Source organism: Rhinolophus ferrumequinum, chromosome X, assembly GCF_004115265.2.
Source record: "Rhinolophus ferrumequinum isolate MPI-CBG mRhiFer1 chromosome X, mRhiFer1_v1.p, whole genome shotgun sequence".
Classification (NCBI taxonomy): domain Eukaryota; kingdom Metazoa; phylum Chordata; class Mammalia; order Chiroptera; family Rhinolophidae; genus Rhinolophus; species Rhinolophus ferrumequinum.
Window position 1 is genome coordinate 24,793,089 of NC_046284.1, and position 72,089 is coordinate 24,865,177.

Below are 72,089 nucleotides of genomic sequence, written 5' to 3' on the forward strand. Positions count from 1 at the left end.
GGACCTGAGGGCCTTGTCTAACTGACAGCCAGTAAAAAACAAGCAAACAAACCACAAAGGCACTTAGTGATACAGTTGCAAGGAAATAAATTCTTCCAATAAACTCAATGATTTTGAAAGCGTATTCTTTCCTAGCACCTGCATCATAGCTTTATGAGACCCAGAGCAGATGATACAGCTAAGTCATGCCCAGATTCCCGACTCACAAAACTTGTGAGATAATAAATGTATGTTGTTTTGTGCTACTGCACTGGAGATTATAGCCAGTGTAATAAGACAAAAGAAATAAGAGGCATCCAGACTTCAAAGGAATAAAGAAGACTTTATTCACAGATACCATAATCATCAATGTAGAAAATCCAATGAATTCTACAAAACGAAACCACCATAGTTAATAATATACAATTTCGACATATAAATATCACTTATATTTTTGTATATTAGCAAATTAAATGTTTACATTTATTTTATTTTTTTTACTAGACAATATTGTGGTTTATTTATTAAAATAACAAGCACATTGCATAGCCTTGAGCTTGTACTATTTATTTGACAGTCACATTTTTACAGTAACACTTATTAAAACCTTCGGAGTTGCTTTTCTTTCTTTCTTTTTTAATAACAGCTTTATTGAGATGTTACTCACATAACATAAAATTCACCCTTTTAAAGGATACAATTCTGTGGGGTTTAGTATATTCTCAGGGTTGTGTTACCATCATCATTATAAATTTACAACATTTTCTTCACTCTAAAAAGAAACTCAGTGCCCATTGAAAGTCACTCTTCATTTCCCCATCCTCCTACCCACTAATAATCACTAATCAACTTTCTGTCTCTGTAGCAAATTAAATGTTTTAAATACCACTTACAATGGCAGAAAAAATGTGAAACACAGATAAATCTGACAAAAGAACTGAAAGACTACTGAAAACTAAAAGACATTGCTGGTAGAAAATAAAGAAGACCTAAATAAATGGAAATTTACCTTGTCAGTGAGTAAAAAGACTAAAAATTGATCTACAGATTCATTGCAATCCCAGTCAAAATACTACGAGACTCTTTTGCATAAATTGATAAACTGATTCCAAAATTCATATTGAAACTCAGATGAACTAGAATGCCCCCAGAAAATTTTGGGGAAAAAATAATAAATTTGATGGCTCAACAAGATGATAGCAAAGCAAATTCAACAACACATTAAAAGGATCATAATCATGATCAAGTGGGATTTATCCCTGAGATGCAAGAATAATTCAGCATACACAAATTGTAAATATTGTGTACCACATTAATAGAATGAAAGACAGAAGTCATATGATATTGGCTATTGAATATGATGCTGCAATGAACACAGAGATGCATGTATCATTTCGAATTAGTGTTTTTGTTTTCTCCAGATAAATAATACCCATAAGTGGAATTGCTGGGCTGTATGGTTGTTCTATGTTTAATTTTTTAAGGAATCTTCATATCATTTTCCATATTTGCTGAGCCAATTTACAATCCTACTGACAGTGCTTAGGGTTCCCTTTTCTCCATATTCTTGCCTTTTTGATAATAGACATTCTGACAGGTACAAGGTAGCATCTCATTTTGGTTTTGATTTACATTTCCCTGATGATTAGTGATGTTAAGCATCTTTTTATATGTCTGTTGGCCATCTGTATGTCTTCTTTTCTTCTTTGGAGAAATGTCTATTCAGGTCTTCTGCTAATTTTTAATCAGATTTTTTTTGATGTTGAGCTGTATGAGTTTCCTGCATACGTTGGATATTAACCCCTTATCACATATATGGTTTGCAAATATTTTCTCCTATTCAGTAGGTTGCCTTTTCATTTTGCTGATGTTCCTATTCTTGTGCCAAAGCTTTTTAGTTTTTACTTTTCCTGTCGTATCCAAAAAAAATTGTTGCCAAGACAAACGTTGAGGAGTTTTTCTCCTATGCTTTCTTCTGTTAGGTTGGTGCAAACGTTATTGCGGTTTTTGCACTTATGTTTAACCTTTTAAACTTGCAATAGCCTTTGCACAACCTAGTAGTAGTTTCACAGTTTCAGGTCTTGCGTTTAAGTCTTTAATCTATTTTGAGTAAAGTTTTGTGAGAGGCATAAGATATGGGTATAATTTCATTCTTCTGTCTGTGTTTATCCAGTTTACCCTGTGCCATTTATTGAAGAAACTATCCTTTCCCCGTTGAGTGTTCTAGGCTCTCTTGTCACAAATTAGTTGACCTCTAATGTGGAAGTTGTTTTAAACTTGCAATAGCCTTTGCACAACCTAGTAGTAGTTTCACAGTTTCAGGTCTTGCGTTTAAGTCTTTAATCTATTTTGAGTAAAGTTTTGTGAGAGGCATAAGATATGGGTATAATTTCATTCTTCTGTCTGTGTTTATCCAGTTTACCCTGTGCCATTTATTGAAGAAACTATCCTTTCCCCGTTGAGTGTTCTAGGCTCTCTTGTCACAAATTAGTTGACCTCTAATGTGGAAGTTGATTTCTGGGCTCTCTACTCACTTCCATAGGTATATGGGACTATTTTTATGCCAGTACCATACTGCTTTGATAACTATAGCTTTGTAATATAGTTTGAAATCAGAAAGTGTGATACCTCCAGCTTTGTTCTTCTTTCTGAGGATTTATTTAGCTATTGATGGTCTTTTTGGCTCTATACAAATTTTAAGATTGTGGTTTTTTTTTTTTTTTTCTGTGAAAAAGTACCATTGGGATTTTGATAAGGATTTCTCTGAATCTATAGATAGCTTTGGGTAGTATGAGCATTTTAACAATATTAATTCTTCTGATCCATGAGAATGGGGTGTCTTTCCATTTGTTTGTATCTTCTTCAATTTCTTTCATCAAAATCTTGTACTTTTCAGGGCACAGATCTTTCACTTTCTTAGTTACTTATTCCTAAATATTTTATAGGTTTTGATACTGTCGTGAATGACATTGTTTTCTTTATTTCTTTTTCAGTCTTTATTTCTTTTTCATTGTTAGTGCATAGAAACACAACTAATTTCTGAATGTTGATTTTATATACTGCAACTTTACTGAATTCATTAATTAGTTCCAATAGCTCTGGGTGGAGTCTTTAAATTTTTCTATACATAAAGTCATATCACCTGCAAATAAAGACAATTTTATTTTTTCTTTTACAATATGGATGCCCTTTATTTCTTGATCTTGCCTGATTGCTCTAGCAAGGACTTCAAGTACTATGATGATTAAAAGTGATGAAAGAGGACATCCTAGTATTGTTCCTGATCTTAGAGGAAAAGTTTTCAATCTTTATTCCATATAATTTTAGCTGTGGGTTTGTCATATATGGCTTTTATTATGTTGAGATATGTTCTTTCTATACTCAATTGGTTGAGGGTTGTTGAATGTTGTCAAATGCATCTATTGAGGTGATCATGTATTTTTTGTATTTTTTATGAAAGTATAGTTGGCATAAAATATTATACTAGTTTCAGGAGTACAATTAGTGATTTGACTTTATACACCTTACAATGTGATCACCACAATAAGTCTAGTAACAATCTGTCACTGTGCAAAGTTATTGTGGTAGTATTGACTGTATTCCCTGTGCTATACACTATATCTTCGTGTCTTATTAATTTATAACTGGAAATTTTAACCTCTTATTCCCATTTACCTTTTTTTTTATTATTTATTTTTTAATTTATTGGGGTGACAATTGTTAGTAGAATTACATAGATTTCAGTTGTGCAATTCTGAATCACATCATCCATAAATCACACTGTGTGTTCACCACCCAGAGTCAGCTCCCCTTCCATCACGGTACATTTGATCCCCCTCACCCTCATCCCCCACCCCCCAACCCCCTTACGCTCTGGTAACCACCAAATTACGTTCCCCAGATTAATTTTCAAACCCCGTGGCCATCCTGTGGTCACCGACTGCCCTCCAATCCCCTCACCCTCCCCCCCACCCCCCACTCCCCCCGCCCATCTAGCAACCCTCAGTTTTTCCTCATTGTCTCCCAAACAGTTTCTGATTAGTTCATTCACTTATTCTTTTCTTTAGAATCCGCAAATAAGTGAGATCATATGGAACTTATCTTTCTCTGTCTGACTTATTTCACTTAACATAATGTTCTCTAGATCCATCCATGTTGTTGCAAATGGTAAGATTTCTTTCTTCCTTATGGCTGCATAATACTCCATTGTATAAATGTACCACAGTTTCTTAATCCAGTCATCTACCGATGGGCATTTTGGTTGTTTCCATGTCTTAGCTATTGTGTATAGTGCTGCAATAAACATAGGAGTGCATAGAGATTTTTGAATTGAAGTTCTGGATTTCTCCGGATAGATACCTAGGAGTGGAATTACTGGATCATAAGGTAGTTCCATTTTCAGAATTTTGAGATACCTCCATACTGTTTTCCATAGCGGCTGCACCAGTCTGCAATCCCACCAACAGTGCACAAGCGTTCCCTTTTCTCCACATCCGCGCCAGCACTTGTTGTTTGTTGATTTATTGATGATAGCCATTCTGACTGGGGTGAGGTGGTATCTCATTGTGGTTTTTATTTGCATTTCTCTGATGGTTAGCGAGGTTGAGCATTTCTTCATATGTCTGTTTGCCATCTGTATGTCCTTTTCAGAAAAATGTCTCTTCAAGTCCTCTGCCCATTTTTTAATTGGATCGTTTGTTTTTCTGGAGTTGGGTTGAGTAAGTTTTCCATAGATTTGTGATATTAATCCCTTATCAGATATATCACTGGCAAATATCTTTTCCCATTCAGTAGGATCCCTTCTTGTTTTATTGATGGTTTCCTTTGCTGTGAAAAAACTTTTTAGTTTGATATAATCCCACATGTTTATTCTTTCTCTTAGTTCCTTCGCGCGAGGGTGTATATCAGTAAAAATCTTACTCCGGGTAATGTCTGAGAAATTTCTTCCTATATTTTCTTCTAGGTATTTTATGGTTTCAGACCTTACATTTAAGTCTTTAAGCCATTTTGAATTTATTTTTGTATATGGTGTAAGGAGGTGGTCCAACTTCATTTTTTTGCATGTGTCTGTCCAGGTTTCCCAGCACCATTTATTGAATAGACTGTCATTACTCCATCGTACATTCTTGCTTCCATTGTCGTAGATTAAATGGCCATATAGGCGTGGATTTATTTCTGGACTCTCTATTCTGTTCCATTGATCTATGTGTCTGTTTTTATGCCAGTACCATGCTGTTTTGATTACTGTAGCCTTGTAGTATAATTTGAAGTCAGGTATTGTTATACCTCCCACTTTGTTCTTATTTCTCAAGATTGCCTTTGCTATTCGGGGTCTTTTATGGTCCCATATAAATTTTAGGATTGTATGTTCTATTTCTGTGAAAAACGACGTTGGCAGTTTGATAGGAATTGCATTGAATATGTATATTGCCTTAGGCAGTATGGACATTTTAACTATATTAATTCTTCCTATCCATGAACATGATATGTGTTTCCATCTATTTATATCTTCCTTCATTCCTTTCATCAGTGTCTTATAATTTTCTGAGTATAGATCTTTTACTTCTTTGGTTAAATTTATTCCCAGGTATTTTATAGTCTTTGGAGCGATTGTAAATGGGATTGTTTTTTTAATTTCTCCTTCTGATGTTTTATTATTGGTATATACAAAGGCAACTGATTTCTGAATATTAATTTTGTATCCTGCCACTTTACTAAATTCATCTATCAGCTCTAATAGCTTCTTGGTGGAGTCTTTAGGGTTCTCTCTATCATATCATCTGCATATAATGATAATTTTACTTCCTCCTTACCAATTTGGATGCCTTTTATTTCTTTTTCTTGTCTGATTGCTGTGGCTAGAACTTCCAGCACTATGTTGAATAGAAGCAGAGATAGTGGGCAACCTTGCCTTGTTCCTGATCTTAGGGGGAATGGTTTTAGCTTTTCCCCATTGAGTATGATGTTAGCTGTGGGTTTGTCATATATGGCCTTTATTATGTTGAGATATGATCCCTCTATTCCCACTTTCTTAAGGGTTTTTATCATAAATGGCTGTTGGATTTTATCAAATGCTTTTTCTGCATCTATTGATATGATCATGTGATTTTTATTTTTCATTTTGTTAATGTGGTGTATCACATTAATTGATTTGCGGATGTTGAACCAACCTTGCATACCAGGGATGAATCCCACTTGATCATGGTGAATGATCTTTTTAATGTATTGCTGAATTCTGTTCGCAAATATTTTGTTGAGGATTTTTGCATCTATGTTCATTAGAGATATCGGCCTGTAGTTTTCTTTTTTTGTGGTGTCTTTGTCTGATTTTGGGATCAGGGTGATAGTGGCTTCGTAAAAAGTGTTTGGGAGTCTTCCCTCCTTCTGGATTTTTTGGAAGAGCTTGAGGAGAATAGGTGATAATTCTTTTTTGAACGTTTTGTAAAATTCACCTGTAAAGCCATCGGGTCCAGGGCTTTTGTTTGTTGGGAGATTGTTCATTACTGATTCAATTTCCGTGGTGGTAATCAGTCTATTCAGGTTTTCTGTTTCTTCTTGAGTTAGCCTTGGAAGGTTGTACGCCTCTAGAAAATTGTCCATTTCTTCCAGATTGTCGAATTTGTTGGCATATAGTTGCTCATAGTAACTTCTTAAAACTTTTTGTATTTCTGCGGTGTCCGTTGTCACTTCTCCTCTTTCATTTCTGATTTTATTAATTTGGGTCCTCTCTCTCTTTTTTTAAATGAGTCTGGCTAAAGTTTGTCGATTTTGTTTATCTTCTCTAAGAACCAATTCTTGGATTCATTGATCTTTTGTATTGTTTTTCTGGTTTCTATTTCATTTATTTCTGCTCTGATCTTAATTATCTCCTTCCTTGTACTCCCTTTGCACTTATTTTGCTGTTCTTTTTCCAGATCCCTTAAGTGTGAAGATAAACTGTTGATTAGTGATGTTTCTTGTTTCTCTAGGTAGGCCTGCAATGATATGAATTTCCCTCGTAGGACTGCTTTCGCGGCATCCCATAGATTTTGGGTCATCGTGTTTTCATTTTCGTTTGTCTCAAGGTATCTTTTGATTTCTTCCTTGATCTCCTGGTTGACCCATTCATTATTTAGCAACATGTTATTCAGCCTGCATGAATTGGTGTGTCTTCCAGTTTTTTTCCTGTAGTTCATTTCTAATTTCATAGCATTGTGATCAGAGAAGACAATTGGAATGGTTTCAATTTTCTTAAATTTATCAAGACTTGTTTTGTGGCCTAACATATGGTCTATCTTGGAAAATGTTCCATGTGCGCTTGAGAAAAACGTGTATTTTGCAGCATTGGGGTTAAATGTTCTGAAAATATTGATTAAATCCAAGTGGTCCAATGTATCCTTTAAGGCTGTTGTTTCCATATTGATTTTCTGTCTGGAAGACCTGTCCCTTGTTGTCAGAGGTGTGTTGAAGTCCCCTACTATGAGAGTGTTACTGTTGATCTCTGTCTTTATGTCAGTGAGTACCTGTTTTATATATTTAGGTGCTCCTATGTTGGGTGCATAGATGTTTACTAGGGTTATGTCCTCTTGTCGGATCGCTCCCTTTATTATTATATAGTGCCCATCTTTATCTTTTAATATGTTCTTCATTTTAAAGTCTATTTTGTCAGATATAAGTATTGCAACTCCAGCTTTTTTCTGCAACTCCAGATATTTCCATTTGTATGAAATATCTTACTCCAACCCTTCACTTTCAGCCTGTGTGTGTCTTTTGTTCTGAGGTGAGTCTCTTGTATACAGCATATACAAGGGTCTTGCTTTCTTATCCAGTCAGCCACCCTATGTCTCTTGATTGGAGCATTTAATCCATTTACATTTAAAGTGATTATTGATAGGTATATAGTTATTGCCATTTTTAAATTTGTAGTTAGGTTGTTTTGATCTTTCTTTTATTTACAGAAGTCCTTTTAGTATTTCTTGCAATGCTGGCTTGGTGGTGATAAATTCCTTTAGCTTATTTTTTTCTGGAAAGCTCTTTATCTCTCCATCAACTTTAAATGATAGCCTTGCTGGATAAAGCAATCTAGGTTGTAGGCCTTTGTTTTCCATCACTTTGAGTATCTCCTGTCACTCCCTCCTGGCCTTCAATGTTTCTGCAGAAAAATCATTTGATAGTCTTATGGGAGTTCCCTTGTATGTAACCCTCTGTCTTTCTCTTGCTGCTTTTAGGATTCTCTCTTTGTCTTCAAGTTTTGCCATCTTAACTATAATGTGTCTTGGTGTGGACCTGTTTGGGTTAATCCTGGTTGGAACTCTCTGCACTTCCTGGGCTTGTATGTTGGTTTCCTTCATCAGGTTGGGGAAGTTTTCGGACATTATTACTTCAAATATGTTCTCAATCCCTTGCTTCCTCTCTTCAACTTCTGGTATTCCTAAGTTGCGCATGTTATTGTGCTTGATGTTATCCCAGAGGTCTCTGAAGCCATCCTCATTGTTTTTTATTCTTTTCTCTTTCTGTTGTTCCGTTTGGGTGATCTCTGCTACCTTGTCTTCTAAGTCGCTGATTCGATCCTCTGCTTCATCTAACCTGCTGGTAATTCCTTCAAGTGAGTTCTTAATTTCGGTAATTGTGTTCTTTAGTTCTAACTGGTTATTCGTTATGATTTCTACATCCTTCTTTATGTCTTCTCTAAGCTCCTTAAACATTCTTATCACCAGTGTTCTGAACTCTGTCTCTGAAAGGTTGGTTACGTCTGCTTCATTTGGTTCCAATTGTGGAGGTTTCTTTCTTCTGTTCTTTTATTTGGGACGTGTATCTTTGTTTCCCCATTCTGGGTGACTCTCTGTGTTTGTTTTGATGTATTAGGTAGATCCCCTAGAGTTCTTAGTTCTTGCTAGGTTATCTTATGTAGTATGTGTCCTTTATATTTGAGTTGCACTACGTCGTTCTTCTCCTCTGGGTGTGCTCCAAAGGTGACTCTTGTGTTGTGTATATTGTCCTGTTCAAGAAGATCTTTAATTGCTTTTTGCTTGTGAGTAGGTGGGGTTAACTCCTGGGCTGACTCGTTGTGAGACTTGGCTCTGTCCCCCGCAGGGCGTTCTGCTGCGTGAGGGTTGACCACTTAAATGTGGTTTGGCCTCTATGGGCTCTAGTGCCTGCAGAGAATTCCCTCTGGGTGTGTGACTTGTAGGTCAAACCCAGTAGTACTCTGGTTTGGTCTGGAGTTGGCCTCTGGATATGTTGAATCTTGTGCCTCTTAAGCTGGGCCCTGGTAGGGCAGTTTCAGAACAAAGCAAATCACCAAGCACAACAGCAACAACAACAACAAAGAAAAAAATCAAATACATTCACATGTAAAAACACCCGATAACCCCCACTCGACACAGGCAAAGATATCAAAGATATAAAGACAAAGCAAAACAAAACAAAACAAAGCAAAATAAAAAGCAGTGAGAGTCTTGGCTTAAGCCCACCAAGTAATGTCCAGGTTGTTCTCTGCAGTACCAAAGAGCCCCCTGCTTATTGTGCAGGCAGAGCCGGTCACCTGGTGCCCAGAGTGACTTTGGGACTGTAGATTTAAATGTGTGGGCCTGAGGGGTCTGTGTGATAGTTTTTACAAAGTCAGTGCAGTTTCTGCCCTTGCCTGCACATATGCACACTGAGAGTAGCCCCACTAGCCCCGTGTCCACTACTCCTGAGTCTTAGGGCACTTCTTCAGTGTGTGTGTGTGTATGGGGGGGTATGGGCGGGAGATTTCTGAGCTGCTGAAAGCCCAGAGCTGCGTCTGCCTTACTGCTGATCCCTGGGAGTGCCTCTGCAGTTGCACTTGCCCCGCCCTAGGCAGGCCAGAAAGGGTGGGGGCTGGGGATGGAGGGGTCTTCTCTCTCCCAGCCCAGCCGCGCGTCACCCTCTTCCCACAGGCCAGAAAAGGTGGTGGCTGGGGGTGGAGGAGTCTCCTCTCCTAGCCCAGCCAAAATCACACTCTTCCCAGTCTCCTCCCTGGGTCAGGGCTGCCTGTCAGGCTTCCCAGAGCCTGAGCACTACTACGGCTCCTCTGAAATCTGACACTACTCCTCAGTTCAGGGGCCAGTTTAAGTCTCTGGAAGGGCCGGGGTAGGATTGGAAGAACGGGGCGGGGGAGGGGCCCAGGTATGGAGTCTGTGTTCTTTGCCTGCCCTAGGGCCCACTAGCTGCCCTCCCGGCGGGAGAAATCATCCGTGGGACGCAGGGAAAGAGCCCACCTCCTGGTCTTCGTGGTCTCTGTTCTGCCCTGGGATCCCCTGCGTGCGGGTGCCACCGGGGTTTTCGCCGCCGCCGCCCGGGACCCCACCGGGGGCGGGTTGCTGCCTGCGGGCCGCGAGTTTTCACTCCCCTCCCTTCCTTCCTTCCCCTGCTCGCCCAATTAGCGCACCTTCAAGTAATCCTTAGCTTCAAGTAATCCACGAGTCTCTTAGCTGTTCTGTGTGATGAGCAAAGAGTTCTTTGATGGGTTATAGGTCCCGTTTGTAATAAGATCCAGAGGAGAACTCAGAAAGTGCGCCCTGCTGCCACCATTCCTATGACGTCACTCTCTCATTCTTCATTGTTCCCGCGGCTGTGGGGATAGCTGGAGCTGACTGAAGGACAAACCTGAAGTGCCCCTGGCCCTCTGTGTGTTTGGGTCGGAGGCTGCCGGAATGTCTGGGGAAGTGGCTGGAGTGGTGGCTGCTACACATGGTGGCAGGAACGCAGACTGAGATTTTATTATTTTTAATTGCTGAATAATATTCCAGTGTGTGTGTGTGTGTGTGTGTGTGTGTCGGGAGTGCCAAAAAATGTATACACATTTTAAGAGATGCTATCTATGCTCAAGCAACAGTTCGCTGTAATCAGAAGTGTTTGGACGCTGATGGTAACCACTTAGGACACCTCTTTTAATTGTAGAAGTCAAATGTGACTTGTATTCATGTTTTGTTATCAGTATATATTGAATATTACAAATAATACAGTTTTTTCTCTTCTTAAAATGTGTATACATTTTTGGCACCCCCTGTGTGTGTGTGTGTGTGTGTGTGTGTGTGTGTGTGTTTATACACACAAAATAATAAAATGTGTCCCTGGAAGAGTTTACTTGTGCTTTTTCCACACAGCTTAAAAACCACTAAATAAACCAGATAACAAACAGGAAAGTAGATTGTTTAAAAACATTCCCTTCACTTCCTGGCCTTCCCTGAAACCAGGTTTTCTCCTAATCCTATTGCTTCCCTTATATTCCTCCCCAGTGGTGACTACTAACCAAGGGGTTGGGGCTGAGAGTGTTGATTAGAGATGGGCGTTATCTGCTCTTTTCCCTATAATCTAAGATTATATATATATATATATATATATATATATATATATATATATATATTTGACCTCTCTGTATCTTATTTTTCTCAATAAGAAAATGATGGTGACGGTAGCATGTATCTCATAGAGTTGTTATTAATATTAAATAATATGATGCATGCAAAGCTTTAAACAGTGTCATACACTTTTAGAAAACCTCACTATGTGTTGATTATCATTATAATCATTATTATAAAATAATTATTATAGGAGGAGTAAAATGTTACATTTCTGATGTCTAAAGCTCTACACAAGGAAATATCCTAAAGTAAACTGTATAAAAATTTAAAAAATATATACCACTTCACTTTCTGGAGCCCTGTCCCTAATATGGTAAATTTCCAAGCATGTCATGAAGTCTCAAGCTTTCAAGAAAGGTTGGAGTTTCCTCCAATCAAACAGCAGCACATTCTTCTCTTACACTTGGAAATCATGTCTCCAGATGTTTCTAGGTTTTCGTTTTTCACCAATCCAGGAGGAATTTCTCAGTTGAGGACACCTAGTGATCTTTTTATTCCCCCTCCTTTCCCTTTAGAGGCTTTCTTAACTTTCATTCCTTTCCCCTACTTCTCTTTTATCTCTCTTTAACCCTTTATTCTACTTTAACCCTTCCATTCTCTTTATTCAATTACATTTGTTCCCTTTACTTTACTCCCCTTTATTCCTTAAAACCCCTCTCCTTCAGTCCACATCACCTACTCCCCTTAATTCCCCATCATGCCCTCCTCTTTATTCCACCTCATCTCCTCCCCTTAATTCCTCATGCTTTCCTTTATTCTACCTCACTTCCTTTATTCCAGTTCATTCCACTTTATTCCAAGTCACCCCTTCTCCTTTATTCCACATCACCACCTCCTCTTTATTCCACTCACTCCATCCCTTTAGACTATGTCACCCGTCCCCCTTATTCCACATCATCCTCTTCTTCTTTTTTCCTCTTCCCCACTTCTTTCTTCTTCAGTTCCAGTCAGAGCTTCCCGACTCTCCAACAAAATTTCAAATTAAAAAAAAAAAAAACACAGTAAGCCATGAATATGCTGCTGTCACAATACAGATGTTTATTAATGATTAAATGCCAGAGAAGTTTAACAATCACAAATCTTCGAGCTCTGCGGTTGTTACCCATTATGTGATCAGTTTCTATCCCTCAATACAATACATTCTTCATTCTGTGGATCTTAGCAGTTGTTACCCTTCAATATCAGCTATAATTTTGGATGTCATACATAACCCATATCTGTGTTACCAGAGCATGTCCCACAAATTTGTACTGTCCTGCATAGAGGAACTACAGAGACGATAGATAAGATCATTCGTATTCAGGTGACTTTAACTACTTGGAATTATGTGTCTGTACCTAACTAGCTGTTTTGTTGACAACAGGGTATGAATCCCAGCTGTCTGGGATTGTAAAACAAATCCAGGGAATAAAATCAATTTTTCTCCTCTAACTTCTGACCAAAGAAAAGCTAGACTTACACTTGAGTGTTCTTCGTGTTGGCATTACCTGAGCAAAACTGCACAAAATTTTGGGACTGGCTGGTTGATAAGCCATTAGTCTAAATAATTTTGGGGGAAAATATCCTGAGGTGGTGGAGTTGCTGCGGGGACACGGCTATGAGTTGGTGTGACATGGTTTAGCATTAATTGTTTGTCAGCTGTCAGTCAGCTGACCTAACGTCCTAGCATGCCTCTTGAGGGCCTTTCCATTTGAGCTCTGGGGAGGAGGACAGGAAAGTCAGGAAAAGCATGCAATCCCCTTTGGGGGAGGGAAAGCACCTCGAGATTTGTGAGCTTCTCTGGGACAGGTGTTTACCACAAATGTCACATCAATTAAAGGAAGGGCTATAGTGTGGGAAAGCCAGGATCAGGGGTAAAAGAGAAAGGCAAGGTAGCACCAGGGAGCCTGGGCATGACACAGAAACATCTCTGCTTTTATCAGCTGAAGGGATCACGCATCCCCAGTGAAGGGGCTGGCAGTGTGTTTGGAATTCATAGCCTGACCCGAGCATCAGGTGGAACTCCTTCTCATCCTCAGATCTTTACCTTCGAGACACACTCCTTTGTGTTTCCTGTGACATCCCAGGTCACCCCCACCCTTTTCCCCTGTCTGGCACCTCATAGAAGGAAAAACATCTAAGGAAAGAAGTAGCCGATGCCAGTTTTTGCCTCCTTCTCCCGGGGCACACGGAGCAATGGGCGGTCTTGCTCCAGAATGGGGGGGTTACCCGCTCCTTCCTCATCGTCATGGGAACGGGCAGTGCCGGAAGGCACAGCTGGCTCCTCAGAGGAACCTGGAAAATAGTAACAATGTTAACTACTTATGTTTCTACACTTCATACTTTGCACAGCACCCAAGGGACTAAGACCTAATTTTGAGCTTTAAATACAGTATGAGGCAAGAAGTTAGAGCAGGAATGATTATCCCCATTTGACTTATAAGAAAACTGCAGCCTAACAGTAGAATATAGATCTCTAAATGTAGGCCAACTGTGGAAGCTGGAGGTGGAGGAGGAGGGCTTGGTTAGAGAGCAGAAAGAGTGAGACAGATACCCCATGCTTAGAGCAAATGGACAATACCTCCAGGGAGGCGGGGAAGAATGCGGCCTCCTAACAGCCACCACCACCCTATAACTAGCCTAACTAATTTTCCTAAACAAATGAGTAACAAAGCTGGAGCTGGAAGCTTACAGTACTTCATGAAGGGGAGAAAGCAGGTGTCGGTCTCCAATGACTCTGGGGAGGACTTGTAGTCCATGACTTGACCAGGCTGAGACTTGTTTTTAAGAAGGAGGAGAGTGGTATTTACAGGAGATGTAACATCTGCATCTTCTTTATGGAACTGGATTGCTTTTGGATCCTGAACTTCTTTAGAGTCAAGATAATTAGGCATTGGTACTGCTCGCACATTCATGATTTCTTCAAGATTGACAGCCAGATCTGGCTGAGGGTCTGGAATTGTATTGAAAATGGAGACATCATCAGTTTCTGGAGTGACATTGGTAACTTCATTTTCTTCAAAAGTGTTGGCTTGGTCTTTCTGAGAATCTGGAATTTCAATGTGAATTTGAGCGTCTTTAGGCTCTGGAACCACATTGAAAACTGAGTCTTCTTCAAGATTGGGGTTTTCTTCAGAGTCTTGGATTCCACTTACATCAGAGGTTTCTTTGTGTCCTGAGGTGTCTTCAGCATCTGAGGCTTCTTCATTGTTTGGGACTTCACTCACCTCTGAGGATTCTTCCTGATCTTGAATTTCATCAAAATCAGAGACATCTTCTGGTCTTGTTACCACATGGGGAGCTGGGATCTCTTCAGGGTTGGAGTCTTCTTCAGAACCTGCAATGCCATTGACCTCTGGAGTTTCTTCGTGATCTGGAATTTCTTCAGTATCTGAGGTTTCTTCATCATTTGGGACTCCATCAAGAGCTGGAAACTCTTCAAGATTGGGGTCTTCTTCAGAGTCTGAGAGTCCATTAACCTCTGCAGATTCTTCATGATTTGGGAATTCATGACCACCAGGGGCTTCCTGGGGACTTGGGACCACATGAAGAGCTGGGACTTCTTCAAAATCAAGGTCTTCATCAGAGTCTGAAATCCCATTGACCTCTGGGGTTTCTTCATGGTCTGGAATTTCTTCAATATTTGAGGCTTCATCATTTGGAATTTCCTCAAGAGCTAGAACCTCTTCAAGATTGGAGTCTTCTTCAAAATCTGGGCTTTCATCATTATCTGAGGCATCTACATTGTCTGGGATGTCATCTATCTCTGGGGCTTCTTCATTGTCTGGGATTTCATCAGTATCTGAGATTTCTTCATTGTTTGGGATTATATCAAGATAGGGAATTTCTGCAAGGTCAAGATTTTGGTAGTTTTCAAAATCTAGTCCTTCTTCGAGGTCGTGGTTTGGGTTTTCTCCAGGGTTTGGGATTTCTTGCACATCTGGGGCTGGTATTTCTTCAAAGTCTGGGATTTCAATGAGTTCTGGAATTTCATCATCAAGGTCTAGAATACCCTCAAGGGGAGGAAGATCATCAAAATTCAGAGTGTCATCATCATCATCACCATCATCATCATCTTCTTCATCAAAGTCTTGCATGCCTTCAAGATGTGGGCCTTGAATTTCAAGGTCATTTAGGATCTCAAGACCGTGGGCTTCTCCAAAGGCCACTCCTTGATTGAGATATTCAAATACTAGCTCTTCATTGACTGTCACATCTTCCTCAGAGGACTCATCTTCCTCAAGGGTCCCATCTTCAGCAAAGACCTGGCCTTTAGGAAGGACCTGACCTTCACCAAGGGACTGACCTTCAGCAAAGGCCTGACCTTCAGCAAGGGTCTGACTTCCAGCAGGGAACTGACCTTCATCAAAGGGCTTGCTTTGAGCAAGAACAGCAGCCCGTATTTCAGCAGAGTTTTCCACTGGATCAGAAAGTAAAGCATCCTCTTCCATCTTTATCCGTGCACTCCTGAATGAGAATTAAAAAGCAAGACAGTTTGTATACTTTAGTTGACTAATATAAAGATTGCCTAGGGTTTGAAACCCTCATAGGAGATTCTTCTTCAAGCTAAGCATAAACAAAACAAGAAAATACTCACTGGATCTTCCTCAAATTCCTGCGTCTGATAAAATCAAGGGCTTCAGGACTGAATTTCCACACACGCTTAGCAACCTGTCTCTGAATATGGAGAGGCACCTGAGGATGAAATTAGCAATGTTAGCCTTTATTAAACAATTTTTAAAATAAATTTGTATTTATCTCTATCAGGAACCCAGAACTAAAGGCACCATGACCAGTTAATATGAAAAGAATTTCTAGACTGGGCGATTTTGAGGTACCTTTGGCTATCCTCAGGGATGCACATACAACTTTTACCTGCCTTGTGAACAGGAAAGAGAGCTGTGAAATAAGTGTGTCCAAAACTTCCACCTACCTGGAAGAGGATATCCCAGTTGTCAATCATGGCACGGACCACATTGACAGAAGCAACATAGTGGTCAATCCCCAGTCTTGTTTTCCTGGACTCCCTCTTGGCAAATTTCCCCTTCTTCAGGAGAGCAGATCCAAACACCAAGGCCAAATTGGTAGAAGTCATCCGGTTGCCTGAAACCTAGGTAAGGGAAAGCAGGAAGTGGTTGAGTCTGACGCAGTAATGGAAGTTATACAAATGGAAACACCTCTTTTTGTTCTTGTTTCACTCTCCCTCTGTCTCTCTGGCTCTGTCTTTCTCATATACTGCCACACATGTTCCCTACCACAGCTCTCACTACCCTTTGCCAAAGCTTTTTACCAACTGTCCATCAAGGCCAATGGAGTCCTCGCAGTTCTCAGTGATTTTATGCAGGGCCTTTAGCAGACGCTCCAGGGTGTCACTGTGGCAGGGTGGCATCAGGTAAACCAGCAATTGCAGGGCAGAAAGCTGATCCTGTGGTTTCAGAGCTATAGGAAAGAACACAGGGGCTGACTCAGGGAACTTGCCTTGGCAGCAGCCTGATACCAAGAGAAATGTGATTCTGCTTGAAAATCACTGAAGGCTATGGAGAAAGTCTCCCGGCATCTTTTCTTTGCTTGTTCCCACAGCATTTGAGCTCAGAAGCCCTAAAAGTGAGAGGTGTTCCCATTAAAATTGAACCACCTCTACAGAAATAGGTTCTTCTTTGCCCTGAGAGGACACACATATTTTCAAGAACCTCTGGAGAAATTTCCAAACAGCAGACTTGTAATGGAATATTATGAAACACAAGGAAAATAGTTTGAAGAGGTATTTTCATCTTCAAATATTCATTCTGCCTTAGTTCCTTGGAGTCCTGCAACCTGAGCTCTGTCTCTAGGCCTCCACACCCTCGTACTAGTTCCTTTCCTTGCCTGGGAGAAGGGACATCAGAAGACTCACTTGCTGTCAAGAGGAAGGACATATACAGATCATCTGGCAGCAGAGAGTCCTTCATATCACGGAAAAATTCCTTGAGAAGTGCGGCCACATCATGCACATTCTGAGTGTCATCCAGCACTACATCCAGACCCTGATCAAATTCTTCACGGAGCTAGAAAAAGGAAGAAAATACATGTCTGCCTGCCTTGACCACCACAGTCTCCCTCCTGGTTATTCCTTCAATAAGTCTCAGGCTTCACTGGAGGTAGCTGGCAATATGGTGTGCCTGGGGGGCTAGAAAGAAGACCTTGCTCCCACCACCAGACATGAAACTCCCCTGGAGTCCCTGGGGGAATCCCCCACCTCACCTGATTTTCTCAGTCAAGGAACAAAAGTGTAAACATAGCCAATTTACCTCACGCACTCTTTTCTCGGAGTATTCCAAGGTAAAAATCCCCACTGTGCTTAAGCCTGAAAGAAAAAACCAGGGACAGTAAGAATTTCTGGTCCCCTTCACCATAGATAGCATTTCCCTCCCACCCACCCCTCTGCATCCTGACCCCAGCTGGTGGCAGGGGAAGGAACATTTCAAGCCCTTCATCCTTGAAACCTCTTTTCTCTCCCCATTTCTAGAACACTGTTCTTTCTTTAATTGCCTCCTACCTTGATTTAACCATCATTTACAGCCCCCTTACCATGATTCTCAATGAAATTGCAGCAAGCCTCAACAACCTGGGGTATTTGTTTAGCAATCGGATTGAGGCTCATTTTCTTTTTGGATCCCAGGAGTCGCTGGCCAATTGGAAAGGAAATCCTGGAAAGTTGCAGGGTCTGCAGCAGCAAGGCCCCGTCTTCCAGTTCAGCCAGGCTATCCACAGATACTGCACCCTGTGGAGAAACCCAGACTACCTTAAAATGGGGGATCTGGAGAGTTGCTTTGGACTTTCCTGAGGATTGTGTCACATTCATAACATGAGACATTTTTTTTTTTCTGGGGCAAGCCAAGTACTCCCCTCCAACTTGTTCTGTTCAGCTCCTCCTCTCTCTGAATACACAGGCCTTGACCCTACCCCCCACATCCATTCACACCTCAGGAAGGGCCACTGCCTGAAACCTGGAGGGTTTAACTCACTCGACGCCCACGGCGAGTGAACTCTCGGGGCAAGGAGGGCTCATCCCGTCTGCGATTAAAAAAGCGCCTGATGCGGCCAAACATCCTTTGCACCACGTTTCCCCGACGACGGCCCGCAGCCTGACCGGTAGATTCTTTACTCTGCATCGCGGCTCTTAGTTCAAGATGCTTGCGGCGGGTAAGCTCATTCACCAGTGCCTCTTCCAGACGAATGCCAAATGTCTTGAGTGATACGACTGGGGAGCCAAGGAGAGAATGAGAAACGTCAATGCTTCGCAGCATTTAAACCAGGAGGAACTGCAGGGGCTGTAGCATTCCTCTAAGCAACTACCCTCAGTCAATCCTTACCCCTCCAGACCCATAGCGCCCCTCCTCGCGGAAAGAGCCCAAAAGGATTCAGTTCCACTCAACTAGCCCGAAGGAGCTCAAGGTCTCTGCCTTAAGTCCTGCCAGGGGAGTGACCACCTTGAAGCAATGAGGATAATTTCTTAGGGGCGATCAGCCCGGGTTGGATTGAACAGGAAGGCTTAGGCCGATCTGATGGGACCCCCCAGCACCTGCAATTAATGCGCCATTTCCTGAAATCATCCCCTACGGGGTTTCTGAGAGGGGGCAATGGACACGCCTTGTCTCCGGCATCCCATTTCTTTCCTAAGGAAAGTACAAGAGCTCCTCACCCCTCTGTTTTCCTCTCAGAATCAGAAACCACTTCTCCAAAGTAGTTGAACGGTCAGTAGGTAGAGCTATGGGAAGAGAAAAAAGACAAGACACGCACACTCACACAAATAGGATTTGATAAGTGACTAAAGCATCTCAGTGCATTGATCCGCATTAATCCTCAGTGCATTGATCCGCAGGGATGAGGGAGGGAGGTAAGGAGCTCTGTCCAGTCCGCGAAAAGTATTTCGCTTTCTCTCAGCCTCAGTTTCCCCGTTTGAAAACGGGACTAATTCTATCTACTATATATGAGACTCCAAAACTTTAACCAAACCAGACGATCTTAGGCGCCGCGTGCACACCACGCATCTTGTTTCGCACCAGTAGTAGCAGAACACAACGCTTAAAACAGAAATTCCAGGGCTTGGAGCGCCGGGACAGTGCAACAGGCGAGAAGAAGGGCTCTGCCTGCGCAGCCTCCGAGAATAGGTGTCGCCAAGTTACTGCGGGCGCGTTTGCACCCGGAATGCCGTCGGCTCCCAGAGCTGTCCCGGGCTCAGAACCCCTCAGCGGCGGCTGCCCTACCGGGTCTTCTTGCCCTTTGCTTCGCTCCTTGCCAGCTGCGCGTGCCTAGCGAACCTCCCGCCCCTACACTTTTTTCATTACTGCAGGGGTGCTCCTCGGCCCGCGCGATCCCCTGCCCCTTGCCCTCAGTTGTTGAATCTGCGCCCTTATCCTTGAGACCTCTGGCACATTCGAACCCTGTCCAGTGCTTGGTCCCGCTCGCTTCTCTGCCGCCAGCTGAGCCCCGCAGCGTTTTCAGCGCACCTCCCGCCGCCGCTCTACGCCGGGATTGGCGCGTCTGTCTCTCGCTGTCTCGCTATTTCCCTTTACTCTCCATCTCTTAACCGCGTTGTCTCTGCCTGTCCCAGTCTTCTCTCATAGTGTCCCTCTGCGCTTTTGTCCTCTGACTCCTTCTCGCACCGCACCTGGTGTGTCTGTCTCTTCACCTGTCTTCTGCCGACCTGTCTGTCCCTGACATCTATCTGCCTGTCGGTCTTACTGTTTCTCAAGCCCCCAAATCTTTGACCCAACTCAATTAATCTTCATCTCTTCCGCAATTCAACAAACACACTTCAACCCCTCCTTCCTCAGTTCTCCGAGCGTCAGGAGAACCGAACAGGTCCAACACCAGGCATGAGCCCCTCCCACACAGTTGGACCCCCAACTCGCCCGTCCCATCCCCGGGGAAGGGGTCCACTCGCCCAAGGGCGAGGATGCCACACTCCAGGGTACCGCTCACCTCGGTCAGGTTTGAATTCAGAGAGGAAATGTCTGGCCACGAGTTCGTGGTAAGCAGTCTCTTGCAGCTTCAGACGCTCCAGCTCTGAGAGACTGTGAATTGATATCATCTTCGTCTTGTGGTCTGGGTTGTGTCCTGGGGCTCCTCCCAGGACGTTCACTAAAAATATGAAGGCGGATAACAACAGCAAAAGGGGCATTATTCTGGGGCACAGTGTCCTTGCTGCCTTCAAAAAAGGAATGCAGCCACCCATTCTGGAATCGAATGATTATCAAGGCTGCATCATCCAATTGTCACTGGACTTGGTGGAGGGAACTATGGGGGGGAGGTTAGTAGAGGGGGAGGGAAAACTGGGAGGTGGCTTCACCCTCAAGCAGAGCTGCCTCTGGTTGCTTATTTAAAAAAAAAAAAATCCAACTTAAAAAAAAAAAATCAGCCCTGAACCAATCGTCCACAAAATAATCTAATTAGGCAAAAATAAGAAAGAAAAGAATAAAAAAGAAACAACCTTACTTGCAATTTAAAAATGTACATTGAGACAAGAATAAGGTAATCTTTTCCATTAAATAATTAGAACATCAATGAAGTTTATTTTTATTTTTAATGTTAATTAAATGCTGTCCAGGTTGGGTGAAATGGACATATCCATCTAGGTTAGGGGAACTGTAAATCTGTACAACTCTTCCAGAAAGCAAGCTGGACACATGAGTCTCAAGCCAAAAATCATCCCCAGGCCCTTTGACCTAGTAACTACCCTTCTAGGAATCTATCTTAGTGGAATCTTCCAACAGAGAGAAAAAAACATATTTACATGAGCCATAACAGTAACAAATTAAGGGGAAAAAAGCTAGCCCAGCAATGAAACTAGTTATATAAATTGTGGAATGGTTATAGTATGGAAAATTATGCAATCATTGAAGTGATATTTACAAAGAACTCTTAAACAACAAACACAAATGCAGAATTGTATTATGTTTACAACTATGTGAAAAAATACACATGAAAATAAAAGACTGAAAGAAATGCACTCAGATATTAACAGTATATGTATTATGTATTATACTGTCTATGGGATTTTGTTTGCCTTCTGCCTTTTATCTATTTACTAAAAATTGTGTAACTTAATTGTACTATTTTTTCATTAAAACAACACACATCATATTTGTACCAAAACATTTCCAGGACATTTCTAGGGAGACTCCCTATACAAGATTGCTGATCAGAGTGAAGTTTGTCTTAGTGTACTGGTAAACCTGTCCCTTCTCCGTGGTGCCCACTATCTCATACTGCTCCCAGGCTGCTCAGGATCCCTCAGTGGGGATCTCCCTTGACCCCACACATGATATCCTTTCATGCACAGGCTCATCTCTATTATTCTTTTGTTCTTTAGTTTATTCATTTTTAAAAAGCCTGCATTAAATGACCACTTTGTACCAGGCACTAAAGATTCAAATATAAGGGAGATGATATTACTCCTTTCATAACAGATTTAACTATGCAGTGAAGGAGATACACAGGTTGGCAATAATTTGCAAAACCTTGTGATAAGTCAATCAGCCAAGATATAAACAAAGTACCCTGAGAGCAGAAAGGAGGAAACATCTAAGTCTGCCTGGAGACAGGGAGGGGGGAGTGTCCAGAAAGAGAGAACAGCTTGTGCAAAGACAAGGAGATGGGAGAGAGGTTGTTACATTCTTAAAGCTGCATAAAGGAGATAAATCTGGATAGGCAGGGGTGACATCATGAATGTCCCTGTTAGCCATGTTAAAGAGCTGGACTTTCTCCTGAAGGCAGTAGGGAACTACTGCGGGGTTTTAACGGGGGTAATGGCAAACTTAGAGCTGCAGCTTGGAAAAATAACAGAGAATAGTGGAAATCCTGGTTTGGGTAGAGCCTGAAGTAGGTAGATCAGCCAAGAGGCAAGAGATGCTAACACAAGTCAGTGTCATGGAGCTGGAGCAGAGGATGAATTATATGGGTAAAATTTTCTGGACTTGTGGGAATTTTTTATTGTAACGGAAAGGAAAGAATTTAAGATAGCTCTGAAGCTTATGGTTTGGGTGAGTGTGTATATGCTGGCTCCTGACAGAGGAGATAATTTAGAACACAGGGAACTAAACCTTTTAGCAAGAAGGGAAGTAGTCACATGCCCCTTTTCTGAGCTTCCCTTTCCCATGGAGTTTTATGATGACAGTTTATGTATTACTGGGAGACGGGGGGGAGTTAAATTCCAAAGATCAGGTTATGTGTCTTTGCCAGAGAAAGGTAGGTAGGAGTTTATCATTCAATAATCCATATAAATGAGCTCTGTCCCAAAAAACAAACAAAAAAAGTCACCTTACTTTTGTTTCCAAAATTCCCTTTTGCCCACTTTCCTTAATGGTCAAAGTCACACATGTCAGAAATAAATGCTGGCCAGATAACTGAAGTGCAGTATAGAAAGGATGAGGGGTCTTTCTATGGCTTTTGAAATGAGCTAAAATGAAAATCCTTAGCATGGGTTTTTTAAAAAGGTCCTTCAGCTGCAATGCACCATCCCCTTTACCCAAAGTGAATGCCTAAGCCTGACCAACAAACTACATCCACAAAATGACCATTTTTTAACCAAAGGCATATGCACATAACCTAACCACAGTCCCAGAGTAAGCCTCTAACAATCCCTCATTCACAATAACAGGTCCAAAACCTGTTAGTCGAAGGTCTCTTCCTGACACACACAACCTAGCTCTGGTTTATTTTTTCTAACATTGCTCCCATCTCCCATTGTCCCAGTTCAGACATTTTTGTACCTGTTTTGGAGTTGCAGTTATTTCTTCTTGCTGAAGCTTACCAAATCTGGTCATCCAAAGAGCATAACTCGTACTTTCACCCAAAAATCAAGATGAAAATCAATTCCTTTCCCCCTGCCAAAATAAGGTAAGAACAAACAAGAAAATCTCACAATAACACCAGCCAAAAACAGAGAGAGGAAAGCCTTTGAGAGATGAGTCAGCCTAGATGCTTACAATTCCGAAGGAAATCAAAGGCCTTAGAATAAACCGTTTGTCATTGCCTCCTGCTCAAAGATACAGGGCTAAACTTAAGAGCAGTCATATGCCTCAGTTCTGCCAGCAAAATTGACACTGTCTTGTTTACTTTCAACCCTCTCAAGGCAACCCTCTCAAGGCACCAGTAGAATACATGACAGAAGCAGAGTTAGGAAGGCCATTGTGCCCAGACAAGAAGCAGATGAGCAGGGTGAGGAGAGGAGACGAGTAAGCAGCCTTCAACATTATGAGAGAGGCACATAACAGGTTCACAAGATCTGAATACTTGTCTTCAGGCCTGACTTTCTAAGCTGAACACAAAAGGAGGCTCCTCACAATGAACAAGGTGCCAAGAGACCTCTCTTGCTCCAAAGTGTCTTCTCCTTCCCCCAGCAGCATGCTATGGTGCTGACCTGAAGTGACCAAGTGATCTTGACATCAAAAGATACTCAAGAAGAAAGATGAAAGCAAGCCCTCTCAGTTTTGGCCTAGAATTCATTTGCAAAAAAAAATGTCCTTAGACAAATATCCTTGGTTTCCACTGGAGTTGCAACTAAACAGAACTGTGTTTGAAGCCAAGCTTCACAATTTCTTAGCTGTGTGACTTTTAAAAGTTAGTTGAGTTCTCTGAGCCTCAGTGGCTTCCCCTATAACGGTGAAATAATGCAGTACACATTTCAGCAGTTGTGTGAGAATTACATGAATAATGCATGTATGAATAAATACATTGATATTGAAGGTTCTTTGCAGAGGTCCTGACTTTACCAGAAAATATCAGGTTTCAAAAGTAATTACATAAAATTAGAATTTGTAGCAATGCATCTAACCACTTACTCTGATATAGCTCTACAAAATTTGAATTAAATTAAACAGGTAAAGAGATCTTGAAAGACTGTTGGGAATAGATCTTTCTTCTTCAATCTCCAATGGCATCAGGGTCAAGTATACAAAAAATACCTTATAAAATTTTGAAAAAATAACTGCATAAGTCAATTTTTCAAATGCTATTATTCAGATTAGTAAAATGTGTGTATGTCTCAAATTTATTTCTCTTTCAAACCATCCACTTTTACACTGTCACTGGCAAAAGAATGTATAATTTTATTTGGATCAGTAAAGGGGCTAGGATGTAAGCAGATATGAGGAGAGAGAAGTTGAACAAAGACCAGAGGCACACCCAGATCAAGTCTCCAGCAATACAAAAAGGGGAAACACACATGAGTGGAATCAAGCTTGTTCCTCACGTCCTCCCACAATGCATGGTACAGATGGAGACACAAATTAACGTCAGAAAGGTCACCTTCTTTGACATTGCCAGGACAGAAAGGCTTTCAGCTAGGCATAAATCCATAACCTTCACAGTTTGGAAGACTAATTTACTCTGCTGACCTTATGAAATAGGGATGACGCACTGCTCCCTAGTAAACACCTATGAGAAAAAGGTAAGGAACTGCATTGATATCATTGTTTGACTCCTTATGAGGATTCAATTTTTATAAATTACAATTTTAAAATTATAAATTTTATAAATTCAAAATTTATAAATTAGTCACTTCATGGCATCATCAGAATTTTGCTCCAAGCCTCCAAGAGCTCTTCAGAGTTTGAGAAATTGCTAGTGGACAGTGCTGGGTGGCCAGGAGGCATTGCTTCTGTTATTCGAATGTCTGCAGGCAGTGACAATGGATAAAGACATCCCCATTACTATATCACAATACAAGAAAGAAAGGTCTCTAGATGAAAACATTTGGGCACCAATTTTGTCTGATGGCACATAACCTCATTCATCCCTGAGCATTAATGAGTTAGCCTTCAAGTTGTTGTCCTATAGCCTCTATTTCAGCAAAGGCAGCAGATGTAATGAACAAAATGGCTCATTTTATCCTATGCAGTGGTGATGTCCCAAGATAATTAAATTTGGGGACAGCATTCTTCAATACCGTGTTTCCCCGAAAATAAGACCTAGCCAGACAATCAGCTCCAATGCATCTTTTGGAGCAAAAATTAATATAAGAACCAGTCTTATTTTACTATAATATAAGACCGGGTATAATAATATAATATAATATAATATAATATAATATAATATAATATAATAATATAATATACCGGGTCTTATATTAATTTTTGCTCCAAAAGACGCATTAGAGCTGATTTGTTTGCTAGGTCTTATTTTCAGGGAAACGTGGTATGTGAAGTCAGCCCATCGTGCCATAACAGAAGCTCATAAACTAGAGGTAATACTGTTAAAATATATTGAGAAAAGTTCTGGCTTCAAAACAATAATGTTTCACGAACTGCTTAGAATATTAGAATGTATCAGAGATAAAAGGGACCTTAACCATCACCTAGTCGAAAGCTTCCATTCTACAGTTCAGAAAACTAAGACTTGGACAGGGACAGGGGTTTGCCCAAGACCACACAGCAATTTGACTGCAGAGTCTAGACAAGAACCCAGTTCTTCTCAATCGTAAGACTCTTTCCACTGCCCCATCCACCTTTGCTCTTAATAGCTGCAAAATAATACAAAGCTAAATAATGAAATCAAAAGAATGGACATATAATCAAAGCCTGATTTGATAAGCCAGGAGAGTTCTTATCTGAAGGCACAAAGCCACTACAAATTACAATAACTTTGTAAAATAGGTACAGTCGTAATTCTATAGAACGTGGCATGCCCTTTTTAAATTTTATTGACCAAAGAAACAACTCAAGCTCAGGATAGTGAAAGTCAATCTTTATGTCATAAATATCCCAAAGGATAGTGTAAATAAGGTGATGTGGCATCAACTACAAGAATGTATATATATATATATATATATATATATATATATATATATATATATATCTTCATTATTATCTGTAGTGTTAGAGTGCATAATAGTACTGGCATCACAAGCTGTGTTACCATTTAATCCTTTTTTCTCCCTTTTGGTTGCTGCTTCTATTATGTTATTGCAGAAAAATTAAAAAGTGAGATGTTCCATCAGCAAGAGGTAAAAAAAAAAAAAAAACCTAATTTGTCTTGTGCCTTGTTTTCTCAAAAGCTTTCCATATGTCCATTATCTCCAGACCCTAGCACATAGTAGGTGTGCAATATGTGTTTGTTGGGTGAATCATATGACTATAAACTCTAAGGGTTTTGAAGAACATAAAGGTCTTATAATTAAAACAGCTATTTGTTATTCATGGATAAATGAATCATGCCATTTTATTCTCACAACAACCCCTGGGAAGGAGGTAAGTTGGGTGTTATGTTTTCCCTTTTCACATATAACAACAAACTAGGACTCTGGAGAGGTTGTGACTTACCTGAAATTGCACAAAATTGCCATGGAAGAATATCATCGGGGAACCAGCTGTCCCTACCTATCCTCAGGCCTGGCCTTGTTCTTCCCACTAAACCACAGTATTTATTAGTATGCATCACCAACATCTGCCGCCTGTAACTGGGACAGTCTGGATCAAACTTTCCTGCTTTCCTAAGGAGGTGGCTGGATTTATACACACAATTCTTGAAAATTGGGAATAAAGGTAGATGAGTGGTAGATTAGACTAGATAGATAGATTCATAGATAGAATAAATAAATAAGATAGAGAGAGAGAGAGAGAGAGAGAGAGAGAGAGAGAGAGAGAGAGAGATACCTAATGATGGTGAAGAAGATGGTTTTGAAGAAGACTATTATCAAAGGCAGAGGAAAGGAATAGATAGAGCAGAAAGGCACCAAAAGCTCTATATATTCCTCCCACAACATCTTTCACTCCAGCCCACCTCCAAGTTTACAGCATAACATCCTGAAAAGGTCCTGAAGTATGGACTACAACTTGTGTTCAAATCCCAACCTCACCACATATAAGTTCACATGCTTACCAACTTAGTGACTTGGGGCAAATTATCTCACTTTTCTGGGCCTCAGTTCCATCATCTTACAAAATAGGAATCATGATACCTATTAGGTATGGCTGTGATAAAGACTAAATAAGAGATAGAATGGAATGAAAAAATCCTCCACAGGGTACAGTGTTGTACCAACGTAGGGAATTGCCCTTCAAAATACCCGAGAGTCAAATTTGAGAGGAAGACTGAGCAGAAGTGCTACTATCTGGAATGAGGCAGATAATGCCTCCATTGGAGAATGCCCTCCTACTATCCTTTGAAGGCAAAAATGGATACTCATTCCCTGTTAACAGGAAGCACACTTTCAGAAGGGATGAGTTAAACTGTTTCTTCACTGGGTCTTTCAGGACCAGATATGCAAGGCAGTTAACTGAAGGGATAGGGGGATTAGTCTAGGCTGTAATGTAGAAAAAAGTTAATCAGACCAAAAAAGAAATTTAATCCCTACCTTTTGCTTCCTCAGCACAGTGTGCAAGCCATCCATGCCAAGGATGGTGGAGGAAAAGGGGTAGCCATCTAGAGTGGAAAGCCCCACTTCCTGTCCTTGGAATCTTGCAACCTAGTTGAGGTTACATAAATGTCAAGAGTCTGAAGGACTATCAAGAAAGGCCCATGGGTCTAACATCATCCTTCCCTGCACTGATTTAAGTACATTTCCTCTCCTTTGTTCCTTTAAAGAACATCAAGAATTAACTGTTTCCTCAGGTTCACCAGCCCTGAGCAGACCTTTACTCAGTCTTAGGTTTTCAGTATGCACTCAGTAAACTCTGATTAATTTTCCCCATCTTCTCAACTTTGCTGGCCCACTAAGCCCCGCTCTTTAAGACCACTCCCTTTCAAACACACACATTCCTTCTCACAGACATCCATGCATACATGCATCCTCATGTTCTCTCACATATGCAATTTTACACACACACACACACACACACACAGAGAGAGAGAGAATAGACCTCTCCGATGTATTCAATTCAACAGAAGGAAGGAAGAAAATGAGACTCTGAATTAAAGGGAGGGCCATTAAGCATTTGGCCCTCCAGACCACAGGTAGGGCATCTACAGAGTGCTCATGAGAGAGAAAAGATCAATGGGACACTCCCTTAAACCATCTGGACAGAGGCTTGTCAAGGAAATCTTCAGAATAAAGTTGTTTTGGGTCTCTGTGCTCAGAGCTACCCCTCCTCCATCTTAGTTCCCCAACCCCCACCTGCTTCTCTTCCTCTTTGATTGTATCTTCCCCAAACAAGCATCCCATTTTCTGCCAGTTTTCTTTTCCAAAATCCTGTCTGAGTGACTGTCACAGGGAATTAGGGCTGTTGGAGATGTTTTCCAGATAGTTTTCATAATAAGAATAGTATTTTAAAACTACATTAAAATAGCCACATTTAAAAATATATATATTAATGCTTGTCTGTCTAACTACCTATCTAACCCTCTTCAAAATTAGACTACTGTCTTGGCTATGATGCAATGAAAAAAGTCCTAGACTGGGAGTCAGGAGGCCTGCCTAGTTACTAAGCAGCTGGGTGGCCTTTGACAAGTTGGTGAGCATCTCCAAGCCCTAAACACAGCCAGGACAAATTATTATTATCCTGTTTATTTAAGAACATGGTAGAAACACAGTCCTCATATCTGCAGTCCTTGATTCTTCTACAGGACTAAGCCAGCTCTAGGACACAGGGCGATAATGCCACTGCCACAGCTGGAAAGAGAAGGCGACTTGGGCCCTCTGCAGACCAAAAGGCCCCAGAGTGTGTGTGTGTGTGTGGGGGAAGTAGGGAGGTGGAGGGGATCCTAAGTGGGTCTTCCTTTTTCCCTTCCTACTGGAGCCTCAGCCCTGCCAGGCTGCCAGCCCTGGACCCTGAGCAAGGCGACAGCAGAGGGAATGGCGAAGGGGGAGGAGGAGAGGAAGGAGAGTAGAGAAGAGGGGAGGACGAGAGGGGTGGGAACTGACCGGCTGGCCAGCCGCAGACCTTGCGCCTTCCCGCCTGGAAGGGTGGTCCTGGGCCCCTGGCTGCCCCTGTGCTGCAGAGCTTGGGATGCTTGAGAGAGTGCAGAACCTGCAAAATTAAACAAAGCCCCTCTGCGCGCAAAGACCACTCTTCGCGCCTACCCTTGCCGAGAATTCGAAGAATTAAATCTTTTGCGTGAGCAAAAACCCGGGCAACTTGTTCAGCAGTCTCAGGCTTTCTCTCCCTCCCTCACGTCTGGCTCTCCACTCGAAGTGCCCTCATCTCCCACTCTAGCCCCACAACGGGCTGCACTCAGGTTCCTAGAGTGCCCCTGCACTACCTCTTGGCGACTCTCCTGGTCCGACCCGGAGAACAAGTGGATGTGTGACCAGCTGGTCAGTCCTGCAGCGTGGCCAGGGCCTGTCCTGGGAAGAGTTGCAGGTACTGCTAGCGCTTAGTTCTGCGGCTCAGGTTCCCCCACTCTGTAAATCCTTTTGCAGAGGGGCAGGGGCTGATTCATAGCAATTTTACACGCAGCAGCCAGCTCAGTGCCTTACGCATACCTGTTTGCTAAATCCCCTTGGCTACTCCCTCTGTTTCTAATTGTACCCCCACAATCTCCTATAGCTTCATTCAAAGCTGATTCCTTTTTCAAAACTCATCCCATAGGTCTCTTCTTCTCAGTACTCTGACTTTCCTCTTCCTTGGCAGTGGCAAACAATCTCACATTACAGGTGAAAGAAAGGAAAACATGGAGGTTCACATGGCTAAGAAACTTACTGAAGGACACAGAGCTAATTAGTGGCAGAGCAAAGAGGAAGGTCCATAACTCCTGGATCTCAGCTCAGCACACTTTTTTTCTACTCTTCATTGTTGCTTTTCTGCCCTAACTTGTATGGCATTGGAGGACAGGGAACATCCCTTGTTGGACCTATGCACACAAGGACTGCACAAGGAACAACAACCTCCCCTCCTTTTCTCACTCTTCCTCCTCCTTGTTTCCCATCTTGACCAGGGTCTCTGATCTTCCAGACTCAGAGACAGAAAGATCATTTGTTCAAAGTTCAATGAGCAGCAAGAGCAAATGAAGCTAACTTCACAAAGTCCTCTACACATCTGGATGAGAATGATCTCAGTACTTCCTCCCAGCACGCACACACACACACACACATACACACACACAACTAGTCTTCATCATTTTTTTTTCTATTTTGTTGGCACTTGGAGAGGTCAGAAGTCCATCCACACCTGCTTGAACCATTTTACCTTCTAACACCTCTTCCAAAAATGCCTTTTAATCTGCAGCCCAACAATCATATACAGATCACTATTCAGCCAAGCAAAAATCTATTATTCATAAGCACTAAATATTCTCATCTGACGCAACAAGAGCAATATAGGTTTGTAAATGCAAGATCTCAAGTGGGGAGAATTTCAAATACACGATTACACCCCCTTGAATTGAATTTTCTCCTCTCCTGGGCAAAGTAAATAAAAAAAGGGAGAGTGCTGTTGACAGAGAGGGACAGGAATGGAAAAGAAAGAGGAGAGGAGAGTGAAGAATGTCAGACTGTGTATGAGCGCGGCAAGAGGGAAATAGAGGGAAAGAGAGCCTAGGTGAAGAAGAGAAGGAAGAAAGGGGAAAGGAAAAGATATAGGGCAGCTGCTGACTCCAGGCATGCATAGGTACTGGGGTAGCCCAGGAAGACATGGACTTATTCCCCAAAAGCTCAGAGATGTGGCTCTTAAAGATCTGGATTGGAAGTGATATCTAGAAGCCCAGTGGCAATTCTCATCCCCTAGAAACAGGAGAGAGCTTCTGGCTCTGGCTGAAGCACTGGTGGCGCTCTTTAAGTACCACCTCACCAACATCACTACCGCGAAGATGCCCTCTTCCCCTCCTCTTCCTTCCTAGCCCCCCCCTTTCCTCCCTCCGCAGTAATTAAATAAATCTTACCCAACACAGGATCAGGGAAGTATTCCCTTGCATTTAGAGAGGATCTCTCCCTCTCCTCTTGCCGAAAATGGGCTGGGTGCTGCCCCTTTATACATTCTAGAGCACCAGATCATGAGAGGGGGAGAAAGGGAGGGAGCAGCAGTTTGAGGCCAGTCCAATTTGTCTCTGGCATACTCTCTCTCTCTCTCTCTCTCTCTCTCTCTCTCTCTCTCTCTCTCTCTCTCTCCCCCTCCCCCCCCCTCTCCCCTTTTTACTTTTTGTGTGTGTGTGTGTGTGTGTGTGTGTTTCTGTAACCCCTCCTTCTGGCCCTGGCAGCTCTGCTCCCATTCCTCGCCTGCAGCATCCTGCAGCCAATTCCCCCACTCTTGTGATAAAATATTGATATTGGGGTACATCTATCTGGTGATGCTTGCTTTCTAATGTGAGATATAAGAATGATATAAGTGGGAAAGATTTGACTCGAAGGTGTTTGGGCATCATGGAAGATGAAAAGAGAAACCCACCCAGGTAGCCAACTGCCTTGCCAGAAAAGCAACACAGGTTGACTTTGGGGACAGCTGGGAGACATGATTTGAACCCGAGTGCATAGAGAGCCAGTAGGCAGAGGATTGACAGGTTGTTGGTTTGGGTTACAATGATAGTCTTGATAACATAAATGCATAAAGCTTGCATAATATATTAGAAAGAAGGAGGATGGCTGACTATCACTCAGCCTCAAGTTTTCTGAACTGCAAAATAGAGGAATAAATGTTCACACCAAACACTGGGGGGGAAAGTGTGTGAAATAGCACTGGTAAAAAACTTAGCACAAAACTGTGCACAGAGCCCCTTGCCCCCTTAATTTCCTTCTGGAGTTGGGCACAGGAAAGACAAGGGCTTGCCTAAGGTCACACAGTAAGTAGCAGAGTCAGGATTGGAACCCACGTCACCCAAACATACCCTCAGGAAAGGTGCTTTCCACTTCACTTCCTCTGCTAAGAAGGCTGCCAGGGCTACCCTTCAGGACTTGGTGGGGGTGAGAATGGGAAGGTGGGTTAGGAGCTGACTCTATGAATAAGTATATAGACTCTATCACTTAGTGCCAGCCTCAAGGGCTCAGGCTTCTGCCTCATCCCCTTTCTCATCATCACTCAGGTAATCTCCCCATGCCATCATGGGTTGATTCATTGCCACTTTAGCGCCACCTCTACTGCCTAACTCTGAGACAGTGAGTCAGTCACCTTTTAGCTGGCCAGGGCCACTGCCCTCCAGGAAAGAGGCTTTCTTCTTAATTGACTGCAGAAACCTCAGTCACAGTGAGACAACACTCTTCAAGGCAGGCTTAGAGTTTCAGGGCTTTGGGAAGGAATAGAATAGACCCCTATCCAAAAGCCACTGCCCTCCATCCCCAAAGTACTTCGGGTGCTGCTGTTGGAGTCGTCCTTGTAGATTCCTTGTGATAAGTCTTTATGTGCCCTCAGTCTCAGTGTTTCTGAGAGATTTCACCCAGGGCTTTGCTTTGCCACCTGTACACAGCCTGTGCTGTGTCTGGCACTATGCTAGGCACTGGGGAGGCATAAGGTAGGAGGAGATGTCCTTGACACCCAATGAGTATTCACTATAAATATATATTTTTCAAAAAATTAACAGAAACAACTTAGAAAATGGGAGAAGAATACAGTGGGAGTAAATTAGGAAGTGGAGGAGTGGAGGTGATGTGTAGAATGGCTTCACTGCAGACCCAAAGACTCCACAACCTCCCAAATCTTTACCTTTGATGAAGGTGAGGGAGAGGAGGAGAGAATAGAAATCTCTGGGATCTTAACTGAGATAAGGGCATTACATAAGCGTTTTACATGTTTCCTCCTTTAAATTTTACAATCACCCGCCAGTTAAGCCAGTGATTTGCTAAGGTAGTCAGCTATGAAGTGGCAGAGCTGGGATTCGAACTTATAAAGACTATGAAGTCTATGCACTTTGCATGGCAAGGCGTCGCAGCGCATGGAAGTTCTCTTCCTCCATCTCTTCTTCACCCGCTATCCATTTCAACAGAAAGGAGGCCACCAGAGGACAGGAGCCAGATGGTCATCCGGATGCGGAGAATTCTGGAGTGACCCTTGTAGCCCTCGACAGTGGGAGGGGAGCTCAGAGTTTCCCGAAGGGGTTGCGCCAGAAGGGCAAAGCACCTTTAGCGTGTCTACCGCACCCTGCCGCCCATGGCTCCCTGGCCAAAGCCTCTGTTTTCAGGCGGTCTTGTGTACTAAGGAAAAAAGCTCGCTGACTGCGCAAGAGCTGTCTCGGGCTGGGGCTGGACTGCAGATAGACCTGACAAATTTGATGACATCAGCGGGGGGGAGGAACATTTATAACGCCCTACTATGTGTCCAGCGCGGTGTGACAGATTTCTCACAGTCATTGCCTTTTATGTAGAAAAGTAGTTGCTTTGCAAAATGGTGAGCTCTCCATTAAGACAAGCCTTCAAGCTAGATTAGAACAGGTTTCGCAAAAATATTGCGGATATAAACTTCTTGTTGAAACCCCCAACAGTTGTCCACTCTTTCAGGTAGGGGAAAAAGAAGCTTCCTCCCGTCCCAGGGGGAGGGGCAGAGGTCAAGGCAGTGAAGGGGTCTGGGGAGGGTGCCAGAAGGAGGAGCCTCCAGCGGGGTCTACTATACGCTGAATCAGGGTCCCCGCAAGCTCACCCGCCCGGCGCCAGCCACCCGCCAATGGATTCCTTGGACCTTCCAGTTTTCCTGGGTTCTGACTGGACCCAGCCTAAACCCAATTTACTCACTCCCTTTGCTTGGAAATGGGGAACAGGCGTGTCAATGGGGTCAAAGGGAAAAGACCGTCTGAGCCTGCACCACCTCGCCCGCTCATCCTCCTTCCTTCCTTCCCCTCCTCCCCTCCTCGCCCCCTTGTCTTCCGCCCGAAGGGAAGGAGGGGGCAGGCTGTGTGTGTATGTATGTATGTATGCATGTTCGCGCGTGTGTGCGCGCGCGCGCGCGAGTGCGGTACATCCGTGTGTGCATTCGGTGTGGCTGAATGTGTGTGTGGGTGTGCGTGGTGCGTGTTTTAGTTCAAGGGCATGGTGTGGAGTGTATTTGGTTTACCTTTGCACATGGAGCATGTGCTTGTGCGGTGTTTGTGTGTACACGCTTGTAGGTTGTGTTCCTTTCAGATTATAGTGTGATTATATGGGTGCAGTCTGGATGTGGGTGTGTTCAATGTATGTTTCTGCCGGGGTTGGTGGTCGTGCTGTGGTGAATGTGTATGTGTGCTGTGTGTGTGTGTTTGGTGTGTTTACCCTAGATACGCTGTGTCAATGTGGGTTTATGGGTGGTGTTTGCTGTGGTGTGTAGTGTGTGTGTTCATGAGCAAGGTGTTTTTATATGTTAGACTACTTAAGGTGTGTGTCTGTTCAAAGGTTTGTGTGTGTGTGTGTCTTTGGGTGTGATGTGTTCATGTGTGTGGTGGGAATGCATGTGGCCAGTGTCTGTGCTCAGTTGGAGGTCTGGAAACCGTGTGTGTCTTGGAGGGGGGATTGCAGTGTAAGTGCACGGGTGTGTTTGAGAGCACGGGGTAGTCTAGAGAACCCAGGTGATCCTGTGCTTGTTTTTGTTTTAATTGGAGTGTGTGGGGTAGGGGGCGTTGCTCCAGGACTGGGACAAGGAAGAAGTAGGGGCCGCTACCAGGGCAAGGTCGATGGCTGGCTTGATATGCCTGGTCTTAGCCCACCCACCGCTGTGCGCGAAGTCCTGCTGGGGCAAAGTTTGTGAGCTTACCTGGCTGCTCAAAGGAAAGAAGAGGAGGGCGCCGCACGTGATTGGTCAGGTAGGGCGCCTAGGGCGCAGTGCAGGGGCTGGTGGGAGTAAACTGGAAAGATTCTTGGTCATTTCCCCACCCCAACCCAACCCAACCCCCGCCCCCAGTAGACCCCACTTTGTGCCCAGCAGAGCCCAACTATTTGCGCAGGGCCTGACTGTTTCACACCTCCTTGGCTTTGTGTGGGTAAATCCTGTTGCCTGGAATCCCTCTCCCCCTGGGTTTCTTGACAGACTCCTTACTTTTTAACACCTAACTCAAGAGTCACAAAACTTCCTCTGCTTTTCTGTACTCCTCCCTCTCCATTGAGGGCTCCCTCCTTTGACCCACCATAGTTACATTGTTCATACTTCTTATGATATGATCATGCATAATTGCAATTATTTGTCTCTCCTTTTAAAATCTGAGTTCCTGTAGAGAATGCCTGGTATATAGCAATAATAATAATGAACGTAATAATAATGTTAGAATTTATTAAAGCACTTATTGTGTATCAGGCACTGTGGTAAGTGTTCCTACATGCATTATCACCTTGAGTCCTCATAATGACTCTATGAGATAAATGGAGCTATGATTATCTCTGTTTTCACATCACACATCAAGCTCAGAGTAGTTAAGTAACTTCCCCAAGGTCACACAGCCAGTAAGAGGCAGAGTTGGCATTTGAACCCAGGTCTGCCATGCTCTCTAAATCTTTCTTCTATACCAGGCAGCCTCACCAAAGGTCCTCTGATTCATGCTAGACATTGAAGTCTCTATCAAACAGTATCATTTCCCAATAAGTCTTTCTTTTAAGTTTACTGATAGCACGAAGCGTGCTCAGCATAATTACTTTCTTTGTCTCTCAGACAGCTGATACCTCTCCACCTAATTACCTGCTTTGTTGACACCTCAAAATCTGTAATTACTCTAGGCTCATAAGCACCTCACCAGCTCCAGTTCTAGGAGCTCTCCTGAGGCTGGGTATGGAGGGGAATGGAGTAAGGATTCAGGACGGAGTAAGGGAATCATTTCACATCCCCCTCAGACCCTTTTTCTTTTAATAGCATTACCACCAGAAATTGGTATCCAGTAAATTTCAAACAGATCAATCATTTCCAAATAAAACTGCACACAGAAAAGCAAGCAGAGACCACTCAGAAAACATTCCTGAATGGGCCCAGTTTTGTATTATTCATAATTGGGGGAACACTATGCCTGCCTAATGGGGCTCATGCTGCCATAATGCCTTCTAAGCAGCCTCATCTGAGAAATCCAAATTAAAACAACACATTGCATTCTGGAGACCACATTTATTGGGGAGGGGGGTTGGCTCAGTCACAACGAAAGGGCCGCTGGAAGCACTGGCTTCCAGCTCAGCCCCCAGGGAACCAGCTTCCAAGAGGTCAGCGGGTAGATAGAGAAGGACAATTCAATGGTGGTGAGTCACTTTGAAACTTTCTGGGGTAAGGGGGAGTGAGAAGCGAGATTTAAATTGCTACTGTTATTATTGTGCCCTTTCAACTGGCACAAATGAGCCTGGTGTGCAGATGAGAAGCAGCTGGAACATCCATAAAGCCTGCCCCTCAAGCTGGGCCTGGGTCAGCACCTCATCCTGGGTGGGCATTAAAAGCATTGTCTAAACTCTTATGTAGCCGGTAAGTCTCCTTTTGAAAAAAAAAAAAAATCTAGAGAGGCCAGTCAAAGTTATGCAGGACACGGAATAGCTGAAGCCCCTTGGTTAAGTCCCTACAAGTCTCAGGCACTTGGCTTCCGTGCTGCTGCGGGAGCCAGTCTGACACCTCCTCACTCTCCTCTGAAGATACCAGCTTCACGTCCACTTTCTCACACTCCCTCAGTGAGACCTCTCCCTGTTTGAAGATTCTCTCCCTTCCTCCCCATCCCCTACACACCCATCTACTGAACCACCTGTTTAAATGCTGTTGTGCAAGCCCCACCTGGATTCCTGAAGACTATCTGGTTCACTCCAGCTCAGTGTTCCTACCTGTGAAATGGAGGGCAAACCTCAACTTTTATGAAGCCAAAAGTTCCATGGCTACGACTCCAAAGATGCAATCCTGGACCAGAGGCTCTAAATTAGTGTAATGGAAGGCTATCGTCAACACGCCTCCACCCCAACCCTTATAAATGGTGGGATACAAAGGGCTTCCAGGACCTCTGTCAACACTGTCACCACCATGGGATACACACACACACACACACACACACACACACACACACACACACAACTTTCCTTGAAGCTTAAAAACCCCCACTTTAAGCCTCTCTTTAAAGTTCATAACATGGATATTATATGGGAAATTGTAAAGGTGGAAAAATGCTTTGATAACCCCCATCACTGCCAAATGTAAACAGAGATTTGCTTGTTTTCACCCTAAAAAAACAAGAACCTATAAGAGCAGGGCATCAAAATGTGAATTTTATTGAGGAGAGAGACCTTGGTTTCCCCCATCAGAGTAAAACCCTTTCAAGATCAGGACCTTCATCTTTTCAGTGGGGGCAGAGAAGCTTTGGATGGAGACAGCTTTGAGTTTTTAGCCCAGCTCCATCTTACTTGCTGTGTGATCTTGGCAAGGTTATTTCATCTCTCTGAACATCAGATTTCTCATCTATAAATTGGAGATGTCAACACCTGCCTTAGAAATGCCCACATGACTGAAGGAGGTAAAATGTGTAAAGCAGCAGCCAATTGCCTAATATGTATAGCCAATGTTCAAGAAAAGATTAGCTAATTCCCTCCCTTGCTTACCCCCTCCCCTTTCTCATATAGCCCAGACTGTCTCAATCGGGGTGTTTAGGGACTGAAACTGACTGACTGAACTGCCAATTTTCCTCATTACTGGTTTGTCTGACACTCTTGAAATAGCCCCTCTTCTTGGAGGATGATGTTTTGATCAGCCTAATGCAACCCCGGAAGAATTGGACCCTAAGTCCAATTCTCACTCTGCAGTTTCTCCTGGCAGTGTTAATGAGAGAAAGGTTTCAGATGTACTACTCCACACAGCAAAGTTTCAAACTACCTGCTCAGCATCTAGAAATCCCCCACCCCAACTATGGACTGAGCTCCCCAACCTTATCTCCTAAATACGTGCTGTTGTGTTCAAGACAATAACAGCATGAATATTTCCTGGCTAAACTGACCTACCATTCTTGTTGTTTTTCTCACCTCTACCCTAGAAATTAAGAAATGTTCCCAAGGCCAAACTTTTTCTAGCAGCCATCAAAATTGGGGGATAGATGGGACAATAAGGAGAAAGATGTGAAGCTTCTGTGATATACTTTGCAGCACCTAAAATACAGCTCCAATTGGTTGTTATTTATCTGTTTGCAGTTAATGGAAGATAAAATCTAACCCTTGCAAAAAATAGTAAAGTGAGAGAAGACCACAATCTGTGCCCTTTCCTTTCTGATACTGTTGCTTCCCTCTAGAGACAAAAACAAGTTATTACAAGCGAAAGCTGCATTAAAGAAAGGAGTGGTGGGGGAAGTTTAAGAAATTGAGTTTAGGGGGTGGATATAATCCCAGGGAGGGACAAAGAGGCTACAGAGTAGAGAAGTATTGAGATTCATGGCAAAGAAAGCTCTGAGAGGTTGGGCTTCAGGTGTTCTATGCCTTCAAGTCCTCCTTCTCCTTCACCTTTCTTACTAATCCTTCATACTACCACTCACTAACCCTAGCCTCCAACATGCAAGTTAATCCATTAGTGAGCCTCTCTGAGGATTTAGGGATTTAGAAAAACTTCTCCTGCTCCTTCCTGTGTCTGCTTCTGAGGAAGTGCTGGAGCCTCCACTTTGAGGAGGGATGTGGGAGGAGTAACAATTAAGGGTCAGCCGTACCATACAGAGAATAATAGTTGGATTCAGGATAGGCCCTCACCATTTAATAAGCTTCCCTTAGTGCAGGGGCCTACTGGTTGTTGGGTGTTGGGTGCCCATCCCGAGGAAGCTGTGTGGTTTCTCAAGAGGTGTATCTGAGATGTGACAGTAGCTGCCAAGGTTCATCAAACATGCCATCTACCTACTTCTACTGCTACATGTGAGAATAAATTATACTGCCAGAAGGAAACAGAAATTGTGTCTTAGTGACTCAGAGCACCAGCAATGATGACACAAGTGGCATTTGCATGGAAATTTCCTGTTAAAATGTGAACCTTTTCATAGAAAGGAATCTATAAGTAATAGATCAAAGACCAGAATTTGGACTCTTGGCAAGGGAACATCATCAACATCACATTGATCACCTCATAAATATCTGCTGCATATCAGCATAGTGCTAGGAGCTTTGCAAATGTGATCCCTTTTAATCTCATTCAAGCTTTGAAATCAGACCAAAAGAAGTTGTAATCCTCCCCCACTCACTGTGCTAGAGTGAGCGAGTTACTGAATCTCTCTGAACTTTTGTCTTTAAAATAAGCATAATAATACCAGAGAGTTGTTAGGAAAGTTAAATGAGATTGTTTATGTAAAGTGGTTCGTACATAGTAAATATTTGGAGAAGGAATAAAATGCATCTTTTGATACCTGAGTTGTAGAAGGCATTTAATAATAATAATAATAATAATAATAATAATAATAATATTTATAACCTGGAAAAGTTGGCATTATTAAATCATTTTAAGAGAGGTTGAGTAACTTGCTCACAGCAACACTATAAAAAGCAGGCCTGGGATTCAAACCAGTTCTTCCACTTCCCGCCCATTGTTAGGGGACACTTCATGATCATTGGGAAGATCACATTTGGCTTACCTAATCTAATCTTTACATTTAAACGAAAATTCGAAGGAATAAAATCCCTCATATTAAACTCTGTGCAGCAGGATTCTAGATCATTGCATGGATTGTTTCCATAACCTAGGGCTTCCATTAGCCTTTTAAAAACCTGTTCTAATTATGAGAGTGATTCAAGCACAAACCTGATAGAGATTTTAGGAAACAGAAAAAAATTACTATTATTTCATCAGCTTAATAGAATCTCTTACTTTATTTACTTTGTTGCTGAATTTTTTTCCAATAGTACAAAAATGCATATTTGGCACAATTATAATCATACTGTTCTCCATATTGCTACCTATTCTTCATAAACATCATTTTTATAGCTGTAGACTAGTCTAACGAGTGGATTTGTTATATAGTTTATTTAATCATTCCACTATTATTGGACATTTAGGTTGCCTTACTAGATAAGTGTGAAAAAAGGAATGATGTTACTTTCACCATTGCCATAATCACCCTCCGGGACCTGGTGTCCTGCTCTATCAATGCCCGATATGCTTTCTGTCATTTGATATTTAAGTGTGATGAATGTCAGCTCTACTGCTGGAGCCTGAGGTACATTTGCAAGAGTATTATTTTCTGCCAGTTTTCATCACACAGATCCTGCATTTTATCCTCATGGTGGATAAAGTGTGGAATAACGTAGAAACCTAAGCTCTAGATTGTCACATTTTTTCCCTGTGGCAAAATATCTTTTGAGGTGCATCCAGTGATTTACAATGGAACTCTGGGAAGTCCTGCCATTGGTGAATGGGGGTGCTCATCTGATACCGTGACTCAGGGAGTAGGGTGTCTCATTGGCAAATTGGCTCCAGCTCTGGAAAATGATCCTGTTGCAGTTCAACCAGACCTGGCTTCAGCAAATCGATTAGGTCCCATCTCCAAGGAAAGATCAAATTTGTATGTAAAGTGGACCCCAGAGTCCCTTCAACTTTAGAGTTTTGGCTGCTTTACAGAAGTCCAATTGTCTGAGGTAAATCCAATGCCAAGAGTGAACTGGAGAGAGAATTTCAAATGGGTCAATTGTGCTGTCCCTTTCCCTGGGAAAGAAAACTATTCTGGGCCCCCATTCTTCCCAGAGCTCAATGATGCCTCTCCCAAATATCTTTATATGGTATTGCCCATTGCCCATTGCCACCCTCAAAAGATTGCTCTTACATACCAACTGTCTCCTGGGGAAGGGGAGAATGGGTGGGTGATACGACCAGCTACTTCTCCCCCACCTCTGACTCCCGAGGATTTCTGGAAGGCATTTGAAGGGAGGTACCAAGGGCAATTATAGTCCTACAGAATATAAATAGTTACCCACAAAAGTACCCTTTCATGATGCACAACATTTCTCAGGAAGAGTGCAATGAATGGGTTCTTACCAAAAAAGCTGTACTTATCTGAAAGCCATGTTATGTGACGTAAATGAGATCATATATGTAAGGGACCGAGCGTAAGGGGCAACACCTGGTAAGCACTTCACACATATTACCTAATATTGTATGAGTAATAGAGTTGGTGTAGGCATTGGTGTGCCACTGGCATATGTCGGGGCACAGGTTTCACCAGATTGAAAATGCAGCAGCAAATATAAGATCTTGTGCTTGGGTTCAAAATCCAACTAAATACACAATGAAGATCGTGAAAAGAATTTAGGTTTACCTTTTTAAAAAGAGTAGCTTCATTCGAAAGTATTTCCAATATAAATGAGCTATTTGTGTGAACTGTGTGGCATGTATATGTGTGTGGTGTGTATATGTGTGATATGGGTATATTTTGTTGTGTGTGGAAAGTATGTGATGCATGTGCTTTGTGTGTGTGTGTGAGAGTGTGTGTGTCTGTTCGTGACTTTGTATGTGGGCATGTGTGGGGGTGGGAATGTGTATGTATGTGTGCATTTAAGGCTATGGATCTGTGTACCATAAGTGTGACACAGGCTTCCAAAAGAGGGAAATGCAGCAATCCAGAACTATTAATTATAGGGGCACAGCTGGAAATCCTCTTTTGGCCAGGTCATTGGGCATTTTCAACTTGGATCATGTTCAAAGAAGAGCAGCTAGATGTGGGTAGGTGCCTTGCAGCCATGTCACATGTGAAATAGATGAAGGAACTAGGTGAAGGAACAGTTTTGGCCTGGATAAGAACAGGGGTGAGTGGGGGTGGGAAAACGGGGAGGTCTGACACTGTTCCCTTGGGAAAATCACAAAGGTCAGCTCCAGGTCCAAGACATAGATTTGGGTTCAGTTTAAGGAAAAGCCTTCTTTTCTAATAGACATGGCTGTCATTAGATGGGAATGCGCTTCCTGGTGTGATACTGACCCCCTCCAGTGGGGTTATTCATAAAGGAGACTTCATATCCTTGATCTCATCGGAATTACATGACAACCTAGTAGGCCAGGCAGGGGTGGACCTCCTTTTCCAGGCTTGGGTATTTGAGCCGTAAAGTCTTAAAAGGCACCTTATAAAGCTCCCTTATTTTATTATTATTTTTTTGACTCACCAGGATCACGTAAACAAAAAAATACACAAAACAAAAAATTAAACTGTGTTTGCACGTGCATCTCTTTCCTTCTCAGAGAACTTGTGGCCTTTCAGAGACTGTAGTTGAACTTGCTAAGCATGTTGCAGTCCCTTAGCAGTAGGTCAGACTCCTGGGATGGTTCTCAGTAGGGTGCTGGGGCTGGCAAGAACTAAAAGTAGGTTTCTGCTGCATTAAGTTGCTGAAGCCCCTCCTCTCTCCGCCTGTGAGGGGGCAGAGGAAAGAGGAGACAACCCCAGGTTTGGTCTACGGCTGGTGACCAATGACGCACTCTCACCAATATAGATTTTGGAGGTGGAGACTATGGAAAAACAGGTGGTAGTGGGGGCAGGTGGCAGCCTGGAGTGGGTGGAGCCTACCAAGGGGGAGTGAAGGACAGTGTGGGTGAGGGTCCTGGGAAATCCCAAAAAGAAAAGATCAGTCTCCTGAAACTTTAAGGAGGAAAAAATAATCAGTTTCCAAAATATACTTTATAGAAGCAGTTACAGGAAAAGGGTGAGATGCCACCCAGATATTTATACTGGTGCTTGGTCTTTGCATACCTATATCCTCAACTCCACAGGGAGAGGAGAGCCAAGCACTCAAGGAAAGACCCAGACTAAAGACCCCAGGCCTCTGCCATTGGGCAGGTTGGGGCAGTGGGCAGTTGGCAGAGCCTCAGTAAAACCAGATTTGCTGCCAACTCCTTGTATGACCTTGGGCAGGCCTTTCCCATCTCTGGGCTTCAATGTCATCATCTCTTAAATGAAGGGGTTGAATTCCATGACGCTAAGGGGCCCACGCTGATATTCTGCAGTTGAGATTGTGACAAGGGGGACAAATTTCAGGGCAAAAGGAAAACCCCCCATCTTCAGGGCACCTGGGCCCTGGATGCCCTGCCACGGGCGTTCATCCTTGGAACTTTAGGGCCCCTGAGTTGCGAATGGCGCTCCTGCGGGTCTGGCCCCACTGCTCTGGCTGTCGCTAAGGAAGGCTGAGCCAGCGGCTCCGCCCCCGTGCTCGCCCCGCGTCCTGCCGAGCCATTAGCACGATTGCTCTCTATTCCCGGCAAACCTGGTGATTTATGCGGGGCCTCGACGGGGCAGTCCCTTGAGCCAGGAACAATTAGCTAAAAGCCAGCGGGAAGGGAAGCAAGGGGGCGGCCAGCCAAGCCCCAGGGCACCCCGCCGGGGCTGCAGCCGCCGGCCGCCCCCGGCCAAGCGCCCCAGCCCCCCCTCCCGACTCGGTGAGCCCCACTCACCACGGCGGGGGCGGGGCTCAAAGGCAGACGCAAACAGGCAGTCCAGAATCCACGCCATGACCCACGCTGAGTGCCAGCGCTAAGCAGCCTCGCAACTAGCTTCCGCGCTGTCCCCAGCACTGTCCGCCCTAAGTAGCCCCGGTGACCACGCCCTGAGCCGCACCCTGCACCCAGCTAAGAGTGTCTTGGTCACCGGACACCTCGGGCATGTCACGAAGGGGGCAGGGCCTCAGGGGAGCCCCCCCACCCGCCGGAGAAGAGGCCGCTGGTCCCACAGCCCCTTCCCCCACGCAGAGGGAGGCCACTGCACAGCTCTTGTCCCGGGAAGTTCTGGCTGAGGACAGGACCCTGCCCATACCCCAGGGAGACCAGAGTCTGAGTGGAGACGCCATCTCAGTCCTGGTGAGCCCCGAATCTGAGAGGGAGGGGAGGTCCCTGCCCCCTGGATCCCTTAATCAGGTGCATAAAAGCGGGCCTGTCCCCAGAAGCTGGAATATGAGGGCGAGATGGTGCACCTGTCCCAGGGAGCCTCAGATCTGAGGGTGAGACTGTATCCCAGACCTAAGAAACCCAATGTTTTAACAGAGACATCATCCCAGCCCTCAGGAGGCCCAACCCAGGCGGGAAGCGGCATCTGCCCCAGGAGCCCTGAATCAGAAGGAGAGGCACTGCCTCAGTCCTTGGGAAACCCCTGTCTGAGTGGAAGCATCACCTCAGCCCTAGGTTCCTCCAGATCTGATTTTAAGTCACTATCTGCTCTAGAGAACGAAGAATGTGAATAGGAGAAAAGAGTTTTGCCCCCCAAGGAGCCTCAGAGGTGAGAGTAATTTTACTGTTCCAGCCCTGTGGATTTCTAGGGAAAGAGGGAGATGCTTTCCTGCCTGGGAACCTTTCTTTTGTGGGGGTTGATCTCCAACAGAAAGAAAATAATTAAGTAAGTATGAATATGGGGTGCCCCCAGTTGCTGCTAACTTAGGGACTGGACTTCACCACCTATGCTTTTGCTCAAGGCTGGCATAGAAGGGGAACCAACATTTATTTTTAGAAAGAATTTGATATTTGATATTTCAATGGGGGTGGTACTGTGTTGGATTTCATTACACTTCTGTTATGGCATTGTGTTTTTAAATTTTAAATACTTATGGAGGCACATACCATAATGGGTTCAGTGTTTGGGGCATCTGGTGGTGGTAAACCAGCCCTGCCCCCAATCTTGAGGTAGAAGTAGCCACCAGAAATGGGCCGTATTGGGCAAGAAGGGCTTTCTAAACAAAATTTATTTTCCTGTTCAAGTCCAGGGGACCAAATTAATTTCTTCCCCAATTCTCTGATGGTAGTTGTACAGACATGACTCTGTGCTTTGTTTTTCTCCACTGAGAAAATGGGATTCTGTCGATCAAAATACTAGAGAAGAGGTAGAAAGAAATATGAAAAACCCTCTTCCAACAGCTCAATTGCAGGCCTGAGGAATGGAAACTGCAATCACAGATCCCTTGGGGAAAGTAGTTATTACATTTGCTTTGCTAACCACTGATATTAGCATTAATGTGGCAAAAGAGTTGCATAAAATGGAAAAGTCGCCTGTATTTTGCCATGCAATTGTTAGCACAGTAGAACTATAGTTAGAGTTTAAAGGGCTTCCACTAATTTTTCTTCCTATTTGGGAAACATGGTACCTCTTTGCCTTTGCATCAATTTCTAAATCATTTCCAATTTTCTGTTTTCTAAAAGCAATCAAAGACAACAAACATTCACCAGACCTGCTCTTTTACCAATTTCTGCTGTATAAAACCCAGTCATCCAAGCCAAACAAGTCTGACATCTAGAAATGTCCAGTTTCAGGCTCTGCATATTGAAATTTCACCCTTACCTCTTCCCATGAGCTTATCCAGTACCAGCTTCTGTAATGGCCTCAATGGTCTTCCTTTTTCCCCCAGCTGAATGTGCTTTTGGGGGGGATGGGCGAGCTCCCTCGTGGCATAAAGGCTCCCTGCTCAGTCCAATCCAATGGGCCTCAGTAACTGAAGTTTCTGATTCCAGAATAGCTCCACCTGAAGTACAAACTCATGACAACTATTCTTCTTCATTGCTTTTTCTGCAAGAGGTGTGATGTGGTAAAGGAACAAAACTAAGGATGCTCACAGACCTAGATTGGAAACCTAATTCTGCTATGTACTAGCTATGTAATCTTAGGAGGATTGTTTAGCCTCTCTATGGTTTGGTTTTATTCATCTGTAAAATTGGAATATTAATAATTGTGAATGAGCTCCAGGCAAATCAAAGTCTATTCTTTTGGGGAAAAAAAGGGAAGGGGAAATACAGAGGTTAGAATTCTTAAAACAAATTATCTAGCAGTAAAGTTAGCAATTCTCCCCCTTCCCTTTTCTTTGACCAACCTCCTTGGCCACTTCATTACTTAATGTTAAGTTTCCTTGGGAAATATCTGTCCTTAAATAAATGTTAATTTATTCATCAAACCATCCATTCATTCAACAAGTATTTATCAAATGCCCTTTGTGTGGAAGATACTGAACTATGCATATCCATCCATTCATTCATCAATCCATCCATTCATTCAACAAGTATTTATCAAATGTCCTTTGTGTGGAAGATACTGAACTATGCATATCATGTCGATTCACTAAATGAATTATTGTACAATTACTTTTAAATGTATAATTTGGAAGACTATATGATAATCTGAAAATATCCTTATGATTATTTTAAAAGAAAAATAAATAATCAAAATGTATGGACACTATTATATAAACAGTAAGGATAAATAATAAGCCTATGCATAGAAAGGCTAACAGGAAACACACCAGAATCTTAATAGTGATTGTATTTAAGCAATGCAATTATGGGCAATTTTTAAATGTTTTATTATTTTCATATTTTAGTATTTTACAATTTTCTTTAATAAACATACATTATTTTCTGGAGTTAGAAAACACTTCTTGTAGAAAAAAATGCAACCTTGCTTCTGAATAAAGGACTAGACTAGATAGGAGAATGACTAGAGATTTAGGCTGGGGTTGGGCGCTGAGGCTGGTTTTGGTGACTCAGAAAAAAGTAAAAGTTGGTCTGTGAGTATAATACAGGACTCCCTTCTTGTGCAGGGACACATAACCAGTTGTGACACCTCTTTTCCAAGAATGCAGAGATCCTTAGCACCCCAGTGAGCAGCCAGGAGCCTGCTAGCCTGGACCTGCCACCCCTCACCTTAAGGTCTGTGCTCACAAAAGGCACATTGAGTATATCTACCCAAGGCCTAGAGCTGGGCAGCTTGCTGCCTCTTCAGGGTCTCTCACTGCAATTCCAATTAAAAACCTAGAACCCTGCTCCTTACTTAGGTCATTGTTTGCCATGAGGTCTTTAGCAGGAAGAAAACATTCTAACTTGGAAGAAGTCACAATTATGAGGTCTAGCTGGGGGCTTTTTGACTGTGAGAAGGAAGGCTTCAAACCTTCTTATCATTTTTTCCCTGAAACTCAAAATTACTTGGCACCCAGGCAAACAGTTGCTAATTGAATAGGATTCCAAGATTTACTGGATCAAAGACCAGTAAACCTTGCATTGGATCAGGGTTTCTGAAGGTGTGGTCCATTGGACCAGATGCATCAGAATCACTTGGATGTGCTGTAATAATGCAGATTCCCTGCTCCCACTACAGATTTACTGAACAAGAATTGCTGGGCATGAGGACCATAAAACAGCATTTTTTAGCAAGCTCTTATATCAAACTTAAAGAAACTAATGTAGTGGAAAGAAATCTTTCCATGACAACCCTCCAGCAGTGTCTCTTCCCATTGTACTCCAGCTACAAGGAACATTGGGGCCATTATCTGGAAAACTCGATCCCTTAAGCCCCACTCTACTCCTTTTGGGTGTGTGGGTAATATTCAAAATAAGCATATTCCATAAAGGCCATTTATTTGAATTTTCTAAGAATCCTTGTGTATGTCTATATAACATTTTCAGTCAGGTTATCTTGTTTGAACTCCCTTCTTGTTGGGTTCCTTGCATCAGGCAAGAGGCAGCTGAAGCACAGTGGAAAGAGCATGGCTTTTAAAGTTAAAATATCAGGAGTGAGGTGAACATGCTGACTGACTAGCTAGATGAATACAAGTATGTCTGCTTTCCAACCTGAGCCCCAGACTCCACCTCTGTGGAGCAGGGATCTTTGTCCCCCTGCCTGCCTCCCTCAGCAGGTTGTTATGAAGGTCGCCACAATTTCAGGAGTAAGATAACAAAGAACTCTACCCCCAGGCCCATGGAGAAAATTGGCAGATTAGCAACCTTGCCTCCTAACACACCCTTTTGAGGAGTCCTGTCAGAAGGTATACATGGTGTGTACAGGAATCATATGTGCTCTGTAAAAGGTGCTATAAGCCTTAGGACCTCATGACTCTGCCTCCTTGCTTTTCTGTTTTGGAAAAATTTATCTGGGCTCATGGTGAACATGTAGTGAAATTATGGGGGACCTTTTGGGACCTCTCTGAACCTCAGGAGAGCCTCAGTTTCCTCACTTCTCAAATGGGGTTATATAAGGAAAACTTGAAGTTCCTTTCTAGCTACTTAGCATTCTTAGGATACACTGCTTCCATGGCACTTGCCCCCCACTCCCCGTAGCTCTATTACTTCCAAACATTTTCATATCACCAAAGCCTGACAAGGTCTTGGCACCATCTTTATGAGGTAGAAATGGAAGAGAATTATTCCTATTTTTTAAGTTAGAAAAGCTGAAGCAAAAGACAGTAAGTGACTAGGCCAAAGTCACCCAGGGAAGGAGACATGAGACCAGCCTCTAATCTCTCGCCCTTCTGCCCGTTCTTTTCCAATACCCCTTACTATATCCCAGGAGCTGTCTGTCAGTGTGCTGACACCAGTCAGGAAAATGCAAGTTTCATTCTGACACCAGGAAGACAGAGCTACAATTATGCTTCAGTCCCCTAGGAGGCAGAGAAATTGCGTTTAGTTGACAAGTGCATCTCCCACACACATATACCTTTGGTTGAATTAAAAGATAAAATCAAGTTAAAAATCCCAAATGCTCGCTTAATTTTGGAAATCATTTTGCTCTTTAAGCTAGGGGTAGGCAGGATAACAGAAATTTCCAACACTAGAAGTCTCAACAGGGTGGGAGGCAATAGTAGAAATTAAGGGTGAACACAAAAAAATGTCAGAAAGAAGAAAATGTAGAGGTGATCTTTTAGTTTTGTGTCATAATCAATAAGAGAAAATGGACTTATCTGAAAAAAAAAAACTAGAAAGAACCGGGATGTGTGTTTATGCTTTTGAAAAACTGCAAAAGATGTCAGCCACTGAGATTTCCATTATAGATGGAAATTCTGTGGCTTCAAGTAACAAGAGTTTGGGGACTGAGCAGGGGGACTATTCACTTCCAGAGACCTCCAGGCCTGAGCTTTACTAACACTGAAAGTAATCTCTACAAATCACTTGTCCTTATGTGTTTAAGTGTGGCAGCTCCCAATGTGCTCTCATATCTGTTTTCACATGTGAACCCCATATAGCTTTGAGAGGTTGGCAGGACAGAGATTAGCATAACCCCCATTTTGTAGATGAACAAACTAAAGCTCAAGAAGGGAAGTATCTCCTTCTCCTCCTCTTTCTCCTCCTCCTCCTTCTCCTCCTCCTCCTCCTCCTCCTCCTCCTCCTCCTCTTCCGCCTTCTCCTCCTCCTTTATCTCATCCTCCTACTCCTCCTCTTTTGGTTCAGAACCTGCACTTGAACCACTGGCTGTGCCTTCTTCTCTTGTGCTTGGTTCCTTCTCCCACTATCCATATCCAGGCTGACTGAAATCTGGTCTTTAGATCTCACATACTTCCTGAGCCCCTTTGGACTCCAGAGACTGGACACTTTCCCCTAGCTGAGAATTGCAGAGCCTTTACAAAGCTTCCTCAAGAACATCCTTAGTCTTAGAAGGTATATGCTGAAGTATTTCAGAGAGGAGTGTCATGATGTCTGCAAAATACTTTCAGGGGCAGGGGCGTCAGAAGAAAGAGAGTGTGCAAATATGGCAAATTGTTAATGAGAGTATGTACAGGTATTTATTGTGCCATTCTTTCAATTTTTTTTTAATTTATTGGGGTGACAATTGTTAGTAAAATTACATAGATTTCAGGTGTACAATTCTGTATTACATCATCTATAAATCCCATTGTGGGTTCACCATCCAGAGTCAGTTCTCCTTCCATCACCATATATTTGATACCCCTTACCCTCATCTCTCACCCCCCACTCCCCTTACCCTCTGGTTATCACTAAACTATTGTCTTTCTTTCAATTTTACCATATGTTAAAAAGTTTGAAAATACAAACATGGGAGAAATCAACCCACCTAGGTGGCCATCTCACCTGCTTATACTAAAATCTGGGAGTCAATGGCACATCCCCTCCCACAGGGTTCCACCGCAGGACTCCATCAGAATGGCCCAGCCCCAAGCACAGAACCAGCTCAGTAGGACGTACAGGCTAGACCCATGAGTGGTTTTGATGTCTGAAGTGGAACTCAGTACATGGCTGCATGTACTGAATGGGAATTTAGGGTGAGGGATCTGGTGGCAAAGTAGCTAAATGGGAGCCCTAGAAAAGGAGTCCCCCCATACGTTCTAATCAGAACTCAAATTTTTCCAAAAACAGTTTTAAAAAATTCAGAATTTGCGTATCAATGCTGTAAGTGTCATTAGACATAATCTAGTTCAACCTCCTCACGTCTCAATGGGCACACTGAGATTGAGGGAGGGAAAGTGACTTATCTAACATCCAGAACATTAGTGGCTGAAATGGGACTAGAAAGCCAAGTGTCCAGACTCCTAGTCCAGGGCTCAGTCCATTACATCACACTGTCATCCCACCTTGGGTCCATGAAAGGTCATATGTCCACCGCAGCCATGACTTGTTCTCTTTATACCAGCATGGCACTTGGGGGATTTGCAACCAGCAATAGTCTCTGTGGCTGGCAGCAGAGCCAGGTGCCTGAAGATGGCACCCGTGACATCCCATTAGAATGAATGACCACCCTCTGAAACTGAGACAGGCCAGGCGCCATCTGGGAGTGGCACCTTGAGAGCAGAGTCAATCTAGACCTGTGTAGCTTGTGCGCCATGGACATTCAAGGCAGAAGAGGTCATGGAAAATGTTCTGAGCACTGTTTGCTGGGGTGTTTTCCATTTCTTTCAGACGCCAAGTGATTTATTGATTATTTTTAGGGCAGTTCATTGGTTTAGCTACCATTACCCCTGAGAGGGTAGGGTGGGGGATCTGCCTGATGCTTTCCCTGGTCTGTCTGCTCACAAGATTGGCTCATGGGACAGCTTAGCTGGCCCCTCATGAGCATGTTGGGGTTAATGGCATTTGACTATAGATCATGAGCAATCACATCAGTAGCTGTGGGTGGGGGTGGATGGAGAGGAAGGGAGAAGAGCAAAAGGGGAGGGAGGAAAGGAGGAGAGAGAAGGAGAGAGGAAAATGAGACAAAAGAATTCTCTTATACACCAAGCCCTGAAATTTCTGAATCTGTAGTTTCTCTAATTTTTAATCACCTCCTTTGTTAAGTGCCATTTTTCAATGCAAATAAACCTTTCTCCCCTATAACTCAATCCTGGAACAACTCAGGCCTTAAGTACACACTGAGGGTTAGCTCCAGAGCCTTAATTTTCCCTAACTTGAGTTGTTTGTCCCTCTCCTCTGCATTCCTACATCCCAGGCACCATGGAGACGGGTATATGAACACCAGAGCTGACCCCAGGACAAAAGATACTAAGGGCTGACTTTATCTTCCAAGCTGCTTTGGGTCTGGCACCCACTCAGTGTCCCCCCCTTGATGACTGGGGTCTAGCACCCTCTCTTATTTTCAAGCATCTAGAGGTTATAACTGTCCTGCCATTCTGCAACCCAAATCCCAGGAGACTTGTTAGACTGTAAACTAAGAGGCAAGGCAAAGTGGGCCCATCAGAGCTGTATTTGCCTAGGACCAGAAAGCAGCAATGCTGGAGAGGATGGGCCATAGCTGGGGTCAGATCAAATGGCACGAAGGCCATATGACACATTTAACAAGTGTGTGCATGTCAAAGAGCTGAAGACCAGGTTATATTAAAAAAGTCCCCTTCTCTTGTCTTCAATAACATTTGACTGGATCATAGGACTCTGGGCCTTTAGTGCCTTAGCAAATAACAGGAAAGCTCGAGTCTCTGAATGACTGTGGACCCTCACATTGTTTTCAAGAGTGGGTCTAGGTTGGTGCTTTCAGGGAAGAAATTGGGGAAGAAGAGATTATGTGGCACAGGTATAGGTCATAGATGGCAGGCTTTCCTGGCTGGGCCACACTCTGTGGCCCAGTGTCAGAATGGGGCTACAGCTCCCTCCCACCTCCCTAGGGAGAAAGCCACCAGTATATTCCCCTAAATCACATACCTTGCTGTCCCTCAAAACTACTCAGTGACAGTGAGATACCCTGAAAGGTATAGGGTCAGGAGTGATGATGTTAGTGCCCAAGGCTAGGTTCAAGGACTGAATGCAGAACCTTGACCTCTCTGGGTTTTTTGTCCTTCCCTCCCATCTCAAAGGAAGAAGGCACCATCTCTGGGGTCCTTTTCAGTGCTACTCAGCCCCTCCTGCCACCTCAGCCTCTGGCTCTCTTGTCCCTTTTCAGCCTGTCTCCTTCCACTAACTCTTTCCCTCTGCCTACACATATCTTAACCTTCCCCATAAAACACAATCTTTCCCTCAGCCTTTCTCTACCTGCCCTTAGGTCTGTAAAACTTCTCAAATATATGGTCTCTGCCATCCATTAACTATTTCACTTTTTCCCACTTAATGCCCACTATTGAAGGCCCTCATGGTTTCCTAATTCTAGATACAGTGGCCCATTGTCCGTTTTCAGGCCTCTTGACCGTTAGGCAGCATTTGCAACCCCAGGATCCCTTTCTCCTTATTGATTGAAAGTCCCTCTTTGAGCTGTACCTCCCAAGTCTCATCTCTCAGGCTTCTTCTGCCTGTTCAGTAATCCTCTCTCTCATCTGCTTATTCATTTTCTGTTTCCCTATGGGCTTCTTCTTCCCTATAGCCCACAAAGATATTCAACCCTTCTCTGACCCTGAGTCCCCTTATGGCTATCATCCAATCTTCCTTTTCTCAGCCTTATTCCTTAACATCTTAAAAGAGTATTGTAGACTTGCTCTCCACACTTCTTACCATACACTCATTCCTTAGTCCACATCAAGAGAGTGCCTGCATGCTTTCTCTCTCTCTCTCTCTCTCTCTCTCTCTCTCTCTCTCTCTCTCTCTCTCCTCTCTCTTCTCTCTCTTTCAGACTCCTCTCACTGCAGCTAGCAATGTCTTTTTGGAGGCATAATCCAATGGGACATTAATTTTATTTGCCTTCTCTGCAGAATGCTACAATGTGAATCCCTCCCTACTTATTGAATCTCTCTCTTCCCTTGGCTCTGAGGATTCCATGCTGTACTAGTGTTCTCATCAATGATTTCTCCTTCTGGTTCTGCATTCTCCTCTGGTACCCTAAATAAGAGCATCCCTCAAGGTCCTGTTCTTAATACTGCTTTTGTATGGAGGGGCTCATCCACTCCAATGGCCCTGATCTCTCTGGATCATTCACAGCACCTACAACAGTGTAGTCCAAATAGCAGACAATTAATGTTTACCTAATTGATTAATATTTGATAATTGCACAGTGCCTGGTACATAGCAAATATTCTGTAAAGGCTGTTATTGGGATCTAACAGTTTACAAACATTTCCTGTATATATACCTGACTTCATCCTTATAATATCCCAGTGAGGGTGATTCTTTATTACTCTCAATTTTATAGAATAGAGAAGGGGAATGAAGCTAACATTTGTTTCCTGCCTATTCTGTGCCAATATCAACACATTTCAATATCATTTTCACAATAGCCCTTGAAATAGGTGTGCTTGGCCACATTTTACAGGTGATAAAACTGAAGCTCAGGGAGGTTCCGAAGACCACAAGGATTATATAATTTATTTCCTTTTTCATTTTACTGTAAATTTGATCATACCAAATTTGGTGAGCAATCCTGGGGAGGTACATAAAAATATAACAGAGCAGTAATATAATTATTGTTTATACATAAGTATTTTTTTGAGTTTGCATTCCCATGAAATGTAATGTCAGGCGTATAAAGAGCTGAAGAGAAAAATAAAGCCCTACTATTTACAAACATTCCCTGCCTTTTCTCCCTGCATATTATAATAAGAAGAACTGATTATTGAGTATTTACCGTGAGCCAGGCATTATGCTTAGTGCTTTACATGTGTGCTTTCATTTAATCCACACCACCATCCTATGTAGTAAGAGCTACCATTATACCCCAATTTATACATGAGGTAATTGCAGCTCACAGGATTTAAGTTACTTGTTCAAGGACCCCTAGTTAGTTTGTGAGGTGATTTAAATTTTAAATCAGTTGGTCTGGCACAAAACCTAATGTTCTCTCAGTGCCACTGGGCTGCCTTTCCAAGAGGATGAGGAAACCAAGGTTCAGAGAGATTGTGACATCAATTCTCCTGACTCTGTATCTTATATTTTCCCCACTTTGCTCCAGCTGCTTGCATGTCTTTTTTGAAGATACTGCTTTATATTATCAATAATCTTTATATGTTTGTGGCCTGTCTCCTCAACCACATTGTCAGCTCTGACAAACCTCTTTAGATCCTCTACGGAAGGTTCTAACTAAATACTTGTCAACTGGTAAACATGGGGCTCTTTTCAGTTGAGAAAATTGTTAATAAACCATCAGGCTTTGACAAAGTCCTTCTCATTTCCAAAGGAATTGAGCCCTTGGTGCTTAGGAAATGTATCAATTCATCGCCTTCCAACAGCTTGAAGTCAGGAGCCCACATCTACCCGCCTCCGCACGGCATCCAATCTCCAGGGAGCTTCAATAGCATGAGAATCATCTCACTGAAGGCTGAATTATTTGTATGACTCTGGGAGAATGAGGTCCCATTAAAGAGGGAGAAGAATTTTGGCTGTGATTCTGCATGCAAGTGGACCCTGGGGATGTGTCTTGCCATTTAAGATGATGTGTCAACCTCCAGGAGCCACACTCTATAGAACAAGCTCTAAAGATTGATTGTTACTGTTATTACTGGGAATATTAATAATCATTCTTATATTTGTACAGTGCACTTCCATATACGCAAAAGGCTCCTGAACAAGGTAGCATTTGTTTTAGGTTTTTTCTGGTCATCCGAAAAATCTTTTTGGCTTCAAGATTCCCGAAAGAATAAAAAGGCCCTCTGTCTAGCTTTTCAGGAAGGGAACCATCCCAGGGAAGCTGATAAATGAGATCCTGAAAAGGGGGAAAGTTAGACACTTGGAATTGACAGCCAGCAATTGATTCTGCTGAGCAACATGCTGCTGAGATATGTTTAGGACCTGAATACAGATCACCAACCTCCTCCCTTCTCTTTGCCTGTTTCTAGAATCCCAGAACCGGGCCAGTCATCCCAACCCAAACAGAATCCTTAGCTCCTCCCACCATCAATATTCACCCTTCCATGTCTCTTCCCCCATTGATGGCCTCAGGGACACCTCTTTGGAAACTCTTTGGTTCATCAATTATCTCTTTCCCACCCCCAGACCAATTTTCTCATGCATTTGTATGAGATTGCTCATCATCCTGCAAAGAGACAGGCAGTAGTAATAATCATAGCTAATACTCATGGAGCTTTTACTATGAGCCAGACACTATATTAAGCACTTTACATGGATAATCTCTATTCATCCTCATAACAGTCCTATGAGAAGGGTTTATTAGAACACTCATTTTATAGAGGAGGAAATTGAGGTTCTGAGTGAGTAAGTAACCTGCCCAAGGCCACACAACTAGCTAATGCAGAGCTAAGATTCAAACTCAGGTCTGTCCTACAATGAGCCTCTACAGTTTACTGTCTCTCAGTATTGGCTTCCATTTCTAGATAGGAACAGTGAGACCTAGAGATTGGAAGGCCACCTAGCATTCAGAGGAAAGAGTCTCAGGAGGCCATAAAAATAGAGTTTTCCTCCCATTTCTGCCAGTAACAGGCTAGATGATTGGGTGAGTCACTTAAAGGGCCAGGCTTCTGAATTTGCAAGCAGGGTCCACAGTGTGTGAGATTCAAAAGTGATGAGCCAAGGAAGGTTAAGCTCCCCCAAATTTATAAAGCTTAAAAGCACCATGCAAATGCAAAGTGTTCCTTATCATAATCCTTAACATTATTATTCCAGCCTATACCAATGAACCTGGGATGGAGTCCTGGCTCTGCTGCTGGATTCTCATGTCATTTAAATGCCAAGACAAATGGTCTCAGGGAGTCGGGGTGATCTATTATCCAGATATGGATTATTTCTCAGGAGTAAATCGTTAGACCTGTCGGGTGGCTGATGAATTCTCCCACTGCACCTGGGGGCTCACTGCTTTGCATGATGTGCAGGGAATGCAAGCAGCAGCTGGAGTCGCAGAGTGACTCTGCAGACAGGGTCCTTGGGGTGGGGAGCAAGGGTGTCCGGGTTAGGTTCTAGGGAGCAGCAATAACCCCGCCCACCAGAGAATGAGAAAACAGCCCACCTCAGGGCATAAAAGGAAAACTTCTCTCTCTTGAGGATTGAAACATCTTTGGAGAAGACAAAGCATGAAAGAGGCTGATGGATTCATACACAAGGAATAAGAAGAATAGAATAAAAAGAGAAATCCAGAAAGAGGAGCTAAGAGGAAAGGGAGAAAGAAAAAAAAAAAGAAAGAAACCTAAAAGGAAAAAAAAGATAACAGAGAAAGAAACACATTTAAAGGAAAATGTATGGGGAAAGCTAAATCTAGAGAGAAAACAAATAAGAACAAAAGAAGAGAAAGGGGGAGAAATAAAATAGAAAACAAAAGAAAGGAATATGAAAAAATAGAAAAATAGGAGATGAGGAGACAGAGTGAAAGAAAAAGGGATGGGGGAGGGAAAATGGGTGGGAAAAACAGATGAAGAAATTAGAGAAACATGGAAGAAGAAAGAGACTAAGGTCTTTAGGAACACCAGAAATGTTTGTTTGTTATTGTTCTTCCTATTTTTGTCTTTTCTCTTTGGCTGCAGAGGCACACATGATTTCACTGTGATGCCTCAGCACTGGTCTTAAGAATGGTCAGAATCATCAGGTTTCCTTTCTAGCTCAGAAAGCTCCCTTCCTCTCACTTCCACCATTAGTCTTTCTTGTGGTGTAAAGCATTGAAGGAAGAAACAGAAAGTCATAGACAACCACCTAGTGAAATAAAAGCCATGGATACAGAGTGCTGAGCACATACATAGAACACACACACACACACACACACACACACACACAAACGTGTGCAAAATCAGACAGACACATTTAGAAGCAAAGAGCCAGATGCAGAAAGACTTGAGACATAGGCAGGGACAGATTCACAGCAGACAACTATTAGCAGAGTTAACCTCAATACAAAGATGTGTACTGGTAGAAACTGACAAGGAACTAGATACTGCTGGAACTAGAAGATGACACAGAGGTACAGAAAAAGATGGACACAAAACCAGACAGGTGCAGAAGCAGACACCAGCTAAGGTGAGAGGAAAATGTTCCACCTTATCTCTGTTTTTCCTTCTCTTCCATTTGCTTGGTGAAGTACCCTATTAAAGGACATTTACCTCCCTGTGTCTCCTGCCCTCGGGATTTTCTGCTGGCCTTTATGACAGTTGGCAGCAATGTGTTTTATTTAAATAAACTCACTCCTGCTAATAAGTCTGCTAGTTACTGTGTCATCTTAGGAACAGATGTCCCTAACCAGTTTAAATGACCATATTCAAAGGGCCCCTTCAGGCATGTGTTTAAATGGTGAAATATCATGGCCTGTGGCTAAGACAGATTTGAAGTCTGTCTTGACTCCTACTCCAAGACCAGGGCTTTCTCCCCCCAGTATCTCATGATCCTCTTTAACTTAATCTGACTTTCCTTTTGTCTGCAGTTTGAGGCAGATGAGAGGGGAAGACCAAGCAGCAAGATCTAATACCTGCACTGCCACTTGAATGAGAAGAGCACCATAAGATTTCACTGGATAAAATGTGTTTCTTGAAAAACAAAACAAAATAAAACAAAAACCCCGTTTGAAAACCTCAGGGTTAGACAAGGGCAGATGAGTTCTAAGGGTCCTTCTAGCTCTGACATTCTAGTATTCTATGACTAAGAGCTAATTCGTTCAAATCTAAACCTGTAGTAATTGGACAGACCTTGATTGAATTTTCCGAGCAAACATGGCATCACTGTCTGCCCCAATAAATATTTAGCCATTGCCCTGGTTTATTGATTTTGTACAGTATCAATATTTCTTGGCACAGTTTCTGACACTGACTGGTAGACCCATGATGATGTGAAACATGCAGGCACAAGATGCCCTCCCAAGAAAGCCAGAGATGGTTGTTGGTGTGTTCATCTGGCTTGGGCTAACACACAAACTGTACCACCCCCTCTGGTTTGTGCTGGGCACATGGAGGAGTGAGACAACTGCCTTTGAAAGTGGCATAATGCTTGGGTGGATGGATCAGGTTGGCTTAGAAGCTCAGGGATAGTGTAGCCAACTGATCACAAGGAAAACCTAAATGAATGGGGCTTGCTTTGTGCAGCTCTACTTTGATGATGGGAAACAACCCTTAGAGCTTCTTTCTCACTTACTATTCTTTCATTCTACAATGAGTACTTTCTCAGTGCCAAGCTCTGTGTTACAGCTAGGGATACAGACATGAACAAGATGCAGTCCAATATCTCTCTAATATCTCATTTGTAAATCAGAATTATGGTACAGTCAGGTGAGCAGTAAGTGAGCTAAAGCTGAGAAATATTGATGCTTCGCAGCATTAACAAACTTAGGCTATGGATATATATTTATAAGGAGAAATAATTTGGTAAGAATATTACTGTATATGCACACTTTTAATTATTCCCACTGGTAAAACTGAAAAATCAGAGACCTTTTCTACATGCAAGGTGCACAGAAGTTTTGTAATTAGTTCAGGTAAGAACAGTTGTTTTCTAAGTACAACTCTAAAAAGTACACGTTAACTTAATACTTTCTGTTAATCTTTCAGTTACACATTCTTGTTGACAGGTGTTCATTTATTGGTGATGGTTTGAGAGCATTGTTTTTTTGTTTTTTCTTTGGAGAGATTTAAGGCATTTACTGGAAGAAAGGGAAGATTCATTTAGGACACTAACCCTGTCATTCCCAAAGATACATTTGTGTAAGTCTGTTCTCTTGGTAATTCATTCTTTTGCTTATTTAGTCTTTCATCCATCCACCAACTGTACACCAAGCACCTTGTCTGAAGTATGTACTGGGTAAGGTTGAGGACACTGTAGAGGTTCAGACATAGCCTCTGCTCTTAAGGGGCATATGTTTTAGGAGGGGAACCGACAAATAACTTGAGGCCTTTATAATGAATGCTGTAGCAGAGGTGTTGGCAACAAGGACTAAGAACAAGGACTAAGAACAAGGACTAAGAGATGAGGGTAGTTGGAGTAGCTTTAAGAGATGAGGTCAGCCATGGGTAGGGGAAGGTCTGAAGGTCAACCCTATTCATCACTGTGGGGTTACATGGAGCCATCCCCACTACCTAGGCTCATATTGCTACATCAGTAGTGTATACCTGTAATAGCCACAGAGCTGCACAACAAGCAGGTCAGTGTGTGTTGGGGGTTAGCTTAGTAGACTGCATCAGTTTAACTGCTTCAATTTAAGATGAAATATATCCACTCCTTTAAAAAAAACACACACACAGTGAAGGGGTTGGTCACAGACTTGTTCTAGCTTCTTGAAATCAAACTTTCCCTGCCCACTCTACACCCCTTTCTAGCAGAATTCTTCTTTCATGGGGGCAAAGGGGTTGAGTAGTACTGGGTACTGTGGTGGCTTTCAAATTATTCACATTTCAAGGGAGGCTTAATGATTTCCAAGATAATTGGTTGTAGAAATAAGTCCTTCTAAAAACCGAGCAATAGAATATTCGTGATGCTACAGAATGATTCAGAGCATTTGGCCTTAATTACTTTGATTGTCCGCCAGGATTTAATATATGAATATTACATTGCGATCTTCAATTTAATTTCTTGTGTAAATGGATTGTGGCAGAATCCTGTAGTCCTGGAACTGGCACATAATTCAGCGTGGGAGACACTATCTTAACTCATCTCATTACTCAAACCATTTGTTGTCCTTCAGGCTTTGACAGCCAGGATATGGGAACATAGTATAGGTGATGTGATCTATCAACCTGGGTCCAGACAGACATGAGCCATAGTCTCTACTGATTACGTTGTTACACAAATACAGACACCACTTATTCTCAGGAAAAAAAAAGAAACACTTGTCAATGTGCAGCTGTGTTCCCTGGTCTTTCTTAACATAATGGAGTGGAAAAAGCTGGGAAATACATGTAAGAGGACTGAATTCTAGTCCTACGTTGGCCATGAACTTGCAGTATGACCTTGGATAAGTCCCCCAATTTATCACTTTGAGCAAGTCCCTTAAATTTTCTGAGCTTTCAGTTCCTCATCATTAAAGATAGAACTACATGATCCCAAGTGCTTTCCAAAGACAGAACTACATGATCCCAAGTGCTTTCCTATGAGTAGCACATGGCAAATTTGATGGTCTTGGCACCACAGCTGAAATAAGGTTGTTTCTACCCATCCTGTGAATAATAAGCAGCCTCTTAAGAATAAGCAAAGTCAAAAAGAAGGAAGGAAGGCAGGAAGGAAGGCAGGAAGAAAGGCAGGAAGGAAGGCAGGAAGGAAGGAAGGAAGGAAGGAAGGAAGGAAGGAAGGAAGGAAGGGAGAGAGATAGGGAAGATCAATGGGGGTAAGAGAAAGAAAAAGGTAGGGAAAGTGAAAGAAACAGCCCTGTAGCATTAGTGAAGTGTCTCTCAAGGCCTGGGTGACTTTGTTAAGACCTTGGAAAAATGGAGATAATTTGGGCCCAGGGTACCTGATACAAATTAGAGAAAGAAAAACGAGACTTCAAAAGTATTAAATGGGAATTCACAGTGCTGGAGAATTTATTTGTAACACATATAAGAGACAAAGAGCTTGCATCTAAAATGTATAAAGAACCCCTACACATGAATAAAAAAATGACAATCTAGCAGGAAAAAAGCGGACAAAATACTTAAATAGGCATTATACAAAAGAGTCTATCCAAATGACCAATAAACATAATGAAAAAGTGCTCAACCTTATTAGTCACTGGAGAAATACAAATTAAACCACAATGAGATAGCACTGCACACCCACCAGAATGATTGCAATTTTAAAAGTGTTGATGATAATTTAGAGCAATAGAAGAGTGTAAATTGGCATAACACTTTTGAAACCTGTTTAGCAGCATCTACCAAAGTGGAATATGTGGAGCCCCTATGACTCAGTGATGCCACTACTAACAGAAATGGAATGACATGCTCCAAAAGTCAAACAAAAATATCCACAGTAATATTTAATCATAATAGCTCCAAACAGGAAATGGTCCATATGCCCATTTACAGTAGAATGGATAAATAAGTTGTGGCACATTCACAAAAAGGAATATTATACAGCAATAAGAAGGAACAAAATAAGCTTCATGCAATAGCATGAATGAATCTCACAAACAAAATGTTGAATGAAAGAAGTCAGATACGAAAAATAACAGAGTGAATGATTATATAAAAATCAGTAGTTGGTAAAACTATAGTGTTTAGAGATGAATGCTGCCAGCAAAAATAAAAGCACAGAAGTGATTTAAATACAAGCCAGAATAACTGTTAACCTTTAGGAGGGAGGAAAGGAGTTATTTTTTTAAATTTGTTTTATTTTTCAATTACAGTTGACAAACAATAATATATCAGTTTCAGGTGTACAACAGACATTTATATAACTTACGAAGTGACCATTATGATAAATGGAGTGCCCACATGACACCATACATAATTATTACAATACTATTGACTTACATTCTCCCGTGCTATACTCTACATCACCATGACTATTCTATAAGTATTAATCCCCTTCCTTTTCACGCTTCTTCAGACCTCCCCATCCAGCAACCATCAAAATGCTCTCTGTATCTAGGAGCTTATTTCTGTGATGTTTGTGCTTTTATCCTGTTCTCTAACTTCCACATATAAGTGAAATTATATGTCTTTCTCTGTCTGACTTACTCCACTCAGAGTAATACGCTCTAGGTGCATCCAAGTGGTTGCAGATCGCAAGATTTTATTCTGTTTTATGGTTCAGTTATATTCCATTGTATATATGTACCTCCTCTTCTTTATCCAGTCATCCATTGATGGACATCCAGGTTGCCTCCATGTCTTTGCTATTGTAATTATGCTGCAATGAACATATGGATTCACATGTTCCTTTGAATTAGTATTTTGGCCTTCTTTGGATAAATACCTAGAAGTGGGATTACTGGGTCCTTTATTGTTTCTTGTGATAAACTTTGTTTTAAAATATATTTTGTCTGGTATAAGTATTGCTACCCAAGTTTTTAATGTATTTTCATTTTGTCATGAAATATCTTTTTTCCATCCCTTTCTTTTCTTTATTTTTTTCATTCAGAATTTTTTTTTTAATTTATTGAGGTGACAATTGTTGGTAAAATTACATAGATTTCAGGTGTACAATTCAGGTATTACATCATCTATAAATCCCATTGTGTGTTCACCACCCAGAGTCAGTTCCCCTTCCCTCACCATATATTTGATCCCCCTTACCCTCTGGAAACCACTAAACTATTGTCTGTGTCTATGAGTTTTTGTTTCTCATTTGTTTGTCTTGTTCTTTTGTTGTTTTTGGTTTATATACCTGATATCAATGATATCATATGGTTCTCTGCTTTTTCTCTCTGACTTATTTCGCTTAGCATTATATTCTCAAGATCCATCCATGTTGTCACAAATGGTCCTATTTCATCTTATCTTAGTGCCGAATAGTATTCCATTGTGTATATATACCACAACTTCTTTATCCATTCATCTATAGAAGGACATTTTGGTTGTTTCCATGTCTTGGCCACCGTAAACAAAGCTGCAATGAACATTGGAGCACACGTGCCTTAATGGATAAATGTTTCAGATTTTTTTGGGTAGATACCTAGGAGTGGGATTGCTGGGTCATACGGTAATTCTATTTGTTAAGTTTTTGAAGAACCTCCACACTGCCTTCCATAGTGGCTGCACTAGTCTACATTCCCACCAACAGTGTATGAGGGTTCTTTTTTCTCCACAGCCTCTCCAACACTTGTTACTATTTTTCTTGATGATAGCTATTCTGACTGAGATGAGGTGATATCTCATTGGGGTTTTTATTTGCATGTCTCTGATCATTAGTGATGTTGAGCATTTTTTCATATGTCTATTGGCCATTTGTATGTCCTCTTTGGAGAAATGTCTCTTCAGGTCATCTGCCCATTTTTCAATTGGGTTGTTTGTTTTTTTGCTGTTGAGTTGCATGAGTTCCTTGTATGTTTTGGATATTAGCCCCTTATCAGAGGCACTGTTTGCAAAAATCTTCTCATATTCACTTGGTTGCCTCTTTATTTTGTCAATGGTTTCTTTTGCTGTGCAGAAGCTTTTAAGTTTGATATAGTCCCATTCATTTATTTTAGCTTTTACTTCCCTTGCCTTTGGAGTCAAATTCATAAAATGTTCTTTGAACCCAAGGTCCATAAGTTTAGTACCTATGTTTTCTTCTATGCAGTGTATTGTTTCAGGTCTTATTCTGAAGTCTTTGATCCACTTTGAATTAATTTTGGTACATGGTGACAGATAGCAGTCCAGTTTCATTCTCTTGCACGTGTCTTTCCAATTTAGCTAGCACCATTTATTGAAGAGGCTGTCTTTCCATCATTGTATGTTTTTTGCTTCTTTGTCAAAAATTATCTGTCCATATTTATGTGGATTTATTTCTGAGTTCTCAATTCTATTCCATTGGTCTTCCTGTCTGTTTTTCTGCCAGTAGCATGCTGTTTTGATTATTGTAGCCCTGTAGTACAAGCTAAAGTCAGGGAGTGTGATACCTCCAGCAGTGTTCCTTTTTCTTAGGATTGCTTTGGCTACTCAGGATCTTTTGTGGGTCCATACAAATCTGATGGTTTTTTGTTCTATTTCTTTAAAAAACGCCATTAGGATTTTGATGAGGGTTGCATTAAATCTGTATATTGCTTTGGGTAATATGGCCATTTTAACTATGTTGATTCTTCAAATCCAGGAGCATGGAATGTTTTCCATTTCTTTGTGTCTTCTTCAGTGTCTTTTAAAAATGTCTTATAGTTTTCAGCATATAGGTGTTTCACATCCTTGGTTAAGTTTATTCCTAGGTATTTTATTCTTTTTGCAGAAATTGCAAAAGGAATTGTTTTTTTTTTAAATTTTTTTCTGAGATTTCATTGTTAGTATATAGGAATTCAATGGACTTTCTTACGTTGATTTTGTAGACGGCCACATTACTGTATTCGTTGATGGTTTCTAATACCTTTTTGGTGGAGTCTTTAGCGTTTTCTATATACAGCAGCATGTCATCTGCAAAGAGTGACAATTTAACTTTTTCATTCCCAGTTTGGATGCCTTTTATTTCTTTCTCTTGCCTGATTGCTCTAGCGAGGACTTCCAACACTGCGTTAAAAAGCTGAGGTGATAGGGGACAGCCCTGTCGTGTTCCTGAACGCAGAGCAAAGGGCTTCAGTTTTTCTTCGTTAATTATGAGATTAGCTGACAGTTTGTCATATATGGCCTTTATTATGTTAAGATATTTTCCTTCTATACCTATTTTATTAAGTGTTTTAATCATAAATGGATGTTGTATCTTGTCAAATGCTTTTTCTTCATCAATTCATATAATCATATGATTTTTGTCCTTCATTTTGTTTATGTGATGTATCACATTGATGGATTTGCGTATGTTGAACCATCCTTGTGCCCCGGGGATGAACCCCACTTGGTCGTGATGAATAATCTTTTTAATGCATTGTTGCATTCGATTTGCTAGAATTTTGTTTAGGATTTTTGCATCTGTATTCATCAGAGATATTGGTCTGTAGTTCTCTTTTTTTGTGTTGTCCTTGCCAGGTTTTTGTATCAGGGTAACTTTGGCCTCATAAAATGAGTTAGGGAGTACAGTCTCTTCTTCAATTTTTTGGAAGAGTTTCAGCAGGATTGGTATTAGATCCTCTTTGAAGAGGTAAAGTTCACTAGTGAAGCCATCTGTTCCCGGACTTTTGCTTTTGGGAAGGTTTTTGATGACTGATTCATTTCCTTACTGCTGATCGGTCTGTATAGATTGTCCAACTCGTCATGGTTCAGCCTAAGAAGGCTATCTATTTCTAAGAACCTGCCCATTTCTTCTAGGTTATTAAATTTGGAGGCATATAGTATTTCATACTATTCCTGGATGATCCTTTGTATTTCCGTGGCATCCGTGATAACTTCCCCTTTTTAATTTCTGAGTTTGTATATTAGTGTCTTCTCTCTTTTTATCTTAGTGAGCCTAGCCAAGTGTTTGTCAATTTTGTTAATCTTTTCAAGGAACCAGCTCTTTGTCATATTAATTTTTTGTATTGTCTTTTTGTTCTCTATTTCATTTAGTTCTGCTCTGATCTTTATTATTTCCTTTCTTCTGCTGACCTTGGGTTTCATTTGTTCTTATTTTTCTAGTTCTTTAAAGTGTACCATGAGGTTATTTATTTGGGAGTTTCCTTGTTTCTTGAGATAGTCCTGTAATGATATCAATGTCCCTCTTAAAACTGCTTTCGCTGCATCCCAAAAATTTTGGTAAGATGTATTTTCATTGTCATTTGTTTCTATGTATCTTTTGATCTCTCTAATTTCTTCTTTGACTCAGTCTTTCTTTAAAAGTATGTTGTTTAATCTCCATGTATTTGTGTTTTTCCCTGCTTTCTTTTCGCAGTTGATATCCAATTTCAAAGCCGTGTGATCAGAGATTATGCTTGGTATGATTTCAATCTTCTTAAATTTCCTGAGGCTGATTTTATGGCCCAATATATGGTCTATCCTTGAGAATGTTCTATGTACACTAGAAAAAAATGTATAGTCTGATGTTTTAGGATGAAGTGCTCTGTATATGTCAATTTTGTCCATTTCATCTAATGTGTCATTTAGGGCTGCTATTTCGTTATTTATTTTCTGTTTGGATAATCTATCCATAGCTGTCAATGATGTATTTAAGTCCCCTAGTATAATTGTGTTTTGGTCAATTTCTCCTTTTAGTTCTGTTAGTAGTTGCTTGGTATATTTCGGTGCTCCCTGATTTGGGGCATAAATATTAATGACTGTTATGTCTTCTTGTTGTATAATCCCCTTTACCATTATGAAATGTCCATCTTTGTCTCTCGTTACCTTTTTCACCCTGAAGTCTATTTCATCTGATATCAATATGACTACACCTGATTTTCTCTGGATATCATTTGCTTGGAGTGTCAATTTCCACCCTTTCACTTTGAGTCTGTGCTTGTTCTTGTAGTTGAGATGTGTCTCTTGGAGACAGCATATGGTTGGGTTTAGCTTTTTGATCCAATCTGCTACTCTGTGCCTTTTTATCGCTGAGTTCAGTCCATTTACGTTTAGGGTGATTATTTATATGTGAGGATTTCCAGTCATTCTATCTTTAGTTTTCTGGTAAGGCTGTGTCTCCATTGTTTCCTTGCCTTTTTTTTGTTGTCCATTATTTCTGTGTGGTGTTATTCTATGCTGTTTCCCTCTGTTTCTTCTTTTATTACAGTATATATTTCAGTTCTGGATTTTTTTTGAGTGGCTACGCTTAAGTTTATGTGAAAGAATGTTTGATATTTAGAGTGTTCCATTTTCTTCAGCATGCTTACTTTCTCCATTCCCATATTCTGATTCAGGTCTTACTCTCCCCCCTTTTATGTTTTGATTTCCACAAATTGTCCCTGTCGATGGTGGTCAAATAGCCTCCTTTAATTTTTCTTGTTTTGCAGGTCGTGTACTAGAAAACTCCCTCAGCTTCTGTATGTCTGGAAAGGTCTTTATTCCTCCTTCATATCTAAAGGATATCTTTGCTGGTTATATCATTCTTGGCTCATAATATTTCTCTTTCATTAGTTTGAATATTTGGCTCCTCTCTCTCCTGGCTTGTAGACTTTCCACTGAGAAATCTGATGATAATCTAATGGGCTTTCCTTTGTAGGTTACCATCTTCTTTTCCCTGTCTGCCTTGAGGATTCTTTCTTTGTCGTTGATTTTTGACAGCTTCAATACAATGTGCCTTGGAGAAGGCCTGTTGGGGTTTAAGTAATTAGGTGTTCTATTTGCTTCTTGGATTCGAGGATCCAGTTCTTTCCACAAGTTTGGGAAGTTCTCATCAACAATTTGTTTGAATTTATTCTCTGTTCCCTTCTCTCTTTCTTCTCCATCTGGTATGCCCATTATTCTTATATTGCTCTTTCTGATGGAGTCACAAAGTTCTTGTAGAGTTCTTTCATTTCTTTGAAGTCTCAAGTCTCTTTCTTCTTCCATGTGTGTAATTTCCAGGTTTCTATCTTCGATGTCACTGATTCTTTCCTCCGTCTGGTCAACTCTACTTCCTAAGCTGGCTATTTCATTCTTTATTTCTTCTATTGAGTTCTTAATGTCCAGAAATTCTATTTGGTTCTTTTTTAAAATCTCAATCTCTATGGTAAAATGTTCATGTTGTTCTTTGATTGTGTTTCTGAGTTCATTAAACTGCATTTCTGTATTTTCTTGCATCTTGTTGAGTTTCTTCAGAACTGCAATCTTGAATTCTCTGTCATTTAAGTCACATATTTCCATATCTTTAACTTCATTTTCTGGAGACTTTTCACTTTCTTTCTAGGCTGTCTTGTTGCCTTGGTTATTCATGGCAATTAATGATTTGTTATTTCTCTTACTCAACATCTACAGGAGTGGGTTCCGGAACAGGTTGATAGGAAGAGGTCTTTCTTTTGTTTTACAGTATGTGTTGGTAGAATGTTTTATTTCCTTCTGACTGCAGCCTTTTTTTCTCTCTCACACGGTAGTGCTATGTTTTCTCTGCACTATTCTAGCTTCTCACACAATGGGGTGATTCCCTGGGAGACGGGCTTCTCTTCCGTTAATAGTTCACCTGGGTCACAGGGCGCAGTGTTCGTGTGGGTATGCAGAGAGCTTTTGAAGTTCCAAGGCTCTTCCTGCACCAGATTCAGGGCCCGTATGTTTCAGCAGTTCTGTTTATTCCTGCAGGGATCGGCCCAGATAGGTGGGGCCAGGGGTGGGGTGAGTTGTGAGAGGTGGCCCAGAGCAATGGCGGCAACCACCACCACAGCCGATCCTGCTTCCACAGCTCCCTCCCCTCTGCCGGAATTAGTTGGGCTGCGAATCTGTGTCTGCAGTCCACAGTTCTCAGAACAGCAAATATTCTGTTCTTTTGATCCGACACTGCTACTGTTCTGCTTCTAGCACCGGCCAGGTGGGGGCGGGGCGAGATCTGGGAGGGTAGGGAGGGGGTGGCTAGTCTCAGTGGATAAGGCTTCTGTTCTCTGCTCGGCAGTGAGGGCTTAAACCACCGTTTTCAGCCTTCTTCCCTCAGTCTTTTCTCCAAGGTCTCTGCCATGAGCATTGGGTTCAGCCGTGTTATATGCTGTCCTCTCAGCACTGTGGGCCATGAACGGAGCCCTAGCAGTCCGAGTTCCTCCCTTCCCCGCAGCTGTGGCAATTCCAGGATGCAGCAATCTCAGAGCACTGAGCTAGATCCATGTCCTGCGCCCACAGGGCTCCGTCTCTGCACCTCTCCCTTCCCTCCTCCCCTGCTCGCGCAACCTGCCCACCTCCAGGTGAATTTAGCACCTCCTCGTATTGCCTGTCTGCTGTGCAGGGAGTCTTTTGTGGAGTTATAGCTATTTAATTTGTTGTAAATTCAAGGGGAGATTTCCAGAGGCCCCCATTTTGATGACGTCTCCCCATCACTTTATTTGCAATCCATGTGTGTCTTTCTATCTGAATTGAGTGTCTTATAGGCAGCATATGTAAGGATTTTGATTTCTTATCCATTCAGCCACCTATGTCTTTTTATGGGAGCATTTAATCCATTCACATTTAAAGTTATTGTTGATAAATATGTAGTTAATGCCATTTTTTTATTCATATTTTTAATCTTTTTTTCTTCTTGCTAAAGAAGTGCGTTTAACATTTCTTGTAATATTGCTTTGGTGGTTATGAACTCCTTTAGGTTTTGTTTATCTGAGAAGCTCTTTATCTGTCCTTCAATTCTAAATGATAGCTTTTCTGGGTAACCTAATCTTGGTTGTAGGCCCTTGTTTTTCATCACTTTGAATATGTTGTGCCAGTCACTCCTGGTCTTCAAAGTTTCTGTTGAGAAATCAGCTAACAGTCTTATGGGAGCTCTCTTTTAGGTAACTAACTGTTTTTCTCTTCCTGCTTTTAATATTCTGTCTTTGTCTTTAACCTTTGATATTTTAATTATGATGTGTCTTGGTGTGGGCCTCTATGGGTTCATCTTGTTTGGGACTCTCTGTACATCCTGGGCTTGTATGTCTACTTCCTTTGCCAGGTTAGGGAAGTTTTTCTACATTGTTTCTTCAAATAAGTTCTCAATCCCTTGCTTTCCTTCTGGTACTCCTATGATGGGAATGTTGGTACACTTGATGTTGTTCCAGAGGCATCTTAAACTATCCTCATTTTTTTTTTCTTTTTACTGTTTTGATTGCATGTTTTCTCCCTCCTTATCTTGTAAATCACTGATTCGGTCCTCTGCTTCATGTAATCTACTTTTGATTTTTTCTAATGTATTCTTTATTTCAGTTATCCTATTCTTCATTTCTGACTGGTTCTTTTTTATTGTTTCTATCTCCATTTTTATGTTTCCTATCTGTTTTTTGAAGTTCTTTGAGATCATTGACCATCTTTATAATGAGTGTTTTGTACTCTCTCTCTGGTAGATTGCTTGTCTCCATTTTGTTTAGCTCTTTTTCTGGAGCTTTGTTCTGTTGTTTCATTTCAGACATGTTTCTTTGTCTTTCCATTTTGATTGCCTCCCTGAGTTTGTTTTATGTATTAGGTTGAGCTGCTATGTCTCCCGGTCTTAGTACAGTGGCTTTATGTAGTAGGTATTCTGTGGGGCCTAATGGCACAGTCTCCCTGGTCCCCTGAGCCAGGTACTCCCTCCTGTTGTAGTTGAGCCTTGGTTGCTATTTACATGTTAATGGGAGGGATTGAATGTCATGTTGATTGGATGTGAGGACTGCTGTGACTACAGTGGAGGAGCTGTTGTGCAGAAGCTGACCCTACAGAACAAGATTTGTTTTAGCAGATCTCTGTTGCCTGCCTGGTTTGCCCTTTGGGTGTGTATTCTATGGAGGTGGTTTAGGTGATGCTCTGGTGTATTCTGAAGCTGGCCACCAAGTGTGTTGGTTCTGGGGCCTCTTGGGAGGGGCCATGTTGCAGGCCAAGGTCAGCTGCTGCCTGTGCCCTTCTGGAGGCCACTTAGTATGAGCTACAAAGTGATCTGCTGATGGTTGCCACTTGTGCTGGGCTTGCAGGTGCCTGGGTGAAGCCAAGCTGCGAACCAACATTAACTGCCATTAGTGCTGGGCTTAGGGCAGTTTAGCTAGAGGTATGGGGCATGTCCAGCCCAGACGCTGCTTGCTTGGGGTTTGAGAACCTTTGAGAGATTTTAAGAAAGTCTGCAGCATGAGCTAAGATAGGTTGTTTGTATGGAAAAGCCACTGGAAGCAGCTTAGGTGTGCCACAAGTTGAGTGAGACAGGATCTCAGGGCATCAGCAGGGTGGAGGTAAATAGTTTTAGCCAGGTTAGTGGACACTCAGATATGGCACCTGCCTACATCTGCATGCTGGGAGTTGGGAGGGCTCAATAAAGGAACAATAGCTTCTGCTAGCAGTTCTGTCCTGGAGAAAGCTACTGTTCCAGCCCTCATCTTTATGCCAAACAATTCATTTCCTCCCCATATGTCCCTGGAACCTTTTGAGCTGCTGCCCCATCATTGGAGCTCAGAGTGAATCAGTCCATCAGTAAATACTCTTGTGTGTGGGCCCTTTAAGTGGAGCACCTAGGACTCCAGAAGCTCCCTGTCTCACTCAGCCACAATCTCTGTTGGCTTTTATAGCCAGAAGTTATGGAGACTTCTCTTCCCAGCACTGGAACCCTAGCTGTGGACTGTTGTGTGTGGCTGGAAAGCCTCATTCCTGTGGTGGAGGGGAGGCAGGGGGAAACCTCTGCAGCCGAGATATTGCTGTCAATTTTTAACCACCACACATTGTGGGACCAGCCCATTCCATGTTTCCGTCCCTCTTAGCAGTCTATGTGTGACTTATTCTGTACATCCTTACTTATAAGACTGCCATTCAGCTAGACTTCGGGTGATTCTCAATGATGGTTGTTCTGAAATTTAGTTGTAATTTTGATGTGGTCATGATAGGAGGCAAACACAGCATTTACCTACTTTGCCATCTTGACCGAAGTTCTGAGTAATGGAGTTATGATTAGAGAAGTGGCACAAGTTGGATATCAGGAATTCTGAAATCATATATATATATATATATATATATATATATATATATATATATGTGTGTGTGTGTGTGTGTGTGTGTGTGTGTTGTGTGTATATATATATATACATATATATATATATACATATATATATATATATATATATATATACACACATATATATAATTACACTTATTGGGGTGACAATTGTTCGTAAAATTACATAGGTTTCAAGTGTACAATTCTGTAATACATCTTTACCCTCTTCTACTACCCCTCCCCCCTTACCCTTTGGTAACCACTAAACTGTTGTCTGTGTCTATGAGATGTTGTGACTTTGTTTGTCTTTTTCTTTGTTGCTTTCAGTTTTATATCCCACATATCAGTGAAGTCATATGGTTCTTGGCTTTTTCTGTCTGACTTATTTCACTTAACCTAATAATCTCAAGATCCATCCATGTTGTCACAAATGGCAGCATTTCATCTTTTCTTATGGCAGAGTAATATTCCGTTGTGTATATGTACCATATCTTCTTTATCCAATCATCTTTTGAAGGACACTATTATAACAAGTGTTGGAAAGGCTGTGGAGAAAAAGGAACCCTCATACACTGTTGGTGGAATGCAGATTGGTGCAGTCACTATGGAAGGCAGTGTGGAGGTTCCTCAAAAAGTTAAGAATAGAATTACCATATGACCCAGCAATCCCTCTCCTGGGTGTATATCCCCAAAATTCTGAAAACTTTTATTCATAAAGATATATGTACACCGATGTTCATTGCACCTTTATTTGTGGTGGCCAAGACATAGAAACAACCAAAGTATTCTTTGATAGATATTATATTTTTTTTGACTGGGTGATACTTAACACATGTGCTTCATTCACTATGCTGTACACCTGTGAATTATATACTTTTCTTTATGTATGGTATATTTCACACACACACACAAGAGAAAACTTTAAAAATACAAAGGCAGAAAAAAGTCAATGACAAATCTTTATCTCAGACTAATGTGTCTTCCAGTTCTATCTATCCTATTAGGACCCTGC

General features: G+C 42.1%; 1 protein-coding gene across 2 annotated transcripts; it reads right to left on the minus strand.

The window, feature by feature from the left end:
• Nucleotides 1-12,358: 12,358 nt before the first annotated feature.
• On the minus strand, nucleotides 12,359-43,649 carry ARHGAP36 (Rho GTPase activating protein 36). Of its 2 annotated transcripts, XM_033116613.1 has the most exons (12): nucleotides 43,466-43,649; nucleotides 20,289-20,447; nucleotides 19,006-19,071; nucleotides 18,329-18,564; nucleotides 17,892-18,084; nucleotides 17,612-17,667; nucleotides 17,218-17,368; nucleotides 16,615-16,763; nucleotides 16,258-16,434; nucleotides 15,922-16,019; nucleotides 15,685-15,791; nucleotides 12,359-13,619 (listed from the first exon to the last, which is right to left on the minus strand). In XM_033116613.1, exons 1-12 carry the CDS (start codon nucleotides 43,521-43,523, stop codon nucleotides 13,462-13,464), a joined length of 1,608 nt encoding a protein of 535 aa, XP_032972504.1. In that variant the 5' UTR covers nucleotides 43,524-43,649; the 3' UTR covers nucleotides 12,359-13,461. The 2 variants fall into 2 exon arrangements, with proteins under 2 accessions (XP_032972504.1, XP_032972444.1); XM_033116553.1 differs by lacking the exon at nucleotides 43,466-43,649 and having other exon boundaries at nucleotides 20,289-20,680.
• Between the last annotated feature and the right edge of the window lie 28,440 nt (nucleotides 43,650-72,089).

Excerpts from the sequence above, each read along its gene's own strand:
- ARHGAP36 (XM_033116553.1), bottom strand. The coding sequence starts at position 20,541 with ATGGGTGGCTGCATTCCTTTTTTGAAGGCAGCAAGGACACTGTGCCCC. Across the intron at positions 16,020-16,257 it reads ACTGGGATATCCTCTTCCAG|GTGCCTCTCCATATTCAGAG; the intron begins GTAGGTGGAAGT and ends TTTCATCCTCAG. Across the intron at positions 13,620-15,684 it reads AAGCAAGCCCTTTGATGAAG|GTTCCTCTGAGGAGCCAGCT; the intron begins GTCAGTTCCCTG and ends ACTATTTTCCAG.